This window comes from Lynx canadensis, chromosome B3, assembly GCF_007474595.2.
Source record: "Lynx canadensis isolate LIC74 chromosome B3, mLynCan4.pri.v2, whole genome shotgun sequence".
Taxonomy (NCBI): Eukaryota; Metazoa; Chordata; class Mammalia; order Carnivora; family Felidae; genus Lynx; species Lynx canadensis.
The window spans coordinates 24,649,132-24,721,220 of record NC_044308.2 but is presented as its reverse complement, the minus strand read 5'-3'; the positions used below and the strand labels follow the sequence as shown (position 1 = coordinate 24,721,220).

General features: G+C 38.9%; 2 pseudogenes; both read left to right on the top strand.

Annotated features, from left to right (window-relative positions):
* The first annotated feature begins 4,554 nt into the window (after positions 1-4,554).
* Positions 4,555-4,800, top strand: LOC115517133 (annotated as a pseudogene).
* A 13,343-nt stretch (positions 4,801-18,143) lies between these two features.
* On the top strand, positions 18,144-66,332 carry LOC115516976 (annotated as a pseudogene).
* Positions 66,333-72,089: the final 5,757 nt, after the last annotated feature.

The following is a 72,089-nucleotide window of genomic DNA, read 5'->3' as shown; positions in this document are numbered from 1 at the left end:
TGTTAATAATTGCATAAAAGGCAAATTCTGCTGCTAGCTCTACAGTCTGCAAACCACCCCATAAATAATAGCTGTGCAGCATGATCAAGTCTGCTGGTAATGGGTCACTGAGCATTTGTTATCAGGTCACACTCAAACAGCAAAGGATATAACTGTACTGCTTCTTTATCTCCCAGTGATAAACCCACCTTGGACATTTTACAAAAATGGGTCATTGAAAGAGGGAATTGGCCAACAAAAATTAATGTGCAAAGATGAAAGTTCAAAATAAATGAAAAGTGGTAAAGTGGAAGGGGAATTAGAATTGAAAGTGAATACAGTTATAGAGGAAATAGCTGACCAGGGGAATGTTGGGGATGACTGTTATTTGTGAAACTCTAGATGTGCAGCCAGATAATCCTAGTGAAGGAGAACTTATTGGCATATATTAGGAAAGTATCTGTGACAAAGAGGAGGAAAAGTATCTCAGAAAAAGTAAGGTGTGCAAAAAAATTTCTATGACAGGAGATATTGCACAGCATTGAAAATACAAAGAATGAAATGTAGAAGTTATCCAAACAGAAAGGACTGTGACAGTTTGCCAAGGCATAGAAAAAGATGCTCATTCTGTATTATAAACTATAACATGAGGAGAAGGCAGGTGCTGTTCAAACTGATCCTTGGAAAGCTTTCTACAGTGAAACAAACACTTTAGTTCTTAATATTTCTAGTATTTTAAATTACAATGTACACCTTAAACTTACACAATGTTATATGTCAGTATACCCCCAATAAAGTTGGAAAAATTAAATTGAAGGAAGAAAAAAAAACAAGGAAAAGACTACAGAACTGTTCCAGATTAAAAAAAATAAAAACTAAAGGGATGTGACCCTTGAAAACAATGCATGATCTTGGACTGGATCCTGCATTGGGGTAAATATCTATAGAGAATATTATTGGGACAGGTGAGGAAATTTGAATATAGTCTGTAGATTAGATAACAGAATCAATGTTACATTTCCGGTTTTTTTTTTTTAGATTTTTATTACTCATCTTTTTATGGCATTACATTCTTTTATTGTGATTAAATTTGTGTCGTCTTTCTGTTATTTGGCATACAACTGGAAGCAATTTTTAAAGGATTTCTGACCAGTGTGATTTCTGAACCTCTCAAAGTCTAAAATTGGCTTTCTGTTGCTTTCCCACATGAATGACAACTTCTCTGAACATAAAATGTGGCATTTACAAACTTTAACCCTTGTTGATAATATGACTTTGGTTTGTTTTTTTTTTAATTTTTTTTTTTCAACGTTTATTTATTTTTGGGACAGAGAGAGACAGAGCATGAACGGGGGAGGGGCAGAGAGAGAGGGAGACACAGAATCGGAAACAGGCTCCAGGCTCTGAGCCATCAGCCCAGAGCCCGATGCGGGGCTCGAACTCACGGACCGTGAGATCGTGACCTGGCTGAAGTCGGACGCTTAACCAACTGCGCCACCCAGGCGCCCCTGACTTTGTTTTTTATTGTGAGGTTTAAAGGAGCTTTGCTTCATTATAGTTCAAATGTTTGCCAGTTTTTGTCCAGGAACAGGTCTTTCCCCATTGATTTCACCTGTTACAGTTCTATATTTATTTGTTTATACCTTTTAAGAGACCAGCTCTGTGCCAATGATACAACACAGAAAGATAACATGATTGCTTTCAAGGAGTGTAAAGGAGTATCCTTGGGAATAGATAAATAAAATATCCTTTACAATTTAAAGGATTAAGAACAATGATATGGCAAATATAAGACAGTGTGGGACCCAAGAAGAAAAGCACAAAGCCTAGATAGGGCTTTACTTGAAGTAAATGTTTCCTGGAGGAAATGTGTGATCTTTGTTGGAAACACAATTATCTCTGGATAATTGTTATTGTTACTAGTATTATTACTTATAAATCTAGCCTCCACCTCTCTGACAGAAAACATGATTGTCATTGTAACAAACACAACTTTACGCTCATGGCGGGGACCCGTGACAGGTTGCCCCCAGGGAACCTGTCTTCTCAACCAGTTAGCCCAAGTGGTGGATCTCCAAGTTATACCTGCAGGAGGAGTTGGAATTTAATATTATTTGTGGCAATTAGTGACTGGAAGATCATTCATTGGTCTCAGTACATCCAGTTGACTATAGAGTCAGGGCTTTTGAACTGTGCAGTATCCCCTCCATGCTCCACAGATTTGCTGAAACACATTTCTATGGCCTGAACAAGCAGAATGTGATAAATTACTTATATGACATCTTCAAATACTGATGGAACCATCCAAATATGACTTTTCAGCTTGTACATCCCTCACCTTCTTCCCCCAGCAATGCTTGTTTACAAAGACTGATGAGGCTAAACGAATCATAAAAATTACCATTTGTCTTAATTTGGGTATTCCCAGAAGGCAAGTTTTCAAGTGCAAGGAGTGAACTTGGAAACGTGTGACTGGTGAACACCAGCAGGGGAGTGGGGCAGTGAGACAGGGAAGGGAGGGCAGCCGATAAAGAATATAGGAGCCCCAGGGGACCTGGAGAAAGCCCTCGCCCAGAAGGCTGCAAACACTGGCAGCTGAAAGTGGCTGGGGCTCTCTGAGGTGAGGAGCCAGAGGGACAGGGAGCCAGGCAGTGTTGCTCCCGGTTCTTCATGCTCTTTGCCCAATATACACCAGTCTTCACAGAATAATTTCTTAAAAATGAAAACCCATTCCACCTTTTAGATCCTTAAGGAATAAAAAACATGTTTGAAGAGCTCAGGTTACATCATCTCTCCCTGGACGATACAGCAGCTCACCAGGAGTTCAAGATGGTCCCTCAGACCATCCTTACTTATCCAGTCTGCCTCCCCGCCTAACTTTACTGCCTTCCACATGGCCCATTTTCAACCTAATCATCTGGGGGGAAAACCCATTCTTTCATAGAGGAAACATATTTGAGCAGTTCCTCCGTGCCAGTCACTGAATACATCTCCTACTGGGGCAGTCAAATCCAGTATAGTTGCATTGCTTTGTGTTCCTTCACGATTCACAAGCGGCTTCCTCCCTCCTGAAGATTCCTACTGCAACAAATCCACGGTCACGGGCACTCAGCCCGCTACTGCTACTCCTAACTGTGGATCCTTCCCCTAGAATCTCCCAACAGCAATTCTTCAAACTGTCATGTATACATCATAAAATATAGCATTATGGCATAAATGATTGGAACAATATAATTAGCAAAGTAAAATTCATGACCATTTCAAACTTATTATTTCTTTTATAAAATATATTGTATTGGCGTCTTCCTAAATACCCACAGGTTTTTTTTTTTTTTTAATTTAAAAATCTAAAGTCATCAGTCCCAGGCAAATAATAAAGTTAGAAAGATGAATGTATGCAAACCATGTTCTCTACATTTCTTGTTTTGATCATTCTACAAGGGTAGCCTAAGAGGATTCTTTGTCCTTAGGAAATACACTCTGGAGACAGTTAGTGGCCCCAAACGTCCTCTCAGGTGATTTTAAAAAGGTGTGGAAGGGAGGAGAAAGAGAACAAGCAATAATAATAAAGCAAATGGGACAAAATGGAAATAATGGAATAAAGTACCTTATACCATTCTTGCATTTTTTTCTGTAAATTTGAAATTATAATAAAATTAATTTACAAAAAACTATTACAGTATACTTTTTATTTATTGTACAGTACAGTTTATTATTTATTGCATATCTCTATCCATTTAATGTTTCAACAAAATTGAATGTTTCAATGAATGTTAATTTTTAATTAAAAATTTAATGTCAATATTTAATTTATATTACAATTTTTAATTAAGAAATTAAAAATGCAATGTCTAATTACATTAAATTAAATGTTTACATTTGGATTACACTTAAAATCATAATGCTTAAATGTGTAATATTTTAATGTTTCAACAAATTTTGATGTTTAAGAAGAATTTTTAAAAAAATTTTTAATGTTTATTTTTGAGAGAGAGTGCTAGCAGGGGAGGGTCGGGGGGGGGGGACACATAATCTGAAGCAGGCTCCAGGCTCTGAGCTGTCAACACAGCCCCACGTGGGGCTCAAACTCACAAACCATGAGATCATGACCTGTGCTGAAATTGGACACTTAACTGACTGAACCATCCAGGCACCCCTAAGAATTTTTTTTGTTTGTTTTAGAGAGAGAGAGAGTAGGGGAGAAAGGCAGAGGGAGCAAGAGAGTATCTTCAGCTGGCTCTATGCTCAGCGTGGCGCTTGACACAGGGTTCCATCCCACAACCCTGAGATCATGACCTGAGCCAAAATCATAAGTTAGATGCTCAACCGACTGAGCCACCCAAGCACCCTTCAAAAAGATTTTATAAGGTTTCAGAAAAGTCCCTTTGAGTGTTCCACTTTGCATAGTTTCAGCTTGCATGGCCATTTTTACAGTCCTGTACTATCATGCAGAGCAAGGACTGCCTATGTTGTGTCCACTGTAAAACAGTTTTTATACCTACACTACTTCCTGCCCATGAAAGGAAGGCTATGAAGATGAGTCTCTGGCTCTTTAATTTCCGCCATGGAAACAAGATGACGAAAGGAATGACATCATTTGGAAAGCATTGCAATAAGACACACATGTTGGGCCACTGCTGTGGCTCTAGACCTACCACCTTCAGAAGTTGACCTGTGGCAAATGTGGTTATCCTGTCAAGCAGGAGAGAAAGTGCATGGATTCTGTGAAGGAACAGCACCTAAACCCAAGAGGGTAGCTGTTGCAGCATCCAGTTCATCTTAAAGATTTCAATGATTAGTCACACAATAAATGTTCTGGTTAAAAAAAAAAAAAAAAAAAAAAAGAGTCTGTGTGAAAATTTGCAATTTTAGGCTTAGGCGAATGTGTAATTTCTTCCCAGAAAAGCTTCAGGAGCCAAAACCAGCAGGTTCCCCCCAGGGAACCAGATTGAACTCAACCCAAAACACAACATGAAAGAACATTCTAGTATCCAATGAAGCCATTTGAGCTACACTGGAGTGTGTGTGGGGGTCTTCTCTTTGACAATTCTGACTCTTGTATGGAAGTATGGCTGTTATATTATTTAGGCCATTTGGGTAACAGAGAAGGAAATTGTTTTCAGTCTATTTCCAATGATGGGGCCTTGATGATCAGGATGTGTGGAAAGAAGGAAGGCAGAATCTCATAGGAACTCAGGAACAGTGTGTAGATGGGTCTTGCACAAAGCTAAAAGCCACAATTGTGCCAGAAATCTCGGCTGTAGGTCACTAAGGACTCAAGGCAGCAGTAGGATGTGGCCATCTTTAGTCTCTATGATCACTCAGTTTCCCCATCTCTATAACACTCTTATTTCTCCCAACTGCACACCTCACCTGTTCCCTAAACAGCGTTCGTTTTCATGCAATTTCTGCTGACTCAAATTCCCAGATCCCTCATGGTCTCCCATGGCTACTCTTGCTCCTTCATTTCAGCACCTTCTCCTGAAACTGACTGAACCCTCCCTCCATATTTTTCTGTCCAATTCAAAGAGGGAAAATCTGATTGGCATTTGCTAGTTCCACCTGTCATTGTTTATAAAGAGCTTTCCATCCTGGGATACTCTGTGACATTGGTCAGGGAAGGATACAGGTAGGGATCTGGGACAGAGCAGGAACATGTGAATAGTGACCTTGAAGAGCCTATGGCCTGTGACTAGGTAAATCCATGCCTTGGAGGTGCACGCAGTTGGGCCAAATGTGCATCAACAGGACCCAAACATCTTCCAGAAAGAAAAGCTGTTCTTTACATTAGATAGATGAATTCTTGTGTTGCACATACTAAATGATGAGGAATTAAAACATGTTTTGACACATCTTTGAAAATTAATGACTGCTATTATACTCATTAATAATTATCTTATTAATAAAAGAATATCTCTCTGTCCCTTCTAGTATTTCTTTGGTTTATTATGCTATCTAAATGGGGAAGGAGGAACACTCAAGTATCTTTTCTTGCCCACACCTGATAGTACCCACAATTATACTTGAATTGTTTACTTGAACTTTTAGTTGAACTAAGAACATAATGCACAGCAGAGACAAATCTTATTTGCCCATAGTAGCATAGATTAGCACTAAGAAATAAAATCATAAATACTTTGAAAATATTTTATCCACTATCTTTTTTTTAAATAAAATTATAGGACTCTTTTGATGCTGAATAAATGATCTCTGAGTTTGGCTTCCTTGCCCATTCCCTGCTAAATTCTGGAAAATGGAATATAATCTGAAAACAGCTTATGTAAAGAATTAGTACAGAAGTTTAAGGGATTCTAACAATAAAAAAAATCATAGTTGTACCAGAAAGTCAACTTTTAGAGTCTACAGAGAATTTCTCACACACTTTCCCCAAAATATAATAATTTATAGGGGGGAAAACAAGAGAAGAATCCTGGTTCTCCATAACAATGTTCTAAGAGGAAAGTATGTGATGAAGAAGAAGAAGAAGAAGAAGAAGAAGAAGAAGAAGAAGAAGAGAAAGAAAGAAAGAAAGAAAGAAAGAAAGAAGAAAATTATTTTTGTCCAGGTATTATATTAAACATATTACTTGCATTCTGTATTCCAATCTTTACAATAACCCTGTGTAATAGCTGTTATTTTTACCCTTATTTTATAGATGAACAAACCAAAGATTATACATGTATGCAACTTACCCAAGGCTACACAGAAAATAAATATCTGAGGATGAGATTGACTCTGAACCTGTGCTGTTGGCCGTATTCTGTCTAGGAAAAGGGCCAGGCAGCACTCTATCCACTAAATGTCAGTCCTAGCCTGGTAAATAGCTTGCAGGAAGCAGAGGTGGGTTCCAAGCCCAGGTCTTTTGATACCTGAACCGGTCCCTTTACTGCAAAATGCAGCTAGTTACATTAACTGTGAAATAGAATGAAAAATTCTACTTCTCCTCAACCTAGTCATTTCATAATATAAAGTGTTATTAATGCCAGGGTATCATTTCCTGCCTTCTGTAGTTTTAATTGATTTGCTTAGCAAGACTTTAATGTATATCTAAGAGTTTAAATTCATTATAGTAGAAAAGTCCATTGTAACTTAATTAAAAGTGTTATTATGTCTTAAAATACTCAGTGGATTTTAATGGGCTGCTGATGATACAGAATGTATTTCTTTAAACTGATGCTTTTGCTTTGTTCTTTAATTATAGAGCATTTGTATAATCAGCTACCATTATTGCCAACTTAATGATAAAATAAAATAGAGTAATATTCCAAATACTAAAATTACAATTCACAGATAAAAGCAAAAAGAAAATGACAGCTTGGATTTTTAGATTAATTATGAAAAATAATCGAACCTATGACGTTTCTGTGGACTAAAGAAAAAACCTACTTCTCTGATAGGTAAACAGTAACTGAAAGAAGGATTGAAATTATTTCTTCCAAGGAAGCCAAGGAGATGACTTTGAAGAAGGAGGGTCAGGCTTTTGGCTCCAGGAATAATGGTATGTGAGTTTATTTCTGTCCTTTTCCTTTATGAAACAGCAACAAAAATTAAAATAAAAGTTACAAACTTCAAGAGATTAAAGTTTATCTCAATCTTTTCTGAGGAGAATGAGAGACCTAAATATATGGAGAGATGTGTCTTACTTATGGGTTAGAAGATTCAGTACTGTTAATATCCCTACTGTCCCTAAATTGATCTACAGATCCAATGCACTTCCATTCAGAATTTCAACAGATTTTTTTCATAGACACTGGCAAACTGATTCTAATATGCACATGGAAATGCAGAGGACCTGGGACTGCCTAAACTACAGTTGACCCTTGAACAACAAGGGGATTAGGGATGCCAACACTCTTATCCTCTCTACGCAGTCAAAAAAATCCATGTATAACTTTTGATAAATGCAACAGTACTTTGAAAGAGAAACAAGGTGGGGGACTAAACTTGATTTCAAGACTTATTACCAAACCACAGTAATCAAGATAGTATGATATTATCATAAAGAGAGAAAATTGAATCAAAAGAACAGAATAAAGAATCCAATTATATACCCACACATAACTGACAGATTTTTGACAGGTACAAAGGCAATCAGCACAGAAAGGACAGCATTTTTACAAAGATATATCTTCTATATAAAAAATCGGTCATAATGTAAAACCTACTATTATAAACTTCTAGAAGGATATATACAAGAAAAATCTTTGTAGTCACATATGTATGCTACCAAAAGGACAATCCATTTTTTTAAATGAATAAATTGGACTCTATCAAAATTAGCAATTGTACCCATCAAAAGACAAGTCACAGACTGAGAAAAAATATCTGCAGAGATCATATATCTGATAAAGGACTTGTATCTAGAATATATAAAGAATTATCAAAACTAAATAAGAAAAAAACAACCCAATTTTCTTAAATGTGCCAAATATTTGAACATGCACTGTACAAAGGAACACAAATGCCTGGTAAATTAAGACATGAAAACTAATGCAAATTTAATTTTAAAAGCCACCATGAAACACCATCTCACACACTTACTAGAAAGAGGAAACTTAAAAACAGTGACCATAACAAATGCTAGTAAGGATTAAGAGGAACTAAAACTCTCATACAGTGCTGATAGATACGAAATTATTTTTGGAAAACTGTTCAGTAGTTCATTAAAAAGTTAAAAACTCATCTACCATACAATTCCTTTCTACTCCTAGGTGGTATTTACCTAAGAGGACTGAGAGTGTACATCCACATAAATGTGTACATGAAGTTTCGAAGTGGTTTTAACCAAATGCTGCAAACAACCCAAATGTCCATCAGCAGAAAAGATGAATGAACTATTTATTCATGCCATGACATAAATGAATGTCAAAATAATTATACTCAATGAAAGAGGTGAAACCAAAAGAAAAAAAAGAGGATATAATCTGATTCCATTTATATAAAATTCTAGAAATTAAAAAAGGAATTATAGTGACAGGGCAGATGATGACTGCCAGGGCAGATTGGAGACAAATGGGAAGGAGTGCAATGGAGTATAAAGAAATTTGGAGATAATGTTGCTATCTTAATTGTGGAGATGGTTTCACAGGTATACACAGATGTCAAAATTTATGAAATTGTATTCCTTGAATATGTGGTTTGTTGCATGTCAATTATAACTCAATAAAGCTCTTTTTAAAATTAAAAATACAGGGCCACCTGGGTGGCTCAGTTGGTTAAGCATCAAACTCTTGATTTTCACTCAGGTCATGATCTCAAGGTCATGAGATAGGCCTGGAATCAGGCTCCACACTGGCTGTGGAGCTTGCTTAACATTCTCTCTCCTTCTCCCTCTCCCTCTCCTTTTCTTTATGCCCCTCCCCCCAACTCATGCTCTCCCTCTGTCAAAATAAATAAATAATTACAGGGCACCTGGGTGGCTCAGTCAGTTATGCATCTGACTCTTGATTTCAGCTCAGGTCATGATCTCAAGGTTCATGAGATCAAGCCCATGTCAGGCTCTGGGCTGACAGCACTGAGCCTGCTTGAGATTCTCTCTCCTCACTCTCTGCCTCTCTCACTGCTCATGTGTGATATCTCTCTGTCTCTCTCTCTTTCTTTCAAAATAAATAAATAAACATTTAAAAAATAATAATTAAGTAAATTAAAAATACAAATCTTGAGTATTAAAGGTAAAGATTCTCTAGCCCTCACTATTAAATTGCAGTCCATGTACTGACAGCATCAGCATCACCTGGAAGCCTGTAATAAATTCAGATTCTCAAGCACCATCCAGAACTACTGAAACAGAATTTGCATGTTCACCAGGTCCCCATCCTTTCAAGCACATATCAAAACTGTAGAAATGCTGCTCCAGATAAAGTGTGTCTCAGGGAAGTCCTATCCATGAGGGTGTGGGATATGCTGCTGTGCTTCTTTCTTTCCCTGTTGGAGAAACAGGGGTTAATGTATGCCCTTCCACCCCACAATGCAGGAAGCTGTCTCATTAGCTTCATGCTCCTCTTTCCAAAAGCTCTGGAAGCCAGCAGAGCTTGGAGGAGTGGGGAGGTGAGGAGCTGGGATTGAAGGAAGCTGTACACATTAAAATAGCTCCAACCTGGGGCCTACTGTGTTGCATATGAGCTGAACCACAGAAACGGGTCAATACCCTCTCAGAAAATTGGTTAGACCTAAGCACCATCTACACAGTGCTGGCCTTCCTATGTCCTTTCTCCTATCTGCTTGCTTTCCTCCTCCCCACACATGTTGCAGCTCTGTGGCAGTGACACAACTATCAAAGGTACCTCTAAAATGATAGTCACCACCAAAATGTTGACTCAGTTGTGCTAGTCACAAACTACTGCCTATCTGTTTAGTCTTTCCTCTTTTACTGAATAACAAAGGCACCTTCACTGGGGCAGGCCTCTTTCTGATGTAGGTCTAAATCTCAAGCCAGCAATACTGATTCTATATTCTTCGGTTTCCAAGGAGGTTTATAATTTGAACACATAGTTGAAAAGATGTTAAGAACAAGACATCAGGGCAAAAGCAAATCTAGTGACTACAAACAAGAAGTTCTGAATAAAAATTATCATTTGTTGGCCTTCCCAAATTATTTTAACATTAAAGATGGGACATGCCATGGTCCAGAAGCTGTACCAAGAATCTGTGTGTGAATCTAATGACTAGAAGACCCTAGAAAGCAGGCACTGTTTTGTTATCACCTACTGTGGTGCCTGTCAAGGGATAAGAAGGAAAGAGAGAAGAAAAGAGGGAGAGGAAAGGAGGGGAAGAGAGGTAGGAAGGGAAGGGAAAAATAAAGAGGGTAGAGAAAGTGTGGTACAATAAATAGATAGATGATAGATAGATAGATAGATAGATGATAGAAAAATGTCTACGTAGGTAGAAAACCATAGGATAAGCCCATCCCTATGCTATGATAAATGACAATGGGAGGAAGACAGCATTAATGATGACAGAATAATGTGTAGACACATTAAAAAAATTGCTTTAAGTCTGCTCCTAAATATGATTTACTAAGCCTGTGATTATGCAGTGTGGTTGATTAGATAAAGGCTTCCTGTATATAAGCTTTATAGCAGTTAAAGTCATACCACAATAGGCTCTTTTATAGTATTTCAGAAGCATTCTTTAATAGATTTAGAGATAGGTTTCTAATATAACAACACTCACCTGGATTCCCTTTCCATCAAGATTCCTGATTCCAGGGGAACAGATGCCATGAGAACTAAATCTTGTTAATGATTCTGCATGTTGAAAAAAATGTTCCCTGGAAAGTGCTAAGTTGTCACAAAAATGGCTGTAAAAGGGAAACAATTAATTCATATGTACTTTTTGGTTATTCTCTGTCCTGGTAAGATTAGTGGTATTGATTTTTATTTGTAAGTATAAATCTAGTTCCATTTTTTTTTTTCCTTAGCTGAATAAATGTGTTAGCTACAATTTCCCTACTAGAAAGTCTCAACCCCTGGATGTGAAATCTGGCTATACTGAAGTAGCTATGACTTCCAACAAGTTACTTAGTCTCTCTGAGTGTCTTCTTCACTACAAAAAAAAAAAAAAAAAAAAAAAAGCTATCAGGTTTTAAGAATTAAAGTAAATAATGAATGTGAAACGCATTAATAACTGTAAAGTACTAAAAATAGAATCATATTATCTATTATTAATATTTTAATTTCTATTATTTTAAGTAACTAATCTCATGATTAAGCTGACAAAGGAATCTGAACAGGTTTTGACCCACCCACTACCTTTCTGTAAAAACAAATTCTAACAGATCTGTATTGTAGAATGTGCAAGATGGAAATTACAACCTTCAAATATACGCATTGCTTACCTCCAAAGTTTCCTTAAGACTCAAAATAGGTCTTGGGCGCTTGGGTGGCTCAGTCCGTTAAGCGGCCGACTTTGGCTCAGGTCATGATCTCGCGGTCCGTGAGTTCGAGTCCCGCGTCGGGCTCTGTGCTGACAGCTCAGAGCCTGGAGCCTGTTTCAGATTCGGTGTCTCCCTCACTCTGACCCTCTCCTGTTCATGCTCTGTCTGTCTCTGTCTCAAAAAAAAAATAAATAAATAAACGTTAATTTTTTTTTAAAAAAGACTCAAAATAGGTCTGATTTAAGTCCTATTAACTAATTTTCTATTTGTTTACTATAAACCTTAGCATATCTGAGCTTCTCTGTAAGCAAGGATATTGAAAGAGATACTAGATGAACAGGGGACTTTCAAGACAGTACCTATTGGGGGAGAATTCTTAATGGTTTTTCTGCACCTCTTAAGTTAGTTTTTGTTCCATACTCTCATGTCAAGGGTATTTTTATAGCGAACAACTTCAGAAGATAGAGATATTGTCTCTCTTTGAGGCAGAGGGTAGATTTATTTTCTGACCAGGATAAAGATGATGTCTCCTTTGTAAGCTCAGGTTTCCTCAACTATGATACAAACTCACTGTCCACACTGTCCACAGGGGCAAGTGGAACACACATGCACCAGAAGCTCAGGCTGCCTACTGTACTTGTTTCTGACCCAGGAATCATCTTTTGCCAGGAAATAGGACATGGTGGAAGGCTAATTTATTAACCTAAAACTAATATAAAATCTCTTATCCTTTGCAATTCTTGATAGTAACTTTCTCAGTGTATCTAATGATAATTTCTAAAGCATTTTGGCATCTTTGAAACATCCTGTTATGCAATGATTTGAACAATCCCACCATCACTAAAGTAGATCATCAGACCACATGGATATGTCTGCTAAAGCAGAGCTTCTTAAACTTGAATGAAAATTCAGGTTCTCATTCAGTCACTCTAGGGTGGGGCTAAGATTCTGAGTTTCTCACAGCTTCCAGATTATGCTGCACTTGCTTGTCCATGGACCACACTCTGAACAGTGAGGGTCTAAATCATTGTTCTTTCAGGTGTGACCACAGGATAATCTAATTCAGATTCAACCCTGGGTGCTTGTTAGAGTTAGTCCTAAACCATAACCCAGAATGCATCAGAAGTTCTTGAACAGGACTGCATTTTTAAAAAGCCTTGCAGCAATCCTTTTGCATTTTAGTGCTAGGGAGCTACCATCCCAATTTCCGGTGACTTAGTGAGTGCAGGCTTTTGCAGCTGGTTCCATACTGGAAGAAGTTCTGGTTCTCTCCTTTATCATCTCTTTTATCAAAGCCCTTAGAGGGTGAGCTGAGGCAAGGAGGCCCCAGGAATGACCTTTACCAGATCACAGGCAGCAGGATTTGGGGGATGATGTTCCAAAGTTGATCTGAAGAATCACATCCTGTGCATCCTGTGTAGGCCATTGATCCACATAGAATCATGCCTCCTATCCTTGTTCTGAGAGGTCTACATGATCACTCACTCACAAAAGCATTTATTTGCCAAGTAGTCACATGTAGCCTGTGTCAGAGGCAGAAAAATATTGTCTTGCACTGATGTAAGCATGTTCTTCTAGAGAGTTCCATGTAATCTAAAACATCATATAACAGAGCTGAGAGATGGGGTCTGCAGAGCTCTCACTCACCCCTCCCCGTTGGGTGGGCTACACTGAGTCACTTGTCCTGGGCTTCAATGATCTGTCTGTAAAATCAAGCTTTGAGGCCATATTTCTAAGAAAGATTTCCTGCAGCTCTCACTACTAGATTCTAAATCATGTTCTCAAAATGAAATCTATCTGTTATGGATTGAATTATGTCCCCTAAAAATTCAAATATTGAAGCCCTAACTCTCAGTGCCTCGGTATGTGACTGTGTTTGGAGGTTGGGCCTTTTAAGAGAGGATTAAGCTAAAATGAGGGTGGCTAGGCCTTAATCCAAACTGACAGGTGTCCTTTTTGTTTGTTTGTTTGTTTGTTTGTTTTATTTTGAGAGATGGAGTGTGTGTGTGAGAGGGGGGAGGGGCAGAGAGAGGAGAGAGAGAATTCCAAACAGGTTCTGCACTGTCAGCATGGAGCCCAATGTGGGTCTTGAGCACACAAACCCAAACCATGACCTCGCTGAAATCAAGAGTCAGGTACTCAACCAAATGAGCCACCTAAGTCCCCCAAAACTGACAGGTGTCCTTATAAGAAGAGGAAATTTGTATGCACACAACACAGACCAAGGGATGGCCATGGAGACTTTAACATAAGATGTACATGCACAAAGACCACATGTGAGGACACAGGGAGAAAATAGGTGTCTGCAAGCCAAGTAGAGACACCTCAGAAGAAACTAACCTGTCAACACCTTGATCTCACAAATCCAGCCTCCAGGATTGTGAATACCTAAATTTCTGTTGTTTAAGTCTCTCAGTCTGTATAGTACTTTGTTACATAGCCCTAACAGACTAGCACACTATCTTACAATTAAAGGAGTTCCCAGAAACAACATTCTCAGTCCTTTCTACAATCCCTATCTAGTATTTTATACTCCTACCAATTGGAAAGTTCTCCTTTAAAGCTTCTCTATATCTCTTCTACTGGGTTGAAGGTTACTTTTCTTGCTTTTCTTTAATAATAATGAGAAAATGGCCATTCTCCATATAATAGCTTTTCACAAAGATAAGTTCTTTAAATAAATCATCCTTTTCTAGACTGAATAAAGTGAACTCTAGAGCCCCACCAGGAAAAAAGAAAAAAAAAAAAAAGAGAAATCATTCTGGTCTAAAAGTTCACACATTAAAAGAAATGGGGCAGGGGTGATAATGAGAAACAGTGATGCTGATGAAAACGAAGCTGCAGGTCTAATTTCCCCTTTCTTTCCTTCCTATTGCATTTTGCGTTTGGTTTCCATGGAAATCCACATTTGTGGGTGATTTCTCCTCACGGAGCCACAGGCAGATTTTTCAATTTGCATAACGCAGTGACTTATGGAGCAGACACGAAGCTAGCAACAGCTTCCCAACAAGGATAGAGGGAGGAAGGTGCAGTGATAATTGGGAGTGGTAGGACTGGCTGACCTGTCACCTTAGAGCCCAAGAGTGCCCTAAAGGAGGGGGTTTAAGTCATGAACCAATGAGGTGTTTGTGGTGTAAAAAGACACACATTGCCATTTTCTCAGGGAAATTCTCTTTGCAAAATCCAGGGCACCATCAAATCTAGGGAACATCCAGTGATTGCATTTCCATTTGTAATAGCATATAGATGGTATACCAAAGTGCATTCAGGAACACAGCTCATCATCTCCCTGCCTGTTCCAGGTCTCCTGCTCTGAACTGGCTTGGGCATTGGGCTCCAGAAACACTGAGGACCTGATTTCTCATTCAATCCTGGCTTCCCCTTAGAATTACCTGGGGAGCTTTTAAAACTCTCTGCCCCTCCCTCTTCAGATCGAAGACATCAGCCTCCATGGGGACACCTGGAATCTCCCAAGCATTTGGTCTCCAGTTTGGGGGTGTGAAGGACCCAGCCACAGAGGGCATGGTGGGAGAGAGGGCAGGGCTGGGGCATCATGAGTGCTCATTTCCACTGTCCCCCTTCCCCTCCACATTCTCCAATAACTCTGATACTACCACCAGCTCGCCAAGCTGCCTGTGAGACTCCTTTCCTCCTTTGGGGTGTTACTGCAAGCTGTCCTGCATCAGTGCCACCCCAAAGTCTTAGTTTCTAATCCAGAAATCACAGGTTGTAATCCAGTTTTACCACTTTAATCTCCCTGCACCATGGCTTTCCTTTGAGAGGAAGGAACCATACTATTCCTATCTGAAGGATTCTTTCAAGGATGCCAAGGTGCCACGTGAAGCGCTTAGAATTCCATACAGAGATTTGTGTTAAACTCAGCTGATTGGTCAGATGACCCACAGGAATCCAAGCTCAGCAAGTCCAAGCAGAAGTCCCCCAACTGACTTCTACAGTCCAGCTCTATAATCAGAGATGCCCCCTGCTCTCCATATTCCACTGCATCAAGCCCTGTCCCTCTTAATGCCCTAACTCCTCTCAAATCCTACCTCCTTCCTCTCCACTGGTCCTGCCCTTGTTCCTGTACTCTCTCCTGCTGAATCAAGGGCAGCCCCAGACCAGGGGCTCCTCATAAGATTGCACCTTCCCCCACAAAGTCACAATTTGCAAGAGCTGCTCTCTCCCTTGCAATGACGTTGAGATCAGTGAGACCCATCTTTTCATCTATACATAGTGGTCCCCATGAGGCCAGGACTCTCAAGTCACCTCCAATGAGTGTAATGGCTATTAGGGCAACTGTTCTTGGCCTGCCCCCACTACCCCTCCATTCTTCTCCATAGATGTTAGGGCCACCCAAAGATACTATGTCAGGACTGCATTGTTTTACCAGCCCTGCTATCTAGCATATCTGTCTAGCATATAAGCTCCTTAAAGCCAGTGCATTCTGGCTATTTTGTTGCTGAATCCCCAAAGCCTGTAACTTTACTAACACCCTTAAAAAATATGCATTAGTTGAATGAACAAATGACTGAAGAGCAAAGAAATGAACTATAAACTAATGAATAAACGTCCTCCTAATTTAGGCTGTCTTCCTTTTTACTCCTTTCTATTTACAATCCCTTTTCCAACCAGCAATCACAAGGACCTGTTTGGAATTCAAAACAGATTGCTTCATCTACAGAAGAAAATTGTTTAAGTAATAACTCCTGTGTTTCCTGTGTAACAGTCTGAGGTTGGAATTCAACACAAGGCTTTTCCTGACTTTCTCATGGCTTCCAGACCAGCCTCATTTCTTAGGGCTCTGCATACCTGGACACTTCACTAGCATTTCAGGCTTGTGCTAGGAATATTCTCTCCCACCTTGAGTGTACCTATGTTTTTCAAGACTCAAATCAGGAGCAATTTTCTCCCAGATTTACGCCTTACTTTGCCCTGACCCATAATTGGCTTTCTCTTATGCTAACATTTGTCACAGTGCCCAGCATATGTTTCCCCAAAGACAGTGTAAACTCCTTTAGAACATTGTGTACTGGGTCTCTATTCCCTCTATACCAACAAAGCACTGGGCACAAACTAAACACCCAATTTATTTTAGAATATATTGTTAATTAATTTTAATTGATTAACATATGCCAGTTCTACTTCACTAATTAACAGGTCAATCAAGAGGGTGTTTTTATTATTTCAAAATTTTATTAAATAAGAAGTCCTACCGTACCAATAAATATTATGCCTATACAGTCAATCTTCATTATTCATAGATTCCGTATTTGCAAATTCACTTACCAAAGTATATTTGTCAACCAAAAATCAATTCCCAGTCATTTTCAGACATGTGCAGAGCAGCAGAAAGTTTGTGTCACCCAATGCACACCTTCGAAGCTGACATAGGACAAGGCAATGTTCTGCCTTCTTATTTCAGTTCTCATAAAAAACAAGTGTCCTTTTTGTGGACAGCTTAGTGCCATGTTTTCCACATTTTTGTGCTTTTTGTTGGTGAGTTCACTGTTTAGAACACATAGTTCTGTCTGCACACTACTGTCTAGTGTTCCTAAGTGCAAGAAGGCTGTGAGGTGCCTTACAAAGAAAGGTACAAGCTTCATTCAGCTTGTCAGCTAAGCTTCATTCAGTCATGAGTTACGGTGCTGTTGGCTGTGAGTTCAATGTTAATGAATCAACAACATAGGTTAAATAAGGTGTCTTTAAATAGAAACGCACAAAGAACAAGGTTATGTAATGATCAGTTGATAAAAATTGTTACCAGAGGTTTGTAGGAACCTAGCCCTGTATTTCCACCTGGGAGCAATAATGTTTAGTAGTTACTAATTCCATGTTAATGGTGATTTTATAGAACTTAAAAATGCCTCAAACAATGAGAATTAACTGTATATTCTTTAAACTACTCACACGTACAGATCTTATAAAGGACAGAACTGAAACACACTTGAAAACCCAAGGAAGTTTATGCAACTTAGGGGTCATTGGACATGGGTGCAGGAGAGCCAGCAAACTGGTTGATGTTGCCACTGCAGAAGGGTATCAGCAGAAGTAGTCACATAGCCCATTTGTTGTGTCCATTACTATTAGACCAACACACTGTTTTTAATATACCCATATACCATGAACTAACTGTGCAACTATGTACAAGTACACTAAGCTTTCTGGTTTTGTGAATTTATCTGAAAATTACAAAGTTTGACCAAATGATTTCAAAAGACACTTCTAGCTTCCAAATGTTATGTTTCTATAGTTATAACACAAAATGTCTCTTTCTTTTTACAAATGGGCCATGTCTAAGGCAGGCCTTCAAGCATTGCACTTCACTGAGTGGAAGGAGTGCATTTCTTACTGGGATGTTTCAAGGATGTTCAAAACGTCCATTGTGAAAATTTTCACTCTCAAGCAACCAAAACAGGTATAGAGCCAAAGCATGCTCATCCTGGGTCAGGCCTTGGCAGCAGGGGGGTGAGAGGAGGGGTTCTGTGTGGCTGACCTTCCAGTATGGTTGGGAAGACAAAATATATGCAAATGAAACAAATGGTGAGTGTTCAGGGGCTAAGTGGGTGAAGCTCACTGTGCTTCAGTGATAGAGATTCTGGAAGCAGAGTTTTCCAAGGGGCTGCCCACTATTGGATTCTCTCTGCATTAAGTGGCTCCACAGTCTGTATATCCTTGCCCAGTGACCCAGCTGTCCCCAGGCCATGGGATTCTAAGGTCTAATATGAAAGGAGAGCTGAAATGATTGATGGCTTCCTGAGTCCATGCTTCCAAACTTACCCTGTGCCTTTGACTTTCCATCAGTCTCTAAGAGTCTCAGAAGCTGGAAGAAGACACTTGGGCCTTGGGACCAACAATATCTACTTTGGCAGCTTTGCCCTGTGACTGTGAAACTGTTTTATCACCACAGGTGATCCTTACAATCTTTATAACCCAGGCATCAAGGTCCAAGACAGACTTTGATAATGCCATTTCCTTATGTGGCATGCTAACAAAGAAGCATCCATTCTACCTGGGGATTACAAAAGCCACTTTTTGGTTGGTTAAAGAGGTTTCCTTGGGACTTAGGGCCCTTAAACACATTTTATTCATCTATTCATCTATTCATCAGGGATAAACTTACATTTATCATAGGGCTTTCTCAAGGTTTTTGTAAGGATTAAGTGAGGCATAACGTAAGTAAACGTCTAAGACACTGCCTCCCAGCCAATATCCTTGATAGTCATCATTATTTATTAAGCAGAAAACATTTCTTGTTGATCACACAAGTATATGGTTTAAAAATTCAGTTCCAGGGTGCCTGAGTGGCTTAGTCGGTCAAGCGTCTGACTTCAGCTCAGGTAATGATCTCGCGGACCATGAGTTTGAGCCTGCGTCAGGCTCTGTGCTGACAGCTCAGAGCCTGGAGCCTGCTTCGGATTCTGTGTCTCCCTCTCTTTCTGCCCCTCCCCTCCTCATGCTCTGTCTCTCAAAAATAAATAAACATTAAACTTTTTTTTTTAAATTCAGTTCCAATTTAAGCACATCCATGTAATATTAAAACAGGGATTTATTTCCCTCAGGATGCAAAAGCAGAATGCAGTCTCCTGAATGGCAGGTTTCAGCAACAATGTGGCATGCCTGCCCTAGGTTGAACAGAAAGAATGAACCAGCACAGTCACCCTTGCTCAGAACCTCCTCCTATAGCCACAAGCAAAACCCAAATTTGTTTTCCTAAGCAGCCATTGTTTCCCTTAGAAACCTGTCATGAAATTGTGATGACTGACATTATAAAGACAGAATTTCAAATTAAAAGATTAACAAAAATCATAGTAAACTATGATTTGCAATTCAAGGGATGTTTCCATTTCAACTTATTCCCATCTCCACTCTGAGTAAATTGAGGTTTGAGAGAAAAGAAGGAAAGAGGAGGAAGGAACTTTTGTTTTCCTCCAATAATCTCCTTGCAGCTTTTGTTCATCAGCTCCTCCTGGGAACAACGGTGTGTTTAGATGGGAGAGCTTCTGTCGCCATAGAAACACATGATAAAAGGTCCAGTTATTAAGGAGTAGGGTCTTCTGGTTGCCATAGGCAATGTCTCCCTAATGGATTTTCAAGGCTAGGGATGTGTTTATGGTCTGTGTTACTATTTATTTGTATCAAAGATTACAGCATGCTTTGTGTGATCTTTAGCATTTGCTTGCAGTTAGATTTTCCTTTCTTTTGTCTGACTTCCACTTTGTAAAAACAAATTAATCTCCTAGAACATTATAAACACTGCACACCATCTTCAGTAAGGAATGTTGTCTGTTTTATAAAACCAAATTGTAGAAAAATAAAGCATCATTTCTTCATGTTCAATAGGTATAGGAAGAATGTCCTTTTAGCCCTTGCCCCTCCCCCTGGGATATTTAAGTCTAAGCTGGGTCCCTGAGAAGTAGAATCCCTGGATGCAGTAAATGGGAGGAAATCTTGGGAGACTGCCCAAATCAGACAGGGACTGCCCTCACTTTCTCTAGAAAGTTCTGCTTCCATGGTGACTGGCAGGGTGGACAGGGTACAGGTACTTATTTGTTCATTTATTCATTCACTCATTAATTCATTCAAAAAGCAATTATTGAGCATCCAGCATGTGTAAAGCCCCTGATAGACCATGAAGTGGACACAAGATTAACTCAACATTGTGTTGTTTCACATATGTTCTTGCAGAAAGAGTAATCCAAATCTGGGGATAGGTTTGGATACATAATGTAGTCTTAAATGGCTTATACTACAGTAGTTTTCCTACAGATGACTAAGAAGTATATTCAGTAACTCAGAAATATGAAAACTAAGGCCTATCTCTGGCCATATTGAAGATCTCCCTAACTTAGTGGTTACAGAAGAGTGGAAGATTCTTTCACATGACCAGGCAGTATTCAGGGCAGGCTAAACATTACTACATCTCTTTAGTCACATTTCAATAAGATATTGTATTTGTTGTTAGAAGATGTTGACTGATTTTTGTGTTGTTTTGCCATCATCACACACCTTATGTTGTGTGAGTCTTCTGAGGGTCCTGAATGAGACCTCCAAGGAGCCAAAAGTACTTTGAGGTCTGTCTCTGCAGAGCATCCCTCAGAGGAGTTTGGGAGCTTGTTTCTGGCAGCATGTCACCTGATCCCAATAAGACCTTTGGAAGATGGGTTTGCTTCCCACTGTCATCACCTTCCCAGAGCCAAGATAGGGAAGAACCACCTACATGAACTTTACAAAAGTAGTCATGACAAGTCACAATGACTACCTCTGGCCATGCTGCCTTAAAGATCAATACAGAGTACTATGGGGAATTCTGTTTGGGGAGACCTGAGAGAACATCAACACACTGTTGTGGTGATCTGTTTTAGGTCACTCTGGGAGGTAGTTGTTCTCAAATAGTCTGACTAGAAGCCCCCAGCATGGTACATGCCATGCACATGTGACTGTGTTCTTCAAAGTGTGGGGTTGCATGGGGAACCACCAGGCATGACACACCCAAGCCACAATGAAGCAGTGAAAGTTCCCTGGGCTGGAGCACAAGAGATGGATGAGGGACAGACAGTGGGCATTAGAGAACCATCTATGGCATATGAATGATAACCGACAGCAAACAGGTGGTGACTGCCAGTGTGCACGGTGAAGAGTGCCACAATGGGATTCATCCTGGGTTTTGTGACATGAAACCAGCTTATGATCAGAACTTTTAGAAAACTTCATAATTCAGTCTCTAAAGAGGGAGATCTGAGACCAGCTTTCAACAATTTAAAATATTCTCACAAAGCATATTAAGTGAAGAAAGCAAGTTGTAAAACAGCATAAGTTCTATGCAACCATTTTGTTTAAATTAGAAAGAGGAATAAAAAAGAGTACATGGCTTATAAATACAAAAACAAGCACAAACAAGGAAAACAAAATAAAACAAGCATCTCTGAAAGGACCAACTAGTGGAGTGAGGAAATGGGAACAGCCAAGGGGAGACTCTCAGACCCCCTTTCCATATTTTTGACACATGAATCATGTTAATGAACTACTATTAAATCTTAAGTAAAGCACTTTTAAAGTCTAAATTCATATTGTATGAGTAGGTACAGATGAGGAAGCTACAGATCCAAGAAGTGAAGTCACTCTCTGAGGCCACACTGCTCATTGACAGGCATGATGAGATATGCAGCTTCAGCTGGCTTCCCCAGATGAACTCCTACAGAGCTGCTGCACACTGCCTCACTCTACCCATGCCTTGGTCCCCATTGGAGCAGAAAATTGCTGCTACCCTCCTTCTCATTGTACCATATTTAAGTTGCTACTATGTAGTACATGGTATTGTGGTTTCCTGATGGTATAATATCTGTCTTCGCATTAAGTATTCCCTTAGAAAGAGCCTAGTATTTATTATTGAATTTAATTTTCATCAAATGTAATAAAGTAGTTCTTAATTCTCCCATTAAAAACTTGAAGTTAAGAGTGACTGAAATGGACTGAAAGTTTGTGTCCACCCAAAATTCATATGTAGAAACCCTACCTCTCAATATGATAAGATTTGGAGGTGGAAACTTTAGGAGGTAGTGAGGTCATGGGAGTGGAGTCCCCATGATGGATTAGAGTCCTTATAAGCAGAGGAAGAGACCAGAGCCCTTTATCGTTCCACCAAATGAGGATACATACAACAATATAATCTTCACCAGGAACCTAATCAGCTAGCACCTTGATCTCGGACTTCCCAACCTCCAGAATTGTGGAAAATAAATATCTGTTGTTTAAACCACCTAATCTGTGGCATTTTAATATAGCAGCCTAAGCTACTCTGGCACATTTAAGTCAGCATAAGGTCACACAGCTCTTGAGCCTCAGAATTGGATCTGAGTTTAAATAACAGATTCCAGTGTTGGTAGCAGCGCTCTCAACAATAGCCAAATTATGGAAAGAGCCTAAATGTCCATCAACTGATGAATGGATAAAGAAATTGTGGTTTATATACACAATGGAGTACTATGTGGTAATGGGAAAGAATGAAATATGGCCCTTTGTAACAACGTGGACAGAACTGGAGAATATTATGCTAACTGAAATAAGCCATACAGAGAAAGACAGATACCATATGTTTTCACTCTTATGTGGATCCTGAGAAACTTAACAGGAACCCATGGGGGAGGGGAAGGAAAAAAAATAAAGAGAGGTTACAGTGGAAGAGAGCCAAAGCATAAGAGACTCTTAAAAACTGAGAACAAACTGAGGGCTGATGGAGGGTGGGAGGGAGGGGAGGGTGGGTGATGGGTATTGAAGAAGGCATCTTTTGGGATGAGCACTGGGTGTTGTATGGAAACCAATTTGACAATAAATTTCATATATTTTTTAAAAAGCTGTATCACTCTCTGGGCAAGTGTATAAATCATCATTAAATAAATAAATAAATAAATAAATAAATAAATAAATAAATAACAGATTCCAAATCCCACATTTCCCTCTACATGGTGTTCTTTCCTTACAAGACTGCAAATATGTTAATCTTTGTTTTACCAACACTCTCTAATGCCTGGCAAAAGATACTGGCTGCTATTGTTGTCTGCATGGAACCTGAGGGCAAATTTATGCTCAAGCATATCGATGGAAAATTGTCTTGGAGGTATTTGACAACCCTTTCATGATTTTTCTAGCAAGATGACTGTGATGGTCTTAACATTATCTGGCAAAGTTAGATCCTTTCCTGAAATCAGATCTGGGATCCCAAAATAGAGAGATGGATCCATAATCTTAACTAAATTCACCAACTCTAAGAACATTTTTGAAACCAAACCACTTTCCCCTCTAGCACTCCAGGAGATAGAGCCAAAGACACATTTAATGGTGTTATATCTAAAATCATAATCAGTTCTGGAATGGCTGCCCTTAGGACTGCTGCTGTCTACAGTAAAACAGTGTGCTTTACCCACATGCCTTAGCTGTGCACTTCCAGTGTTTGTGTTTCAAATGATAAACCTGCCTGAAGGGACCATAATGAAGTCTTTTTTTCTTTTCTTTCATTAAAGGAACTCAAGTGCACCCAGTCTCTGGGAGCTTTCCTACTTTTTGTTTTACTCCCAGACCAACACTTTACAAAGCATCTAGTGCATTGCATATAGCACATTTATAAATAGGTGCACCGATCCCATCCCCCATGATGGAAAACACAGACCTTCAAGAGACATCAAAATGCTAGACTCCAGACAAAATACCAATTTTCACCCTGATTTCTGTCTGTCTATATCATACTTTGAAAAGTGTAGTTTAGTGCACACCTAATGGCTGGCCAAAGTCCTTGAGCACAGCCCATTTCACAGCACTTAGCTCCTAATTGAAATTTCACAGTACAATACTTAAGACATAACTCCAAATTGCATTGCCATTTAAGCAAATGTGTTTTCCTACCCATTTAACTGTTTGTGACTTCCTTTCAGCCATATGCTTCTTATGATTTGCTGTTGGTCACTGTTGCAATTAAGACCTTCAGTATTTATTTGAGGATATTCTAGAATGTCCTATTTCTCTGTGAAGTAAATTTAACCCAGTAGTGTATTAATAGCCTCACCCAATTGTGTGCCTTTGGAAAGAAAGAGAACATTCCCATCCTCAGAGGAGATACTAGTTCTTGGCTCTCCCTATCACAGACTTTTCCAAACTATCAGTCCTTATTGGTTTCCTTACTTGTTCTCTCAAGCCTGATTCTAATATGAAATCATGTAGGAATTCAATTCCACAGATAAGAAATACAAGCAGCATTTATATAATAATTGAAAACATAGAAGTCTGTTAATAGAATACAGTAGCAATCCTTTTCTTTCTAGACAGATTTTAAAATTTTATTCTTTCAAATAAGCAAAAGCATAGAATTGTATAATGAATTTCCCATAAACCCATGTTCCAGCTTCAACAATTATCAGTATTTTGTTAATCTCAGTTCATCAACAACACCCACCCTCATTTTTATTTGTTTAATTTTGTGCTAGATTGCTTGCTAGAGAATTTTAGGGATATGCCATATCATGCCATAACTTCACTGAACTCAATATGTCTCTGATAATGACTTCTTTTTAATATTACCACCATGACATAATTACATTTAACAGAATTAACAGTATGTCCTTAACCTCATCTAACACCTAGTCCATATTTAAATTTTCCCAATTGTCTCAAAGATGTCCCTTTATCTTTGCATGAAGTTTGGATGTTTTGAATCAGGACGTAAATAGATCTACTTATTGCTTTTTTTAATATAACTATTCTTTTATCACATGAGTCCTCCATCCCTTTTCCTCCAGACCTTCCTTGGATCTGTGGGTGAACCTGGTCTCTGAAATACCCACCCCTTCCCCCAATCCATTGGAGAAGTGGTTTCTCTGTAAGGTCATGCAATTATCCATCTATGTCTATCCTCTATATTCCCTGATAATTGGTGGTAGGTTTGATGGCCTTCTCCTTTCAGGTAGCTTGTTAACAGAAATAGAGATCCTGACTCATTGAACTGCATGACTTACAGGCCTCTCACTTTATCTTCCATCTGATACCTGAGTCTTCTCTACAGTGTGGCTTCCTGGGTGCTTGTTTGGAATCAGACATTGTTTAACCACTTCTTGAATGAATAGGGAGACTTACTCTTCTGAAACATAGATAAGAAAGAGAATTGGGAAAGAAAGAGAGACTTAAAAAGGGCCCTGTCCAAATCCCAAGGCCCATACAACTCAACTCCTAAAACATCACATTGAAGATTCTTAGTCATGAGGTAGAGCCAGAGACTGACAAAATGGATTGTCAATGAGGCCCTCAGACAAATGAAATTTGCTTAATGTGGAAGTCAAGAACCTGGACAGAACCCCTCAAGGGTTTAGGTGGGACCATCAGCAGCTTTTTCAGTTTGCCCATTGAGGTACTGAAGTAGTTTTGAAGCACTGGCAAGAAGAAACAAAGCATCCACTCCCCTTGCAACTAAATTTCTCTTCTAAAATAAGGAAATTGAGGGGCACCTAGGTGGCTCAGTCAGTTAAGCATTAGACTCTTGGTTTTGGCTCAGGTCATGATCTCATAGTTCATTAGATGGAGCCCTGAACTGGGGTCCACACTGACAGAACAGAGCTTGCATCAGATTTCTCTCTCCCTCTTTCTCTGCCTCCCTGGCTTTAAATAAATAAATAAATAAATAAATGGAAATTGATCTTGAACATTTTGTATTCATTTCTGGAGAGCTTTGTGAGTATGACTGAATGACTCTAATTCCTGATAGCAGATTTCTCCACACAGTTGGCTCTGACAAGGTTGAGGCCAAGCCCTGCATGTGGGGGACTCATTGATAAAGCAGCTTTTGGGGATCTTTTATCCACTAGCAGCTGACCTGTTTTTGAAAAAACATATCCTTAAACATCCATACTTTTTGTTTTAAAATTCTACTGTCATTTATTTTTTAAATCTCTGCTAACACAGAGTCATTTCTCCCTCCGTTGTTTCCTTTGGTTCACTTACGCTCATCTCTGTCCCAGACTAGTCAGTCCATAATTTGATCTGCTGAAGCAGAACCTTTTTTCCATCATATCATTCACAAATTTGAGGCATTTAAAGTGAGTGTTTCTAAATTATTCATGAAAATGTAGAACAGGACAAGGCCAACAACTGAGCTCTGAAGCCCTCCAGTGGGACCTCCCAAAACAGATCCTGATCCAGTAACCAGCAGCCTGAGGAATCATCATTTTCTAGTGGTCAATACATGTCATTTAGCCCAGCTTCCAATTGCCCTTTATCTCAACTTCGTCAACAGAATACTTGGAAATACTTTACAAAAAGCTCAGTTGTATATTTCATACACTCTGGTAGTTACTAGTCCAAGAAACTAATCTTTTTTTATTAAAAAAAAAAGTAAAAATAAACTCTTTTCACTGTGGAGCTCAGTGTCATATACTTGTTTCCTTAGGTGTCCTTCTAGTTTTTCCTTGTTGTTGAATGAAAATTCAAATGTGGATTGTTCTCCTCTTCCTGGGCAATTCCTGCCATGAGATTTTTGTCTCTTTTGTCTCTGAATCTTTTAAAATATGTCCTCCTAGGATCTCATGCACATGAATGACTCTCACACACCTGTCCTTGCTGGTACACTGACAATACACACTTCACAAAATTAATTTCAAAATGGATTGTATATCTAAATGTAATGCAAAACTATACAGCTCCTAAAAGATAATATTGGAGAATATTTAGATGACCTTGGCTGATAACATTTTAAGTACGACACCAAAGGTACAATCCATGAAAACAAAAAGAATTCAAAAGTTGTACTTAAATAAAATTTAAAACTTCTGCTCTATGGAAGATACTGACAAGAGAATGGGAAGGCTAGCCATAGACTGTGAGAAAATAATTGGAAAACACAAATCTGATAAAGAATTGTTATTTCAAATGTACTAAGAAAATTTAAAACTCAATAATAAGAAAATGAACAACCTGATTTAAAAATGGGCAAAAAATCTGACCAGACACCAAGGAAGATATACATATGGCAAATAAGCATATAAAAAGATGCTCAACATCATATGTCAGTATGGAATTTCAAATTAAAACAAGATACCACCACACCCCCCATTAAAATGGATAAAATCCAAAACACTGACAACACCAAATGCTGGCAAAGATGTGGAGCACAGGAACTCTCATTCTTCACTGGTGAGAATGCAGAATGGCATAACTACTTTAGAAGACAGTTTGGCAGCTTCTTACAAAACCAAACATACTCTTCCCATGTGTTCCAACAACCACACTCCTTGGTTTTCACCCAAATGAGTTGGAACCTTATGTTCACACAAAAACCAGCACATGGATGTTTAGAACAACTTTATTCATAATTGCAGAAACTTTAAAGCAACATGTTCTTTAGTAGGTGAAGAGGTAAATAAGCTATAGTATATCTAAGCAGTAAAATATTATTCAAGACTAAAAAGAAATTAGTTATGAAGTCACAAAAAGACATTGAGGAAGCTTAAAGGCATATTACTAAGTGAAATAGGCCAATCTGAAAAAGCCACATAGCATATGATTTCAACCTTAGTCAGTCAGAGAAAGACAAATATCATATGACTTCATTCATATGTGGAATTTAAGATACAAAACATAAAAACATAGGGGAAGGGAAGCAAAAATAATGTAAAAACAGGGAGGGAGAAAAAACACAAGAGACTCTTAAATATAGAGAACAAACTGAGAGTTGCTGGAGGGGTTTGAGGAAGGGGGGTGAGCTAAATGGGCAAGGGGCATTACGGAGGACACTTGTTTGAATAAACACTGGGTGTTTATGTAGGGGATGAATCACTGGATTCTATTCCTGAAATTGTTATTACATTATATGGTAACTAACTTGGACATAAATTTTTAAATAAATAAATAAATACATAAATAAATAAATAAATAAATAACTTATGTACACACACACACACACACACACACACACACACAATCATCTCTAATTCACCTGTTCTTCCCCACCCTTCCTGCAACCTGGCAATCACTGATCTTTAGTCCTGCCTATTTCTTGAATGTCATGTATCTGGAATCATCTAGTTGGCTTCTATCTAGATTGGCCTGTTTCATTTAGCAATATGCATTTAATGTTGCCCCATGTCTTTTTGTGACTTGATAGCTTGTTTCTTCTTAGAGCTGAATAATATTTCATTGTATGGATATACTACAGTCTTTTTTAATCCATTCATCTATTTAAAGACGTTTCTATACAGTGGCACATTATTCAGCCAAGAGAAATAAAGAAATCCTGCCCTTTGCGGCAACATGGATGAAGCTTAAAGGCATTATGCTAAGTGAAATAAGTCATACAAAGAAAGACAAATGCTGCATAATGTCACTTATATGTGGAATCTAAAAAAGCCAAACTCATAAAAACAGAGGGTATAGAGTCATGGTTACCAGGAACTGTGTGGGTGTGTAGAGGAAAAGGAGCGTGTGGTGGGGAAGAGGGTGGGGAGTTGTTAGTCAAAAAGCACAGACTTCCAGTTATAAGATGAATTAGTTCTGAAGATGTAATGCAAAGTTACTATAGTTAATGATACTGTATTATATGCTTGAAATTTGAAAGTAAATCTTAACTGTTCTCACCACAAAAAGAAATGGTAACTACGTGACATGGTGAAGGTGTTAGCTAATTCTATGGTGGCAATCATTTTGAAATATATAAATGTATCAAATCACATTGTATGCCCTAAACTTACAAAATGTCGTATGTCAGTTATATCTCAAAAAAGCTGGAAAAATAAACAAAACAAAAATTAATTTAAAAAAGAAAGATTTCAGTTTCTTCCAGTTTCGGGCAATTATGAGTAAAGCTGCTAGAGACGTTTTTGTACACGTTTTTATGTGGACATACGTTTTCAACTCAGCTGAGTAGATACTTAGGATCATGATTGCTATATCATATAAGATTGTTTTGATTGGTGACAAACTATCCAACTGTCTTCCCGAATTGTTGTACTTTATATTCCCACTAGCAATGACAGTTCCTGCTTCTCTGCATCCTTGCCAACATTAGATTCTATCAGTGTTTTGGATTTTACCATTCTAATGGTTTTGTAGTGGTATCTCTTAATTTTAACTTATCTTTTAATGTTTTAATTGGCAATTCCCTAATGACATACAATGTTGAGCACTTTTCCCCCTAATGACATACAATGTTGAGCACTTTTTCATATGCTTATTTACCATCTGTATATTGTATTACTTTGCCAGGGCTGCCGTAACAAAATATCACAGACGGGTTGGCTTTGACAACAGAAATTATTTTCCACAGTTCTAGAGGCTTACAAGTCTGAAATCAAGGTATTGGCAGGTTTAATTTCTTCTGAGGCCTCTTTCCTTGGCTTGCAGGCCACCTTCTCACTGTGTCCCCATGGTCTTTTCTCTGTGCACGTACACATTACATCCAAATCTCCTTTTCTTATAAGGACACCAGTCACCTTGGTTAGGGGTCACCCTAAAAACTTTAACTTAACCTTATTACCTCTTAAAGACCTTGTCTCCAGGGGTGCCTGGGTGGCTCAGTCATTAAGCCTCCAACTTCAGCACAGGTCAGGATCTCAGTTTGTGAGTTCAAGCCCTGAATCAGGCTCTGGGCTGACAGTTCAGATTGTGGAACCTGCTTTGGATTCTGTGTCTCCCTCTCTCTCTGCCCCTCCCCCACTCGTGCTCTGTCCCTCTCTCTCTCTCTCTCTCAAAAGTAAATAGACATAAACAAATTTTTAAGAACTTATCTCCAAATCAGGTTATATTCTGAGGTACTGATAGGGCTTAAATACACACATTTTAAGGAACATAATTCAGCTCATTCATAATTCACCTGCTTTGGTGAGGTATCCATTCAGATCTTTTGCCTATTTTTAATATGATTTTGTGTATTTTTGATATAAGATCTTTATCTGATATGTATTTTGTAAATATTTTCTCCAAGTCTGTGCCTTGCCTTATTATTCTCTTAACAGAGCCTTTTACAGACCAGAAGATTTTAATTTTAATATACTTGTACTTTTATATTTTTTTCACTCACAGATTGTGCTTTTTGTGTTGTATCTAAAAATCCATCACCAAAGCCAAGGTCATCTACATTTTCTGTTATTTTCAAGAACTTTTCTAGTTTTGCATTTTTATAGTTAGGCCTATGATCCATTTAAATTACTTTTTGCAGAAGATATAAGGTCTTTGTCTTCATTATTATTATTATTATTTTTTTGCATATGGATGTCCAATTGTTCCAGCAGCATTTTTTTTTTTTTTAAGTAGGCTCCATGCCCAGCGCAGAGCCCAATGCAGGGCTTGAACTCATGACCCTGAGATCAAGACCTGAGCTGAGATCAAGAGTCAGACACTTAAACAACTGAGCCACGCAGGTGCCCCCCAGCAGAGTTTTTTGAAAAGACTATTCTCCATTTATTATCTCTTCTCCTTTGTCAAAGATTAATTGACTAAATTCACTTGGGTCGATGTCCATAGAATCAGTATTGATCATCTCTCCTTTTCTGATATGAGCAATTTGTGTCTTCTCTACTTTTTTCTTAGTTATTGTGTTAGAGATTTAGAAATGTTATTGATCTTTTTAAAGAATCAGCATTTACTTTTGTTCACTTTTGTTGACTTTTCCTTACTCTTTGTTTTCCTGTTTTTATGATTTCTATTCTTCTACTTGATTGAGGTTTATATTGCTCAGCTTTCTTACTTTTTTAAGGTAAAAATTCTTTCCAGGCTTCTTCTTTGACCCATGTCACATATAGGTATGTGCTGTTTAATCTCCAGATTAGAATTTTAGAATTTTCCAGCTATCCTTTTGTTATTGATTTTAGTTTAATTTTATTGTGGGTTGGAAGCATACTTTGTATGATTTTTTTTCTTTGAAATTTGATAAGGTGTGTTTTACAAGCCGGAATGTGGTCTATGTTAGTGAAAATTTTTTGTGAATTTAAAGACAATATGTAATTTTCTGAGGAACCTCCACACTGCTTTCCAGAGCGGCTGCACCAACACCAATTTGTCAATAAATTTCATATATATAAAAAAAATAAATAAAATAAAGTTAAATAAATTATCAAGTTTTCAAATAAAAAAAATAAAGACAATATGTATTCTATTTTTTTGATAAAATATTATATAAGTATCAATTAAATCCAGTTAAATTATGATGCTGTTCATTTATTTCAACTTTATGCTTGCTGATTTTCTATCCACCAGTTCTGTCAATTGCTAATAGAAGGGAGTTGGTGTCTCCAACTATAAAAAGGGATTTGTCTATTTTCCCTTGCAGTTCTATTAGTTTTTGTTTCAAGTACTTTGGCGCTCTGTCTTTATGTGGATATATGTTAAAAATTGTTATGTCTTCTTGGAGAGTTGATTTTTTTACCATTATACAATGCCCCTCTTTATCTTTGCTATTTTGTCTCGTTCTAAAGTCTGCTTTGTCTGAAATTAATAAAGATACTCCAGCTTTCTTTTGATTGATTTTACCAGTATGTCTTTCTCCATCTACTTTTCCAGTTTACACCCTTAATATGTTAATCATATTTATTTAAAATTCCCTATCTGGGGCGCCTGGGTGGCTCAGTCGGTTGGGCGTCCGACTACAGCTCAGGTCACAATCTGGCGGTCCGTGAGTTCGAGCCCCACGTGGGGCTCTGGGCTGATGGCTCGGAGCCTGGAGCCTGCTTCCAATTCTTTGTCTCCCTCTCTCTCTGCCCCCATTCATGCTCTGTCTCTCTCTGTCTCAAAAATAAATAAACTTAAAAAAAAATTTAAAAAAAATTCCCTATCTGATAATCCCCAAATTGCTGTCATACATGGTATATGCTCTGGTTTTCATGAATGCTTTGTGTCTTCAGCACTAGTGGGGGAGGGGCAGAAATAGAAAGAAAGAGAGAGTCCCAAGCTGAGAGTGGAGCGCAATGCAGGGCTCAATCTCTTAATCATGAGATCACCACCTAAGCCAAAGTCAAGAGTCAGATGCTTAACGGACTGAGTCATCCAGACACCCCAGACTGTGTTTACTTTTGCCTGTTAGCATACCTTGTAGTTTTTCTTTTGCTGTTGTTGAAAGCTGACATGATGTAACTGGTAATAGGATCTGAAGTAATCAGGTTTCATTGTGAAGTTTCATGGTAATTTAGTTAGGAATTGGGTTGTTTAAGGTTTGTTGTAGCTGGTGATACCAGAGATTTTAGTTTCCCCTGGTTTCCTTGGTGCTTTTTTTTCTTTTTCTTCCCATCTTGTTCTTGCTTTTCCCAAGAATTCTTTCTTAGTTTTATCTTGCACTCTCTTAGTTGTGATTTGCTGTTATCCTGGAGCCCTGTTGATGTGATGGTAAGGTGTTGGTTAGGGGAGGCATTTTTCAATACATGATTGAATTTCGTGTTTTTAGTGGTCCTGGTCCCTGGGCTCTGACCTCCAGAAACATTTCTTAATCTCACCCCCCACCCCCCTCCTGCCCCATTCCTTTAGATGAGACAGGACCACAGACAGATGCTTCTTACCTAATTCTCCTTCCCTCAGATAAGATAAGGCTCTGGCAAAGTAGTTTCCCTTGAGAGCATTCCTTCGTTATGGAAAATGCTCAGTGTTTCTTTCAAATGGCTACTTTTTCCCTGCCCTTACCTGAAGCATGAGGGCATTTTTCTCTGGTTTTCTCTGTGAAAATCTGCTGAAGCTCCTGTGGGTAAAACTGATGAAACTGTGGGGGTCCCCAAGAAGTTTTTAACTTTCAACCTGGTCTACATTCATCCTTCAGCAATTTGTCAATTTCTACCAGTTATTTGCTCCAGTGACTTCTGCTCCAGGTTAGATGAACACAGTTGCAAGGCTCTATATCTGTCCATCTTTCCACCTTGGGGGATGGCAGTTTGCCCTATGCTCTTGATGAGGTTTTAGGGGAGTTCAGACCTGATGGCCAAAAAGAATTCTTAAAGATGTCTTTGGGACAATAAGATGATTTTATTAAAGCATGGGGACAGAACCTGTGGGCAGAAGGAGCTATATTGGGGTTGTGAAAATTGACTGTTTATATACCACAGGACTGGGGGAGGTAAAGTCAAAAGGAAGTTTCTTAAAAGGATTTTCCATATGCTAGCGACTAACAGATTACTGGAGCCTAGCTATTGTCAAGCTAAGATTGTTTTTCCCTCTAGCAAAGCACTAACATTAAACAGTGGAGAGTTTCTGGACATTAGGCTTTTAATAAGATTGTCCTTTTCTTATAATTGTACCAATATATTTGTAAACTGATGGAGATTCTATCAGTTTAACCATTTGTTTTCTGTCCTTTCCTTTGTTCCTGGGTAGCCAGGAGTGCCTGAGGAATGTCACACATATCCCACCTGGGGTGAGAGAGGTGGTAATGCTAGCTTGTGCTTTTCCCCTCAACATGACTTATGCTACCTCATCAGTCTCAATCCTCTGATGGGTCTAAGAAAAGTCTTTGATTTCAGTTTCTTCAGCTTTTTTCTTTTTGTGAGAATGAGAGTGATGACTTCCAAGCTCTTTACATGTTAGAAGTGACACCAAATGTCCATAAATAATTTTAAACATATCTACAAAATATAAACCTAGATGACAGGAAAACATATAATCAAATAAGTGTCTTGGTATATATGGAGTCTTAGGCCCTACTATCACTTTCCCAGGACACACAGAGATTTTGTCACTTGCTCCTTCTTCTGATGTTTTAGGACAATTTCTAGAATTTACAATGTGGCCTGTGGGTAATCTACAAAGCAGGTCATTCTTGCCAACCCATTCTCCCCGAGGCTCCAGGGCACTCACAAAATTTACTCTTTTTTTTTTTTAACTTAGTTGTCTTATTATTTAAGTATGGCAAGTCCAGCAGATCAGGGTACGACTGACATTAAAAAGATAGTTGTTGGGGCACCTGAGTGTCTCAGGGTTAAGTATCCAGCTCCTGATTTCCAATCAGGTCTTGATCTCATGGTTCATGAGCTCAAGCCCCACATTGAGCTCTGCACTGACAGCATTGAGCCTGCTTAGGATTCTCTCTCTCTCTGTCTCAAAATTAATAAGTAAACATTTAAAAATTAAAACAAAAAGATAGTTATTAAGCTCGAGATCCCAAGAAATACACCTCACCATGGAGAGTTACAAAAAGAAATACTGGGTTTGGTCAGGAGGCAGAGAGAGCAAGGGGGACAAATAATAATAAGCAAGAGATTTTATTGTGATTCCCATGTGAAGAAACAGGCAAGGCAGAATTGGCTAGTTTGAATAATTTCAGTGAGCTGTGGGGCATAGGGCTTGTTCCTAGTCCTGGGGAAGTTAAGGCAGAGGATAGTGGCCTGGAGTGTGAAAGCCCAAGGAGGAGGTGGTGGGGGTGTAGAATTCCAATCAGTTGGTATGTTTTTGAAAAGTGAACTCTTAGGAGGAAGAATCTTCCCAAATATAAGAGTGAGGGGTGATGAGGGAGGCAGGAGGCCAAGATCAGGAGATTCAGGCATGTCATCATGTGTCCAGAACAAACAAGGCAAGTTCAGCATCTCCAGGTAGAGCAAATGTTAAAGCATAAAGTTTACAGAAGCTACAAACATGGTTAATACAGTTAATGCATTTCTCCACATACCCAAATGTACCTGATGGTGGCAAAGTGAGAAGGAATCATTTCCCACTTGCTTTACCTAGCATTATCAAATTTGAAAAACAAAAATCCATCCCATCGTGCTTAGCCTTTAAACCCACTTTTCTAAAAATTATTTGGTTCTCATCACAGTTCATCTCTGCTATTGCCCTTGGGATAAATTTGTATTCAAGAATTGAGTGGAAAATGCTTCTCTGTAACAGACTTGTGCATGGGGGAAATTATTATTGTAGGCATTCATAATTTGAGAACAATCAGTCTCTTCCTTAGGGAGAGAATCTAAGTAATTAAAAATTATGATTATTAATGTAAGAATAATGGAATGGTGCTCCTGCTATTTCCTAACAGCATTAAGACGTCTTTAGCCACAAAAGATTTGTAGGAAGAAAAGTGAATTGACAACCTAAGATAGAAACTAATTTGGAATACAATTAATTTTGGTTCTCTTGAAAAGTAATACATTTTACATTATGGCAAATGGTTGCAACTAATTACTGTCTGAGGAATACTTGTAAATTGGTTATTTGTTCTTTATTTAATATAGTTTCTATGATTGCTCGAACTCTTATTTATGGGAAGGTCTGGTTTTCAATTTAAAATAATTACTAGAAAAAGAAGAGGACACAATTTTGCTATGAAGCAGTGGTCATGTACAAACAGGGACAACCCTGGGAGGTGCTAATGGTTGGCAGAGTTTATCTTCCCTGCCTTCTGCTTCTCATCAGGACATGCCTTCCACCCACCTATACTGTGTACAGTGCTTCTGCATTTATACCCACTGCTTAGACAGCCCACAAGCTCCTCCCTAAAGAACAACCAATAAATAATGAAAGCCTTGCTTGTTATGCACCAAGCTTAAGTTGAGTGATTTACTATTATTACTGCATTAATTTCCAACCAATCTTATAAGGTAAAAGCTGTTTTTATTTGAAAGATGAGGAAAGTGAGGCAAAGAGATTCAGTAACTTAGCCAAGATCACCCCAGCTAGTTAAGTATTAGAGCCTTTCAAAGAAGGCATTCTGACTCCAGAAGAGGCTTTAATAGTCAAGTTATCCTGGCTCCCAATATGCCTGTCCCCCATGGTTCATTTTTGCTAATGCAGAAATCTGTGCTAAGCAATGATCATGCTTGTCATTGTACATGCTTCCCCTTTAGCACAGGCTGTATCAGTAGGATCCATTGGTTCTCTACAGGTCTGCCTAGTCAGGCACATTTAGAGGGCCTGAAGGGCCCAGATCACTGTCAGGTATTAAAACCACTAACCATGATACCAAAATTAAAATGTGTGGAAACAAAATAAAGCAGCAAACAACTGCCATTGTGGACTTTTTTCCCTCTAGAAACGCAAAAGCTATTGAGGAAAAGTTTATCCCTGAGTAATCTATTTTTTACCCAACATCAAAATTGATATGAATCAATGAGGAAACTGTTCTAATACCAAATAAATACCATGTCATTTTTTAAGCCCACCATGAGCTTGGGGCCCTGACAAAAGATGTCCCTTTTCTCCACTGCCATCTTGCTCCCTCCAGTGCCTCACAATGGAGGGAGTCCACCCTCAGATCACAGAGCTGACCCTAACTCTTTAATAACAGGCTGTGTCAATCAATTGCATTAATGGAAATTATTCACTTCTCTTTTCATTCACATTCTGTCATGTGACTTTGCAGCTCCTCTTACTAAGGAAGCAAGGGCTGTTCCTTGAATCTGTGCTAGCTTTGAGAAGTGTTTAGTCTATAGAAAGAAAGTGGTGATATCTCAGTTTTGATCTTAGTACTCAAGAATCTTTGCATGTTTCCACTTACTCTCTTTTGCCAATAGCATTTCCATAAAAACACACCCAACCTAGTCTGATGAAGTGTCAGAGTCATGAGGAGTGAGCTTAGTTACTTCAGTTGACCAGCCAAGGCAAGCCTAGATTTACCAATCATCGGCTGACTCCTCAATTGTTAATAAATCCAACCAAGACAGTGAAACCACCTTGCCAACATGAAAAGTTAATCTCAGGCACAGCAGGTACAGATAGATATTATTATGCACTACTAAGATTTTTGTAGTAATTTGTTATACAGCATTATTGTGGCAATACATTTTGATGCAGAATTTTTGGTTTTGGTATGAAGTAATAGAATCTTTATGCTTTTCATAGGAGCTATGGGCCATTTGAAATTAAATAAATTTCAACTTGATCGATCCTAAATAAGGAACTATTTTTCCCCTCACACCCATCCATACTTTTGCATTTTATTTTAATTTTCAGTTAAAAAAAAATCTCAAATCTGTACATTAATGAAATCACAGACAAATCTAACTTTGTATCAAAGATATAAGTAACTCCCCAATATAAACTGAAATTAAGTTTGGAAACTTAAATAGATTAAATTATATGTTGGAACTGGCATCCAATATTTCCCCAAAGTTCTCAAATCTTGACAAAGCAGATTTATCACAATTGTAATTAAAACCTGAAGCTAAGATTTTGTTTTGTTTTATTTTGTTTTTCTCAGAACACTTATCTTTACTTTCTCTTCTTTTGAGCTTGAATAAGTTAGCCCATCAGTTACTGCTTTGGAGGTTAAAAAATAATGGGACAGATTTCTAGTTTCTATGTTGTATTTATCAAGTATTTCCTTATTTCTTCAAAACATGGGCTCATATTTTTGCATGTCACAAACTAACACTTTCAGTGATAAGCTTAATTACTTTGGATCTTTCTGTCAGAGCTATTTAAAAACCAAAACAGGACTGAGACTCCTCACAGTATACTCTTATACAGGGAAAGTATTCAACTGACTTATCTTTGTGCGTTGAAAGCAGAAAAATCTGGGTAAATGGTATCAAATGTTCAGTCACTAATTGGGACAGATATCTTTACCTTTAAGACTATTCCCGTTAAGAGACTTTCCCAAGATGACCAAATCTGCTGAGCACAACCACCAGCACCACCCTGAGATGCCACAGCTGTCATTTCTGTTGATACAGCATATACCAAGAAGATTTTTCTAGAAGACAATAACTTTGAATTCTTCATCTCATTCATGAAAAGAAATCAGGCTAGATATGTCCTAAAAGAATATTTTTATGTGGCTTCAAATGGGTTGTTTAGAAGAAGGTCTTATTTGCACTTCAGTGCTTCTATTTTTAGGGTCCAACAGGACTTCGGGGATGCAGGACAGTGAAAGGCAATTAAAAGTAAATACATTGCTCAGCGTATTTGCAAATCACTGGGAAAGATGTGTTTTAGATTAACTCAATTTTTAGTTTACTTCCCCTGGTAGTATTCTTGTGAAACTACCTTAACCCATACTGTCTTCAGTCTCAGACTTTGCCATGACCTCTTGACATCTGCATGCTCTTCTCCTAGAGCTAAAAAGGAACATGAGAGCTTGATGTCACTGTAGGAATCTTTATCACCTGCATTTTCTTCTTTTTTTTTTTTAATCTCCACATGGCACTTTCGCATAGCAGATAGTCAGAAAATACTGACTGACTAAACTCATAGATGCTTTGGTTTCCCTTGTGGTGAAATGGGTTTGTAAACCCTCTCTTGTATTCCAGCACATTGTGTTTACCTATGACAGATAACAGATGCTCCAGAACTGATTGTTGAGTAAATAAACAAAAGGTGCAAAGGGAGTAATAGAGGGAGAGGAGGAGGGGAAGAGAGAAAGAAGGAGGAAGAGAAAGCTGTTCCTCATCAAGCAGGCTGGGTCCTCAAACTCACCACACCTCCAAGAAAATGACATTTTATTTCAATATTTGGACGTTTACAAACTTTCAATCTTGGTCCATGTGCTTAGCCTCTCTAAATTTTCCTAGTTAATTACCTGTGACTCTAATCTCCAGGAGATGGGGGAATTATGGAAGGAAAGAGTAGAGAGAGTGCAGGAGGAAAAGGATGAAGAGGAAAAGGAAATAAGAAAAAAAATTTAATGAAAATGTTACAAAAGAAAACGAAATGTCTTTTTTCTTTTTTTAATATGAAATTTATTGTCATTTTTTTATATGAAATTTATTGTCAAATTGGTTTCCATGCAACACCCAGTGCTCATCCCAACAGGTGCCCTCCTCAATGCCCATCACCCACCATCCCCTCCCTCCCATCCCCATCAAACCCTCAGTTTATTCTGTTTTTAAGAGTCTCTATGGTTTGGCTCCCTCCTTCTAGAACTTTTTTTTTCCTTCCCCTCCCCCATGGTCTTCTGTTAAGTTTCTCAGGATCCACATGAGAGTGAAAACATATGGTATCTGTCTTTCTCTGTATGATTTATTTCACTTAGCATAATACTCTCCAGTTCCATCCACGTTGCTACAAAAGGCCAGATTTCATTCTTTCTGAGTGCCAAATAGTATTCTATTGTGCATATAAACCACAATTTCTTTATCCATTCATCAGTTGATGGACATTTAGGCTCTTTCCATACTTTGGCTATTGTTGAAAGTGCTGCTATAAACATTGGGGTACAAGTGCCCCTATGCCTCAGCACTCCTGTATCCCTTGGGTAAATTCCTAGCAGTGTATTGCTGGGTCATAGGGTAGTTCTATTTTTAATTTTTTGAGGAACCTCCACACTGTTTTCCAGAGTGGCTGCACCAGTTTGCATTCCCACCAACAGTGCAAGAGGGGTCCTGTTTCTCCACATCCTCTCCAGCCTCTATAGTCTCCTGATTTGTTCATTTTAGCCACTCTGACTGGTGTGAGGTGATATCTGAGTGTGGTTTTGATTTGTATTTCCCTGATGAGGAGTGATGTTGAGCATCTTTTCATGTGCCTGTTGGCCATCTGGATGTCTTCTTTAGAGAAGAGTCTATTCATGTTTTCTGCCCATTTCTTCACTGGATTGTTTTTCAGGTCTGGAGTTTGGTGAGTTCTTTATAGATTTTGGATACTAGCCGTTTGTCTGATATGTCATTTGCAAATATCTTTTCTCATTGCATCAGTTGCCTTTTAGTTTTTTTTTGATTGTTTCCTTTGCAGTGCAGAAGCTTTTTATCTTCATGAGGTCCCAATAGTTCATTTTTGCTCTTAATTTCCTTGCCTTTGGAGATGCGTCATGTAAGAAATTGCTGCAGCTGAGGTCACAGAGGTTTTTTCCTCTAGGGTTTTGATGGTTTCCTGTCTCACATTCAGATCCTTCATCCATTTTGAGTTTGTTTTTGTGAATGATGTGAGAAAGTAGTCTAGTTTCATCCTTCTGCATGTTGCTGTCCAGTTCTCCCAGCACCATTTGTTTAAAAGACTGCCTTTTTTCCATTGGATATTCTTTCCTGCTTTGTCATAGATTAGTTGGCCATACTTTTGTGGGTCCAATTCTGGAGTCTCTATTCTATTCCATTGGTCTATGTGTCTGTTTTTGTGCCATGCCATGCTGTCTTGGTAATCACAGCTTTGTAGTAGAGGCTAAAGTCTGAGATTGTGGTGCCTCCTGCTTTGGTCTTCTTCTCCAATGTTATTTTGACTATTCAGGTTCTTTTGTGGTTCCATACAAATTTTAGGATCACTTGTTCTAGCTTCTAGAAGAATGCTGGTGCAATTTTGATTGGGATTGCATTGAATGTGTAGATTACTTTGGGTAGTATTGCCATTTTAACAATATTTATTCTTCCAATCCATGAGCACGGAATGTTTTTCCATTTCTTTGTATCTTCTTCAATTTCCTTCATAAGCTTTCTGTGGTTTTCAGCATACAGATCTTTTGCGTCTTTGGTTAGGTTTATTCCTAGGTACTTCATGATTCTTGGTGCAGTTTTGAATGGGGTCAGTTTCTTTGTTTGTCTTTTTGTTACTTCATTATTAGTGTACAAGAATGCAACTGATTTCTGTACATTGATTTTGTATCCTGCGACTTTGCTGAATTCATGTATCAGTTCTAGCAGACTTTTGGTGGAGTCTGTCAGGTTTTCCATGTATAATATCATGTCATCTGCAAAATGTCTTTTAAAATAGCATCCATTCAATCCTGGTCCTTGATAGATTTTCTGTCTTTTCACTTTTTTCACATATATTTGAGTCTATTTGTTCTTAAGATGCTCTGTGGCATCTGTGTCTATATTGCCACAATCACTGTGGGAAGTCATGAGCTCCCAGTTACGGGTCTGTTGAACTGGAGCAGTTGCCAAGGGCACCGCTTGGCACAGTGCTGAGAGGCAGGCATATGAGGTGGAGGGTGAGACCCCCACTCCACTACACAAACACACTGAATTTTTACTACCTTTGGTATTTTGAGGTGACCTTTTTGACCTCTACGGACTTTTCTCATACCCACATGCCAGCTGCCCATCTCACCCATTGAATGAAATGTGTGAAATGCCTTCTGTCCAAGATGGGCAAACCCTCCCTGAATTTTGGAAAAGAGGAAAAAGTAGGGGACCAAGCAGAGAAGCCTATTATCTAAGCACCTTAGCTTTTACACATGAAGGATTCTGATGAGTGTCAATAAGCCTAACAACCTCTCAGAGCCTGAAAGACCCACAGTGAAAGCAAACAGGGGCTCCTCCAGCCCAGAGCCTCTCCTGCCCTTACCCAGGCCCAGGAGCTTTGTGCTTGCCTCTGCTCTTCCACTCACAGCCACTTTACATGCAGCTCTCCAGACTGCCAGCTTTCACAGATTAAAAAGAAACAATTCCTTCTGAGGCAGATGGAGATGAGCAAAACTCGGCTTACTGTCCAAGGCCCATCCTTCACAATGAAGGCAATTTTTCTGATGCCCTGTATTTCTTTCATTCTAGTGTTATCAAGAGTTCATATTCATGTTCCATACTCTTTGGCCTTTCCAAACATTGAATATGTGATGTTCTACTCTTGTAATATCACATTTAGCAAAAGGTATAAACAAAATTACAGACCATGAGTTACAAAAGATAATAAAACATACTGGTTTTGAGCAATATGAGATGCTGAATGCAGTCTGCACATTTAGAAACCTGTGAATCTCAAATGCTGCCCTCTGAATCCCCATCATAAATTTTAGTCTTGCTCAGGAAATCTGCTGTAATTCCCTTTCTCTAATTATACAGCCTGAGCAAAAAGAGAACTGTGCTTTTCTTATAAACTCTTACCATTAACAAAAAGCTTCCTGCAAAAGCCAAGCCCCCATTTTTCTTTCAGATTAACACTGATATTTGTGTCCTAATATTAAGTGGCCTATTGTCACCCTCATAGAGCAAATAGGTAGGCCAGCAAAAATCATACATTTCAGTCATTAGCTTTTATAGGTAAGTGATGCTCACTCACAAAAGATATATATCTTTGTATAAAGAAAAACAAACACTTGAGGTACAAACACCTCCAGTTTATGTCTTAGAAAGAAATTTCGATTTTGAAATCAGCTTTGATCTGGGAGGAGACACACACTCTCTGGCTCATGAGAAACTGATTTCTGTTCCTCCTACTCTCCTACCATATCTCTAATTGAAGGAAAATGCCTGCAGTATCTTAAAGACATGGCACCATTGATTCTACAATTATATATCAGTCTAAAAGTGAATATCCAAAAAAATAAAAATAAAAATAAAGTGAATATCCCTAAGAGAGGTTACAAGACAATGGATGCAAAAACATTAATAAATAAGCTTTTGTCAAAAATATGGAAATAAGAGGTGTGCCTGGGTGGCTCAGTTGGTTGAGTACTTCACTCCTGATTTCAGCTCAGGTCATGATCTTAGGTTTGTAAGATGCAGCCCCGCATCAGGCTTCACACTGACAGTGTGGCGTCAGCTTGGGATTCTCTCTCTCCCTCTCTCTCCCTCTCCCTCTCTCTATTTCTCTCTTAAAATAAATAAGGAAACATTAAAAAAGAGATGGGGTTGCCTGGGTGGCTCAGCTGGTTAAGCGTCTGACTCTTGGTTTTGGTTCAGGTCATGATCTCATGGTTTCATGAGTTCAAGCCCCACATCAGGCTCCACACTGTCAGTGCTTGGATTCTCTGTCTCCCTCTCTTTCTACCCCTTCCCCACTTGTTTCTCTGTATCTCTCAAAATAAATAAACTTTAAAAAAATAAATAAAAATAAAAAATAAAAGATGGAAACAGGAAAAAACAGACTGTCACAGGACATTTGAAGGTAAGGAGGTCACATGAAAGATGGCATCAACAAAGGGTGTCTGGGATATTAGAGACAAGTATCGCCTATGTTCCTCTAAACCAGCTCTTCTAAGACATCTTGTCAGAAGTACCTACCCTAGATTTACCTTGCCAAAGGTTGCTGCAAAGAATGATCTTATCCATGTGCATTGGCTGGTTTGTCTGAGCTTCATTACCAAAACATCTCTGTAAGATCCAATTTAAGTAAAATAATCAGTTTACCTTCATGTCTAATATATAGAGATAGATAATGCACATATTTCTAAGACATTTCTGTGGATGTTATATAATTTTTTCTTGCAGATTTATAGAAACACCTATTAATTCAAATAGTCTAAAGATCTCATTTGTTTATTTCAAAGAAAATGTGCCCTTTATGGCCTTTTTGTGTGGATGAGCAAGCACCCTCATTCACCATGCCCTTCTCCTGCTAATTCTTGAGATAATCAGGTCATAAACTGCTCCTAAGCCAACTGGGAGGAGAGAGAAAAGGGAAAGAGAAGAATGCCTTCTGAAAATTCCAAGCAAGAGATGAATGATGACCATGCTATGAATAGCTACACATAAATCTCAACACTTTTTAGTCCATTGCTTGCCCTGAATGAAAGAGCTGAGTAAAAACCTCATAGCACCACAGAGAGCTTTAGGCACATTCTATAATTAGCAGTAAATGGCTTCCCCAGAAAATCCCCTCTATGTTATTGACCTTCATCCAGAAAATGTATCCTGGCTTTATTTTTTTTTTTTTTCTCTAACACTGCAAATTAAAGGGCAACATAAAACAACTGGAACTTTCCCTTGGCCAGTCAGCCCTTATGGTCTCCACATCAAAGGAAAGCCATTGTTTTATAAAATATCCATCAGCTCAATGATCTTGTCTAATCAAATGTTTTAAGATTAAAATATTGGCTCCTTAAACAGCCATGTATCCAATTGGTTGTGTGGAGCATCCATTACCACTGACCAAATGATTTGTTGTTTTTAATTAAATCCAGTAACAGTCATTGCCACTTTTGCACTAATCTTGAATACTGCAGTGTTTTTAGAGATGATGAATCTAGTTTCAATAAAGCAATGTGCAAAGTCCCTTTCTTATTAAATTTAAATTAGTTGCAGAATTTAAATAAATCATCACTGAAAAAAAGAGTGAGCAAATATTATCAGCTCAATAAATCTATCCCTATACACTGAAGAAGATAAGCTTATATTAACTGCTAGGCTGCATATGAAAGTTACAGAGAGATGCATCTAGTGAAGTACTTGGGGAAATAACTCATAAATGAAATACTAAGATACCAAGGGAACATTTCTTTTATATTTATCTTCCAGTGTTCTATTCCAGTTGCACTGCTTCTGCTTTTCCCTCCGACCTCACTCATAGCACTTACAAATTATTGTCAACATGATCTACCATTTTTATGGCAAAAGTAACCCATAAAGCAAAAAGAAAAAAAGAAAAAGAAGATGATGACTAAAAGGGCTTTAAGTGTATTTTTAAACCCTATATACCACTACACAGTTCACTTCCATAAGAACTTAAGATTTTAAAATGTGTTTCCTTCCTGAAAAGAAGGAAAATACAGAAGGCCATAGTTTTAACACAAAAACACTTTAGTAAATTGTAAAGATTTGAAATTGGAAAATAGCACAGTGGTCATGTTGATTTACTATCCTAATAATCTCATTAAACATTATATATTGTCATCTTTCTTACACACATCTCTACTCTTTAAAATTCCACAATGCTGCTTATTCTCCCCAAATACACATAGATGCACACACAAACACCAGTAACAGACAATTCTCCCATAATCACATACTCACAGGGATAAAACACTGTGATATTGTGATTTATAAGAAATATGTATTTGCTTATTCAGATAACTAAAATATATATCTCAAATATATGTGCTCTTCATCTATGGTTCCTGGCTCACAGCTCTCATAACCCTAGGAACTTCCTAAGTGTTCAGAGTGGTAACATGTCTTTTGTTATGTTAATGAGATGATTTTTAGACCCCACCTAAGACTGAGGCCAATTGCCAGGGGGATCAACCAGGTGATTAGAGAGTTGGAATTTTCATTCCCAACAACCCCCATTACCTCCACTTGTAGGGAGAAGAAAGAAAGGGGATCTGGAATTTTAATCACAATGGCCAATGACTTAGTTAATCATAACTACATAAAACCATAAAAACCCAAGAGGACAGGTTTTTGGTCCTTTTTTTGAAGAACTTCCACATTTGAAGAACCAGAATGCTTCTGTGTGCCCCAAAGCTGGACCCAACCTCCACAAGGACAGAAGCTCCTTTGTTCAGGACTTCATCTTCTATCACTTCATCTAGCTGTTAATTGGTATCCTTTACCATATCAACTAATGAATTAATAACGGTGTTTCCCTGAGTTCTGTGAGTCATTCTAGCAAATTAATGGAACCAAAGGAAGATGTTATTGGAACCTGGGACTTTTGACTGGTATCTGAAGTGGGAGGTAAGGGTCAGATAGATAAGTAGATATTGTCAGATATCTAGGTAGATATTGTCAGAATTGAGTTGAATTCTCAATCACCCTGCTGGTGTCTAGGAATTGTTTGGTTCCCCATCCCTCAACATTGAAATTGGGTCCCAAACCCTATAAGAAACACAATGCTGATTCCTTTCCATTGTTACTACTTTCTTCAGAGAGGTAAGCATATGCCATGTTCCAATATTCTGTTGAATGTTATAACTGGTAGGAACATTAGAAATGATATAATTTAGGCATGCTTGCATGGCTCAGTTGGTTAAGTCTCCAACTTTCACTCAGGTCATAATCTCGTGGTTTGTGAGTTCAAGCCCTATGTCAGGCTCTGTGCTGTCAGCTCAGAGCCTGGAACCTGCTTTGGATTCTGTGTCTCCCTCAATCTCTGTTCCTCTCCCGCTCGCACTCTGTCTCTGTCTCTTTCAAAAATAAACATTAAAAAAAAAGAAATGATATAATTTAAATGTGAGGAAACAGGGGCGCCTGGGTGGCGCAGTCGGTTAAGCGTCCGACTTCAGCCAGGTCACGATCTTGCGGTCCGTGAGTTCGAGCCCCGCGTCGGGCTCTGGGCTGATGGCTCAGAGCCTGGAGCCTGTTTCCGATTCTGTGTCTCCCTCTCTCTCTGCCCCTCCCCCGTTCATGCTCTGTCTCTCTCTGTCCCAAAAATAAATAAACGTTGAAAAAAAAAAAAAGGGGCGCCTGGGTGGCGCAGTCGGCTAAGCGTCCGACTTCAGCCAGGTCACGATCTCACGGTCCGTGAGTTCGAGCCCCGCGTCAGGCTCTGGGCTGATGGCTCAGAGCCTGGAGCCTGTTTCCGATTCTGTGTCTCCCTCTCTCTCTGCCCCTCCCCCGTTCATGCTCTGTCTCTCTCTGTCCCAAAAATAAATAAAAAACGTTGAAGAAAAAAAAAAAATTAAAAAAAAAAAAAAAGAAACAAAAAAACTTTAAAAAAAAAATGTGAGGAAACAAATTCAGAACAGTGAATCAATCACTTGTTAGATCATGGAACCATCAATGATTTCACTAAGAGTAGAATCCATATCATTATCTTCCAAGCCAAAATTCTTTCCATTATAGCAAATTATCTGTTTAATACAGGAAGTTTATTGAAAGAAACTAAAAATGAACAGAGAGTGTTAACAAGCCCTTTTGTTCAACTATATATCCCAATAGTTAAAACCAGAAGTAGATAAGACCACTTAATTCATGCTCTAACTCATGCTCTAACTCAAACCCATTGTTCTTATTTGTTATTGCACTTTGTTGAGGCATTGATGAAGATGTTTTACAATGACTGGAACATTCCAATGACCAGACCAGAAAGCCCTAGTAGTGAAGGAATGCCTAAAAGACCACATCCTACACATCATATCCCTTGCGTATGATCACGTGCTAAACACTACAGACCCCGACTGGTGATCACGTGCTCTCTGCCTACTGTCTTACAGATACCCCCTGGACTTCTCCATATAATACTCTAGGTGTTCATCTTGTAGGCAGAGAGGTTGGTTGTTAAGGCTTGAGCCTGCCACCTCCCCTGCCTGCCTGGCACCCAATATAAATTTCTCCCTTTCTCTTTCAAACCCTTGTCTCTTCATTTATTGGCTTCTCTAGCAATTAGTTTATTCAAGTTTGTTTGGCAACTGTGTTGGCAAACCCAGACAGGAGCTACACTTTCTTTTTTTTTTTTTTTAACATTTATTTATTTTTGAGACAGAGAGAGACAGAGCATGAACAGGGGAGGGGCAGAGAGAGAGGGAGACACAGAATCGGAAGCAGGCTCCAGGCTCTGAGCCATCAGCCCAGAGCCCGACGCGGGGCTCGAACTCACTGACCATGAGATCGTGACCTGAGCTGAAGTCGGACGCTCAACCGACTGAGCCACCCAGGTGCCCCAAAATAATTAATAATCAGGGTCACCTGGGTGGCTCAGTAGGTTAAGTGTCTGACTCTTGATCTCAGCTCAGGTCTTGATCTCTGGGTCATGAGTTCAAGCCCCACCCATGTTGGGCTCCATGATGGGTGTGAAGACTAATTAAAAATATAATAATAATTATAATTATATATATATATAATAAATTGAAAAATATGGCATTAGAGTGAAAATATGGCCAAGTTACTGCCATGACAGAATAGCTCTCAATGTTTTGGGGCACTGAAAAGCAGACAACATAGAGCTGTAATCTTTAAGAAATCCACATGGTGAACTCTATATTTATCTCAAATTTCTGCTTGGAAATACTTTTCAAATTTCAAAAACAAGAATAAGTGATGAACCACAGGAATCTACACCCAAAACCAAGAGCACCCTGTACACACTGTATGTTAGCCAATTTGACAATAGATTATATTATTTTTTTTTTCTAAAAACAAGAAGAGAACTCAAAAGGAAAACTGAGTTCTAAGCCACTAAGAAGGATGGAATTTGCAAAGCAGGATACAGAGGACAAGGGAGCATCACAGAAAGAAAGCTCTGTGTATCTACATAGAGTCCCTTGACTTTTTGGCCAATGTTTAAGCTACTCATGCATATAATGAGGTTCCATAAGTCCTCTCAGAGAACAACTGCTGGGGGTTGTAAGCTGAATGGAGATTTCAAAGTTCCAAACATCCAGAGTAGTGAGACCCTGCTACATATCCCAAGCATTCCACTGAGATTCCAAAAAACCTACCAAGAAGTAATGGCTAGAATGGTGTAGTGTTATTCTAGCCTAATGGTTCTAAATTTGGAGTAATTTTATTTCCCAGGGGACATTTAGCAATGTTGAGAGCTATTTTGGTTGTCACACCTGTAAGGATGCTATTTATATCTACTACATAAAGGCTAGGGATGTTGTTAAACATCCTATAATACACAAGATATCCCTCACCCTTCCTCAGCAAAGAATCATCTAGTCTACAATTCAATGGTGCTGCTGTTGAGAAACACTGATCTAGTCCTGCTATTCCAGGCCTGCTGGTAAGTGATACTCTTGACCTACCCCAAAAAAGCTCAAAAACAAACCTCAATGGCTGCTGCCTAACTACTACTAAATTAACTGCCTATCAGAACAAAACTCAATATTTTTTGAAGTAAATCAGGATTATTCAGACTCACAAGAGAGGGTACACAAATCCAGCATATAATAAAAAATGATTAGACATACAAAGAAACAATAAAATATCATCCAAAACCAGAAATGTGGGGAAGTAGTCAATATAAATAGACCCAAAGATGATGGATATTGAGTTTTGCAAATAAAGATCTTCAGACACATGTTAAAAATATGCTCAAGAATGTAGAGGAAAAGGTGGACAGAATAAGTAAACAGATGGGCTATCTCAGCAAAGAAATAGAAAGTATAAATTGGAAATTTATAAAACTAAAGTTGGAAATTCTAGAATGGAAAAATTCAATGTCTGAAATAAAAATTAACCATCTGGGCTTAAAAGAAGATTGAACACTGCATAAGAAAATTTTAGTGAACTTGGGAGCCTGGGTGGCTCACTCAGTTAAGCATCTGACCCTTGATTTCAGCTCAGGTCATGTATGATCTCACAGTTCCTGAGTTTGAGCCCTGCATCAGCTGTAAGTACAGAGCCTGATTGGGATTCTCTGTCTCCCTCTCTCTCTCTCTCTCTGCACCCCCCTCAAAAATAAACATTTTTTAAAAAAAAATTTAAAAAGAAAATTTTAGTGAACTTGAAGACAAGTCAATAAAAGTTATCCTAATTAAAGCATGCAGAAAAAAAAAGCACTGAATCAAAACAGTACAGTACTGGTCCAAACATAGACACATAGATCAGTGAAACAGAACAGAATCCAGAAATAAACCCATGCTTTTATGGTCAATTAATCTATGACAAAGATGCAAGACTATACAATGAGAAAAAGACAGTCTCTTCAACAAATGGTGTTGGTAAAATTGGACAGCTACATTCAAAATAATGAAACGGGACCACTTTCTTACACCATACACAAAAATAGACTCAAAGTGGATTAAAGTCATAAATGTGAGACCTGAAACCATAAAAATTCTAGAAAATAACACAGGTAGTAATTTCTCTGACATTGGTTACATTTTTCTAGATATGTCTTCTGAGGCAAGGGAAACAAAAGCAAAAGTTAACTATTGAGACTACATCAAAATAAAAAGGAAAGAAACCATCAACAATAACAAAAAAAAGACAACTTACTGAATGGGAGAAGATATTTACAAATGATGTGTCCAATAAGGGGTTAATATACAAAATATATAAAGAGCTTATACAACTCAACACACCCAAAACCACAAATAATTCAACTAAAAAATGGGTGGACATGAATAGACATTTTTCTAAGGAAGACATGCAGATGGTGCATGAAGAGATGCTCAATATCACTAATCATCAGGGAAAGGCAAATCAAAACCACAATGAGATATTACTTCATACCGTCGAACTGGCTAAAATTAAAAACACAAGAAATAACAAGTGTTAGCAAAAACGTAGAGAAAAAGGAACTTTGTACACTGTTGGGGGAAAAGTAAATTGGTGCAGCCACTCTGGAAAACAGTGTGGAAGTTTCTCAAAAAACTAAAAATAGAGTTACTGGGTCACCTGGTGCTCAGTCGGTTGAGCATCTGATTCTTGATTTCAGCTCAGGTCATGATCCGAGGGTTATGAGCTCAAGCCCCATGCCAGGCTCTGCACTGAGCATGAAGCCTGATTAGGATTCTCTCTCTCTCTCTTTCTGCCCCCTTTCCATGCTGACGCTCTTTTTCTCTCTCTCTAAAATAAAAAAGAATATAATTAAAAAAATAAAAATACAAATAGAATTACCATACAATTCCATTATTGGAATCAGTAATTTATGGAATTGGTAATATATAGAATTACCAATAATTCCACTACTTAGTGCTCACCCCCCAAAAAATAAAAACATGAATTTTAAAAAAATATATGTACTTATGATTATTGTGGCATTATTTATTTATTATTTTTTTAATGTTTATTTATTTTTGAGACAGAGAGAGACAGAGCATGAACGGGGGGAGGGTCAGAGAGAGAGGGAGACACAGAATCTGAAACAGGCTCCAGGCTCTGAGCCATCAGCACAGAGCCTGACACAGGGCTTGAACTCACGAACCATGAGATCATGACCTGAGCCGAAGTCGGACACTTAACTGACTGAGCCACCCAGGCGCCCCATATTGTGGCATTATTTATAACAGACAAGATATGAAAGCAATTTAAGGTCCATGCATAGATGAATAAAGAAGATGTGGTATATATGTACAATGGAATATTATTCAGCCATAAAAAAGAAAAAAACCTTGCCATTTGCAACAACATAGATGTATCTAGAGGGTACAATGTTTTGTTTTTATTTTTTTAATGTTTATTTATTTTTGAGAGAGAGAGAGAGAGAGAGAGAGAGAGAGTGAGAAGGGGTGGGGCAGAAAGAGAGGGAGCACAGAATCTGAAGCAGGCTCCAGGCTCTTGAGCTGTCAGCACAGAGACTGATATGGGGCTTGAACCCACGAATGTGAGATCATGACCTGAGCCAAAGTCAGATGCTTAACTGACTGAGCCACCCAGGTGCCCCTAGAGGGTACAATATTAAGTGAAATAAGTCATAAAAAGACAAATACCATATGATTCACTCATATGTAGAATATAAGAAACAGAACAAAGACACATTACCTACAAAGGATAAGCAGTAGCAATCACTAATGACATCTTATCAGACACAATATGGTCCAGAAGACGATGTAATGATATCTTTAAAGTGCTAAAAGAAAAAACTGTCAACCCAGAATTTTATGTCTAGAGAAAATACTCTTCAAAAATAAGTTTTTTTAAGGGATTCCTGGATGGCTCAGTCAGTTAAGCATCCAACTCTTGGTTTTGGTTCAGGTCATGATCTTGTGTTTTGTGAGTTTGAGCCCTGCATCAGGCTCTGTGCTGGCAGCATGAAGCCTGCTTGATATTCTCTCTCTTCTCTCCTCTCACTCTGCCCCTCCCTCACTTTCTCTGCCTCTGTTTCCCTCAAATTAAACAAATAAACTTCAAAAATAAGTTTTTAAAACAAAGGGAGACATTTTTAAACAAAAGTGCAGCAAAGTTGTCACTACTTCAAGAATTGTTAAAGAGGTTATTTGAGCTGAAGGGAAATGATACCAGAGAAGAATTCAATTACAGGAAAAATGGGAAGCTTGCTGGAAAAGTGAAGTCATTGTTATCTTTTATCTGAAAACATCTTTCTAACTGGTCTCCCTGTGCTTTCTCTTGACTCCACTCAGGAAATTATGAAGGTTGGATTATCACCACAGATAAAGACAAACCATATTAGGCCATCTATTCTGATGTCATAGGTGACCAAGATGTATAGGCAGCTAGAAGGCTACAGCAATCTACCTAATGTGGTTCTCAAAAACAAACTGAGCTTATAAACCAATCCTCACCCCAAATCAAAATCCTTTATGTGCCCCAGAATCCTGCATAACTTGGCCCCAACTAATGGCTCCAGCCTCACCTTGTCCCATGCTCCTTTCATTCTTTGCTCTGGTTATGCTATTTCTTCTGATTTCTTGAACAATGCACTGTTCTCTCCCACTAGATGGTCTTTGCATACACTTTGAAACTGTCTGTACTGTTCTCCCACCCCAACCTGCCTTTGCCAAACTAAATTGCCTCCCAGCTAATTATACTTTTCTCAGGGAAGCTGTCTCTGTGCTCCCTATTGTGTCTATTATGTACCTTTGAGGGAGGTTCACCTGCTAAAGAACAAAAAATGTTTGTGTGATTACTGGATTCATGTCTATTTCTGCATGACTGTAAGTTCTATGAGGGCAAAGTCAGGTCTTTGTTTTATCCTCTATTATATCTCAGAGCTTAGTGGGATGTCTGGTCTTGAACAAATATTTGTAGAATAAAAGATTATTAAATACTGAAATAAAGAGAATTAGGGGATCGCTGTTAAAAAATAGAAAACAGGATAAAAATGGTATCACTTGTGATAAGCCTCACATCAGCAAACCAAGACTTATACAGAACCTAACTACAGTTTCACCTTCCCAGAATATAACTTTTACCCAGTCAACATAGAATTACCTGGGTAGCACTAGTGAAATAATCTGCTCAGTGGACCCTTTCCACTTTCCTTAGGAGGGTGACCTTGCCTGAGACAATGTATTCTCTTCTAATAATTTATTTTTCCAGCCTCCTTTCTGCCTTTAGAAAAACTGCCATTGAGGCACTTGAGTGGCTCAGTTGGTTAAGTATCCAACTCTGGCTCTGGTCATGATCTCGAGTCCCACGTTGAGCTCTGTGCTGACAGCTCAGAGCCAGGAGCCTGTGCTTCAGATTCTGGGTCTCTCTCTCATTTTGCCCCTTCCCTGCTCACACTCTGTCTCTGTCTCTCTCAGAAATAAATAAACATTAAAAAAATTTTTAATAACCCCCCTACCATTTGTATAGCCTTTGAAAGCTCCCTTCTATTACTAGATGGGATGCTGCCTGATTCATAAAGTGTTGAATAAAACCAATTAGATCTTTAAATTTACTCAGTTGAATCTTTGTTATTTAACACAACCAAGTACCCTCTTCCTTTCTGCTGGCATTTGAAGCATGGTGTCCAGCTTAGGAAAGGGGTTCCAGAATGCCAGCCAGGGGCTACACTGGAGGAGATCAATCACTGAAGCTGGATTCTGTGCAGGGAGAATGGGGAATTGCTTTTACAGAAACATTATATTTGAATTGGAAGAAAGATCCTCACTTATTTTAAATACAACTTAACTAGAAGTGGTGGGGAAGGAGACACACACATCCATAAACATGCATAACTCATACTGCACTGAAAATTTTAGAAATAGCTGCAGAGTTGATGGCAACCCGCCAATGATTTATATCATTCTTTTCTATTCTTTGGGGAAAACAATTTACATGGATAAAAATTTGAAGAAGGTAATAACGAAAAATTTAATTCCATTCAGCTGCATCAACTTCTTAATCTTGAAACTAAACCAAGAAAAAGAAAATATTGAGAGACCACCTTGCTATTCTCAAGAGCAAGTTGCATAATTTACATAGATGTCTGCTGTGAAATTGGATAAGGCCACAAAGTGCCTTTTTCTCCTTTAAAGGTCAAAATATGCATTTCTTTCTCCATATGTAGGAATAACATCAAATTTGCTACTAGCCATACTTCCAACATGTAAAAAATTTCTTTATAAACAGACTCCTGACATGAGTTGTTGAGTGCTTCCTTCATTTCTCATTTTAGAAAGTTTATACACCTCAAAAAAAAGTGATCACATGCATTTATAATGACTGACATCTCAATTTTGTAAATTATATGCTAAGGTACAAGAAACACGATTCTCCTGCCTTTAAAAGTATCATTTGGCATATTTTATTCATCCTGCCTTTCATTTTTTTAAAGAGATCTTGCCTAGAGTGTGGAATAAATAGGTCTTTGTTAAGATCATCTTCTATTTTCTGAGACTGTTACAAAGTGTCCTATTCTGCCAGGCCCTATGACTCACCAAGAATTCCAGTGCTCACAAATGACAGAAGACAAGTCTGACACAGGACCTAATCCAGGTCTTCAAGCACACACTTCTTTGTTCTACAGAAGGATGGAGCTCAGACACTCTTTCTTTCTACCTGCTGCATGGATGTGAACACACATATTAATATTCATGCCCTCAGATGCATATGCACACAGGTGCATGAGCACACACATACACACACATATACTTGCACACACACACACAAACACACACACACACATTCACCACACATACACGTGGGTTAAAGATGCCTTAAAAATAGATTTAGAATAGATTCTAGAATTTCCTTGAAGTAAAGGAGTTCTTTAAGAGAGGTAGGATCTAGGGGTGTCTGGGTGGCTCAGTCAGTTAAGTGTCTGACTTCAGCTCAGGTCATGATCTTATGGTTCATGGGTTCAAGTCCTGTGTCAGCCTCTGTGCTAATAGCTCAGAGCCTGGAGCCTGCTTCAGATTCCGTGTCTCCCTCTCTCTCTCTGTCCCTCCCCTGCTCATGTTCTGTCTCTCTCTGTTTCTCAAAAATAAATAAACGTTAAAAAATAATAAAAAAAAATAAAGGTAGGATCTAATCTTGATTAGGGCAGTTCAGATATGTTTTAACTAATGCAGTGCAGTGAATAAGTAAACCCTAAAGGTTCTACTTAAATCTATGATTCTGTGCTATATGTGAGATTGAAATATCTCACATATCTCACAACTAGCGTTGCCAGATAAAATACAGGACTCCAAGCTAAATGTGAAATATTTGGGATATACTTATACTAAAACACTACTTGTCATCTATCTGAAATTCATAAGTAACAGGTGTGCTATATTTTAATTGACAAATCTGTCAGGCAGTCCTATAGTCAATGAACTAAACAGCAAGAAAGCTCTTAACATGAGCCCAAATTCAGCTTTATCCTCATAATCCTGAGCTTTTACCTGAATTGGCTACAGTGGGCCCAGCCACAGCTTCCCTCAAGATGGGACAGTGCTGGGGCGCCTGGGTGGCGCAGTCGGTTAAGCGTCCGACTTCAGCCAGGTCACGATCTCGTAGTCTGTGAGTTCGAGCCCCGCGTCGGGCTCTGGGCTGATGGCTCAGAGCCTGGAGCCTGTTTCCGATTCTGTGTCTCCTTCTCTCTCTGCCCCTCCCCCGTTCATGCTCTGTCTCTCTCTGTCCCAAAAATAAATAAACGTTGAAAAAAAAAATTTAAAAAAAAAAAAAAAAAAAAAAGATGGGACAGTGCAGAGGTGCCTGAGTGGTTCAGTCGGTTAAGCGTCTGACTTTGGCTTAGGTCATGATTTCAGGTTTGTGAGTTCGAGCCCCATGCTTCTGATTCTGTGTCTCATTATCTTTCTGCCCCTCCCCTGCTAGCACTCTATCTCTGTCTCTCAAAAATAAATAAATGTAAATTTAAAAAAATTAAAGATGCGGAAGTGCAGAGAATCCCAGGATAAGGAGTAAGACCCACAGCACTCAGGGACCACATGGCCATAATATATGTGACTGTCACCACAGCAGAGGGCTGAGCTCATGTTACTCAGCCAGCCAACCTGTGAGGGATATGGAGATGTTACCGCTCATCATGGACCTGGTTACTCACTTGCTCAGTGACCTCTGTTCCTCCATAAGCCTGTAGGCCTTGTCACACCTCCAGGAGCTCCATGCAGTGAATGGCTCACAGCAGGAGCCCCCACATCCAAATCCCCAATCTCTCCTCCTCACTTGTTTTCTTCTCAGTGAAGATTCACCACTGAAAATATCAGGGCTAAACTCAGTTTTTGTATACATCCTCTTGAATATTATTACTTAAATTTACCCACATTGACAGTCATTGGGAGAGAAATAGCCATTATCTAGCATTTACAATTGAAGAAACCAAGGTTGTGTCATAAATATATACTATGCTTTCCTGGACTCCATGTGGAAGACACAGAAGACATGACCCCTTGTTCATGGGAGCTGTGATCTAACATGAGTGCAGAACATTTACATGTTATATGCACTTGTAGGTACACACACAATAGATCAAATGCAATTGTTAAATTCAGTTTGACCCATGAGCTCTTTGGACAAACAGAAATAACCCATACCCTCCTTTAATTTATCTGGGACATCTAAATGAATACTATGACTGGAAACAAATGAAAGCAATAGTAAGTAGAAATATGATTTTTCAAAAAACAAAATCTTCTATCCATATTTCCCCTCGACTCTGTTGAAAATCACAGAGGATGATGTTTTTCCTCTTTTGTAATATGTGTACACAACTACAAGGTTAAAGTTTGGCATTTGCCCAAGTGAATCCTGGCTTTAGGGAATATAGTCACAGAAATTATTCTACAATTATCATTTTTGCTTTGGTTTCTTGATATGTTCTCATGAACAATATCTTGAAACTTGTGGGTATCATTGGCTATGGAGAAGACTTCAAATCCTACAGATAGAGAAGGAGGGAGAGAGAGAATCCCAAGCAGGCTCCACACCATCTGTGAAGAGTGAGACATGGGTCTTGATCCCACAAACTGTTAGATCACCACCTGAGCCAAAATCCAGAGTTGGACACTTAACCCACTGAGCCACCCAGGCAGCCTGCCTACTCTAGACATTTATTATAAATGGAATCATATAAAAATGTGGTCCCCTCATGACTGGTTATTTCATTATGTTCAATATATTTCAATATGTTCATTATTTGTGGTTAATGCTTTGAAGTTCAGCATATTGAAGCACATATCAGTATTTCATTCCTTTCTTTCTAAAGCTGAGTAATATTCCATTGTATAGATACACCACATTTTGTTTATTCTTCCATCATTTCATGGACATTCATACTGTTTCCACTTTTTGGGCATTATTAATAATGCTGCTGTAAATATTGGTATGCACATTTTTTATGGACATATGTATTCAAATCTTAGTCAAATACCTAGGAGTGGAATTGCTGGGTCATGTGGTAACTCTGTTTATCATTTTGAGAAATTGCCAAAATGTTTTCTAAAGCGGCTAAACATTCCCTCTGGCAATGTATGAGAGTTCTCAATACTTCTTAACGTTGATAGAAAAATATGTGTAAACATGTTTGCTAAAAGATTAATGACAAAGCTAGACAAACTAGACACAGGATAAATGAGTTCCAAATCATAATTTAAAGTGAACAAAGAAAAATCTAACAATTAAAGATCTTTAGAAAGAAAATAGGGGCATCTGGGTGGCTCAGTTGGTTGAGTGACCAACTTCGGCTCAGGTCATGATTTCACAGTTCGTGGGTTCAGGCTCCACATCAGGCTCTGTGCTGACAGGTCAGAGCCTGGAGCCTGCTTCAGATTCTGTGTCTCCCTCTCTCTCTCTCCCCTCCCCTACTTGCTCTCTTTCTCTCTTTCCCTCAAAAATAAACATTTAGAAAATAATAATAGTAAATTAAAAAAAGGAAAAGAAAATATACAAGAGGTGCCCAGCTGGCTCAGTGAGTACAGCACTCAACTCTTGACCTTGGGATATGAGTTCGAGTCCCATGTTGGGCATAGAGATTACTTAAAAATAAAATATTTTTTAAAAAGAAAGAAAAGTATAAAATTACTAAATTCCTGCATATTTCCAAGTATCAATGAACTGAAACATGGTGGCCATGAGTTCAGTGCATCAAATATTCCCCATTCCAGAGATAGGAATTTATTCCCACCTTCTTGCAGTGAGATGTGGCCACACAGAATTCTTTGACCACCAAAGTGTGAGCAGAAGTGATGTGTATCATTGCTGGGCAGAAGCTTTAAGGATTGAGGTGGGATTACAATGGGCTCTTGCTCCCTGCCACAGAAACCATCCACACTCCAGATGGCACATTCCTGACAGTCTGGGGACCAAAATGACCACAATGTAGAAACCCAACCAATTGTAGACATGTACCATGAAGAAGAAAAAAATCTCTACTTCTTTAAACCAAGACATTTTGGAGTTATTACCACAGCAAAACCTAATCTATCACACACACAAAAAAAATAGTATCAGGATTGGGGGCATCATGAAAAATTTAGAATATGTGACATTAACTTAGGTACCAGGCAGCATACTTGTGAGAAAATTGTTATTGAAGGCCAAAAGGATCACAATCTATGTAATACAGTAGCAAAATATCTAGTAAAGCCATTATTTGTAATGACTCAGGAGTCAGATCATAAGCCTAATGAACTTATAGCTCAAGGGGAAAGGTTGGAAAATGGAACTAGTCTACACTAGTTGTGACAGGTTGCAGTTAGTACATTTTTATGAAAAAATAAAATGAGTGCAGAAATGAAATGGCAGTAGGAATAAAAGAAAATAGAGTCTAAAAAGTCATGAATTTGCAGAGTTGCAAGTGGGAATTTTTTCTCCATTCCAAATGGTAAAAGATAAAACTGAATGACCTCTTAAGAGTTCTGCCCCTCAGTTTAGGGAGGCTTCAAAGATGAGGCGACCTTCAAGCTTCATTTTGAAATATAATCAGTGATCTACCAAGTTGTAAAAACAATGAAGACTGTTCCAAACAGAGAAGATCCATGGACAAGAGAAAATACTTGTGAAGCAACTTGGAGGAAATACAAATAGTCAGTACTGCATCACAATAGTTTCCAAATCCTCCCAAGCTGAGAATACCTTTATTCAATGTCAGGATCTAAAACTGATGAAAGTAGACTTATTCCAGACTCCATAGATCACATTTTAAAATCACCTGAATAAGTAGCCAGTCTTGAGAGGCTATGTCACCTCTCAAGAGAAAACAGGATCAGATCTAGTGGAGGAGTAACAGAAGAGTGAGAAGGGGGTCACTATAGGTAAATTGACCTAATAAGAGATTCTTTCAATAGTCAGAGCATGAGAGAATGGGGTCCTGAAATTCACAATGGCTCTGAGGATAACTTAGAGGGTATGTATTTCAGAGATATTTAGGAGAGAGACTCAACAGAACTGGACCACTGATTACATGGAGGTAGGCAGAAGGATAGGAAGAGGATAGGGTCAATAATAATTTCCAGATTTCCAATTTGGGGGACAGGATGAGTACAGTTACTAACAACCAATACAGGGAATACAAGGTGAGCAAGGATGGCAATAAGGAGCAAAGGGATTGAGTTTATTTACGAATATGTTGAGTTTGGAAAATCTGCATTATAGCCAGTTTTAAGTGTCCCATTGAAATTTAACACACAAAGAAATTGGGAACTCTAGGCAGTACTAAATGTTGGACATTGCTTAAATATCAGAAGAAGATATTTAGCACCACAATCTCACCCCCAACATGTCCCCACCACCAAGAGCCAGCCCCACTCCATTCTTTCTGCCCACAGAAGGGAATCCAGTGTGTTAGTATCCAGAGTCAGCCAATGTTAAATTTGAGCAGCAGAGAACTGTCTGTCACCATCTGGGAAGGAGACAGGGGGGAGAATTTTTCACTATTTCTCCTTTTATTCCTGCCCCAGAAATCCCTTTATAGATTAAGTAAACCAGTGTTTACAGATGTGTTTGCAGCTCCTATTAGCCAGGGCTCTATCTCAAGGATGGTTAGACACTGATTGTGAAGAAATCAGCAGGCAAGGCAGGATGTTTGATGATTTCAGCTTATCATGGAGATAGACCCCACAAGGACTCCTCTGAGTCAACAGCATGACAAAAAAAAAAAAATCCTTAAACAATTCCATTCCAATTACCAGTTGCTGAGAAAATAAAACTAAACCTCCTATTTTTGATTGGTCCAAGTGAGAATCATTTAATGATTATAGAATTACGTGCTCCTAAGGGTTAGGTTTCCTGGGAAACAGACTCTGAGAACTGTGTGAAGGAGGTTCATTGGTAGTGCTCTCAGGAACCACACTGTGAGAGGGAGGAAAGCAAGAAAGGGCAGAGGGAGTGAGTGCACCATGATACCTCAGTCCAGCTCATCTTTGAGGCAAGAGAGCTGGGGCTTTGTATTCACCTATGGACGAGTCACTGGGTGCAAGTGGCTTCCAGGGAGCAGGTATGATCTAGACATGTCAATTTCCCAGTGGTTTTTTTTTTTTTTTTAATCTGAGTAAATGGTGATGGGTCTCTTTGGGGAAGGACCAGGCATGTCATTATCACACATCCTTCCCATGGTGACATAGGGTCATTTTTCGTGGGTACCCGGCCTCTCTTTTAGTCAAGGGGGTTCAGATTCAAGTTTCTAGAATCATTAACTGAAATATAAGCTGAAGATAAGATATTTTTATGGAGTACTTTGCCTCAGAAATGTATATATTATTTTTAAGAACTCAGATTTTTTTTCAGAGCAATCTCAACATAGAGAATGAAAACTGATGATCTTACATTCAGCACAAGAATTTTTTTATATGTTTAAGCCCAGAAAAAGAAGTCTATGCATTACATGTACATGCCTATTAAAGTCTGTGTGTCTGTATATGTGTCTGTGTGTGTGTGTTTCAATTTTTCCCTGATGAAAAATAGTGTTTCTTTATGGAACCCCTGTTAAATTCCAGCTTTTGTTACATAAAACAAATTTCATTTGTTTCTTGCTCACTTCTTTTCCCCTATCATCATTCTAGACCCCAATTTCTATTTGAGTCAACAGTGAGCATGTGCACAATGTATCACTCAGCAGACATCACTTTCCTGAAATAGACACCCCTAGCTTTTGCCAGTACTGTCCATGGAAGTTATGACAATAATGCAAGGACAACCAGAATCATAGATGATGAATGATGAATTACAAATGTAATTTAAATTATGTAATAAGATTACTACATTAAACACAACAGGCCCAGTTAAATTTAACTTTCAGATCAACTACACACACACACACACACACACACACACACACATATATATACACTTGTATATCAACTATATATATCTATATTATATATATAACTATACATTATATATATATGATATATATATTATATATATATATATTAGTGTAAGTATGCCCTATGCAATATTTGAGACATACACTAAAAATCACTTGTTTTTTATTAATATTAATTCAAATTTACTGGACATCTTGTATTTGTTTGTTTGGCAAACTCTGATATGCCTACTATATATAATCAGTAGACATAATTCTTCCACATTTCTTACTCTTACTTCTGCCCTTCAATTTTATCTGTCATTGAAATCCATGTTGCCTTTCCTGCTTGAAGAGAAGTATTAGGATCACAGAAAATACTGAAGATAACAGACAAGGGGGCACATCTGGTTTTACCATTTATATCATAGAAAAGTTGGAACCAAACTGTCTTCTCATCTTAACACTCAAGTTTGTTCAGAAGTTTAAACATTCTTGGCAGAACTTTTCTTTTGAATAACCATCACACACACAGATATACAATACCAGGTTTTTTCTGATCTGCTCTCATGGTATATCATAAAATGAATCATCTCAAATGCTAACATCTCAACCTTTACATAATGCACAATTTTTACTACATTATCCCAAAGTGCTAAGACTTAGAATAATTGTTGATGACTGCTCTTATGTCTTTGTGTCATCTGGTCAGTTCTGGTACCCAGGCCAGACTCAGTCAAGCTTGGCTGCACTTCTCTGGGCAGCTGCTATCAGCAGGCTGTTCAGTGAGGGAGTGGTTGTGCTAGGAAGTGTCACTTGTCTGGGAGCAGGTAGGCTGTTGGCAGAGTGGAAGTAATGGAGACTTCTGTCTCCTGTCACCCATTAGACTAGCTCAGAATTGGCAGGGGTCCAAGAGAGACTCAGGCAAGGCTCTGTGAGGCATAGAGTCAAAACTACCTTTTCTTCTGCATTCTATTAGCCAACACATGTAACCAGACAGAGGGGAAAATGGATTTAATTTTCTGCTGGGAAGAGCTGCAAAAGACATGGATAATGGAAGGTCTAGAGAACTGGATTTATATTTCTAATCAAGCTCCCCATCTTTAAATACAATGATGAACATGCAGACATTTTATGGGGGAGAAAAGAGCTTTCTCAGTGAAAAAAACCATGGATTGACTTATATCCTGCCACAAGTTTCTTATTCTGGTACCTGGTCCAGAATAGTTACCTGTCACTGTCACAGCAACATCTGAACAACCTCTTATGCAAAACTAAAAAGTTCTAAACCGCCTTTGTTAAGTAGGTTATCCTTCATGGCTGCATGCAATTCAGAGCTTGTTGTGTTTATTGATAATATAGCTGAAAGATAAACTTCTTCCTTCACACCACCACCATATTCAGTTGAACATTTACCAAAAGGGCTACTATTATGTTTACATTATCTGTGCTTTCATCAGGAAAAATTGAGAACTATGTCACTAGCTGTACTTGTCATATTGGTGGTACTTCAGTATACTTCTTGCTTCATATTCACCCAGCATTTCCAAGGACTATATCAATACTATTTTTCACAAGTATCACCTTGTAGTCTAACCTCCTAAAGTTCAGCTTTATTAGAAGACAGCAAAGTACTAATGTTTAGATGTGTAATATTAAACATCTGATACTATTGTCTTTAAATTCCATATTTTCTCTAATTTTTTTGTTGTTTGACAAATTCTTCATTTCCTGTGTGAAACCACCTAAATGTGTTTTTTTCATATTTACACATTTTCTTTCTTTTTGTTTATTTTTTTGCTTATTTTTTCCCCTCAAAATTTCAATGTAATTTATTGTCAAGTTAGCCAACATACAGTGTATACAGTGTGCTCTTGGCTTCAGTAGATTTCCATGATTCATTACTTACATACAACACCCAGTGCTCATCCCAACAAGTGCCCTACTCAATGCCCATCACCCATTTCCCTTCTCCCCCGCCCTCCCGCGCATCAACCCTCAGTTTGTTCTTTGTATTTAAGAACATCTTATGGTTTCTCTCCCTCTATGTTTGAAACTATTTTTCCCCTTCCATTCCCCCATGGTCTGCTGTTAAGTTTCTCAAATTACACATATGAGTGAAACATATGATATCTATCTTTCTCTGACTGGCTTATTTCACTTAGCATAATACCCTCCAGTTTCATCCATGTTGCTGCAAATGGCAAGATTTCATTCTTTCTCATTGCCAAGTAGTATTCCATTGTTTATATAAACCACATCTTCTTTATTCATTCATCTGTTGATGGACATTGGGCTCTTTCCATAATTTGGCTCTTGTTGAAAGTGCTGCTATGAACATTGGGGTACATGTGCACCTATGAATCAGCACTCCTGTATCCTTTGGATAAATCCCTAGTAATGCTATTGCTGAGTTGTCGGGTAATTCTATTTTTAGTTTTTTTGAGGAACCTCCGCACTGGTTTACAGAGTGGCTGCACAAGTTTGCATTCCTACCAACACTGAAAGAGGGTCCCTGTTTCTCCACATGCTAGTCAACATCTGATGTTTCCTAAGTTGTTAATTTTAGCCATTCTCACTGGTGTGAGGTGGTATCACAATGTGGTTTTGATTTGTATTTCCCTGATGATGAGTGATGTTGAGCATCATTTCATGTGCCTGTTGGCCATCTAGATATCTTCTTTGGAAAAATGTCTATTCATGTCTTCTGCCCATTTCCTCACTGGATTATTTGTTTTTTGGGTGTGGAGTTTGGTGAGTTCTTTATAGATTTTGGATACTAACCCTTTATCCAATATGTAATTTGCAAATATCTTCTCCCATTCTGTACATTACCTTTTGGTTTTCTTGATTGTTTCTTTTTCAGTTCAGAAGCTTTTTATCTTGATGATGTCCCAATAGTTCATTTTTACTTTTATTTCCCTTGCCTTCAGAGATGTGTCGAGCAAGAAATTGTTGCTGCTGTGGTCAAAGAGGTTGTTGCCTGTTTTTTCCTCTAGGCTTTTGATGGTTTCCTGTCTCACATTTAGGTTTTTCATCATTTTGAGTTTATTTTTGTGTATGGTGTAATAAAGTGGTCTAGTTTCATTCTTCTGCATGCTGCTGTCCAATTCTCCCAGCACCATTTGCTAAAGAGAGTGAATTTTTTCCATTGGATACTCTCTCCTGCTTTGTCAAAGATTAGTTGGCCATACATTTGTGGGTCCAATTCTGGGTTCTCTATTCTATTCCACTGGTCTATGTGTCTGTCCTTGTGCCAAAACCATACTTTCTTGGTGATTACAGCTTTTTAGTAAAGGCTAAATTCCTCTACTTTAGGACTGTGATGCCTCCTGTTTTGGTTTTCTTTTTCAACATTACTTTGGCTATTTGGGATCTTTTGTGTTTCCATACAAATTTCAGGGTTGTTTGTTCTATCTCTGAGAAGAATATCAGTGCAGTTTTTATTAGGATTGCATGTAGATTGCTTTGGGTAGTATTGGCATTTTTACAATATTTATTCTTCTAATCCATGAACAGGGAATGTTTTTCCATTTCTTTGTGTCTTCTTCAATTTCTTCCATAAGTTTCCTATAGTTTTCATAATACAGATCTTTTACATCTCTGGTTAGGTTTATTCTTAGGTATCTTATGGTTCTTGGTGCAATTATAAATGGGATAGAAACCACTTACATTTTGAATGTGTCTTAGCTTCACTAGTCAGTGTATCTCTACAAATAAGACACCAGGGGTTTCCTCTCTCACTTTCAACCACAGCCATAAAAGCAAATTCAGATTGCACAACATTATGAAGTGAATTGTACTCTGTAAAATGGTTACTTTTATGTTAGGTGAATTTCACCTCAATTTAAAAAAAAAAAACTTTTAAAAAATCACAAATTCAGTACAAGATAAATAGTACTTCTGAGTAATTTGAGGGCAAACCTATTTGGTCTTCATTTTCTCAGATCACTGCCATTGTCACCAGTTGGTTTACAATGTGTGTCTTTTCTTTTTTTTATTTAAAAAAAACTTTAATGTTTATTTTTGAGAGAGAGAGAAAGAGTGTGAGTGAGGGAGGGGCAGAGAGAGAGAGTGAGGGAGATGCAGAATCCGAAGCAGGCTCCAGACTCTTGAGCTGTCAGCATAGAGCCAGACATGGGGCTTGAAACCGTGAGATCATGACCTGAGCCAAAGTCGGACGCTTAACTGACTGAGCCACGCAGGCACCCACAATGTGTGTCTTTTCTTAAGAAATAATCCAATAAAATTTTTTCCACTTTCAGTAAATTAGGATTAAAAATAAGTAATATGGGGGCGCCTGGGTGGCGCAGTCCGTTAAGTGTCCGACTTCAGCCAGGTCACGATCTCACGGTCCGTGAGTTTGAGCCCCGCGTCGGGCTCTGGGCTGATGGCTCAGAGCCTGGAGCCTGTTTCCGATTCTGTGTCTCCCTCTCTCTCTGCCCCTCCCCCGTTCATGCTCTGTCTCTCTCTGTCCCAAAAATAAATAAACGTTGAAAAAAAAATTAAAAAAAAATAAGTAATATGAATTTCACTTAGTTATGTTAACACTAGCTTGATTTTAAATTACAATGATTGTGGTTAATGTTTTGGCAGATTCAAGAGGGAAGTATAGGTATCAGCTGCTCAAGTCTCCGTGACCCTGAAGATGCAGGAAGGAGTACCTGACCTTCAAGGTGTCCCATGCAACACTAAATGAATGCCTTCAGACTTCTCCAAAGAACACTGGGACACAAGCCATGTCACCATGGTTGTGGCTGAGCTGGAGAAGATCTTAAGCAGCTGCCCAGGTGAGGAATCTGTGGTCAGCCTTCTGGATGGCACAGTGGAAAAGCTGAGCATCCCCAAGGCAGGTGGTGGAGTCCATCCAAGTGAAGGAGGAGAGTACCAAGCTGTGCAAGCACAGAATCTAGCACCTTAAGGAGCATAGCAGCAACCAGCCCCTGGCAGCCAGCATGAGGAAGAGAAAGCACATGGACCATACAATGGCGGGGCACCTGTTTTGCTGTGGCTACATCTCAGTGAATTAGCACACCAGAGTGGCATAGAGAGCTGGTTGGACCCAGCCAAGGTGGCTGATGCTGAGCCAGAAGTTCCAATACAACTACCACCTGCACCAGATGGGGGATAATTCTGTGTTCACCATCACACCAACCTCTCAGCCATAAGGACACCACAATATTCCAAGGGGGATGGCAGCTTCAAGAGCCCCTCTGGCCCATGTGCAGCCACTCTCTGAACAAGCAGGCATGGCCCCTGCCCCTGGCCCACTGCGCCAACTCCCACCTGCTCTGCAGACCTCAGACATCTCAATGATGGAGAACAACCGGCCCCCGAGGCTGCCCAACAACTATAGCTACAACCCTTTGCTGTCTGTCCACCAAGAACCAAAGAAGTGTTGCACTTCTCACAATCCAAGAAAGTGTACATCATGTAGGCACCCCACACACACCTGTGTGCCCCATGCCCTCGCACTCCAGCCTGGTCTGCCTACCTGTGTTTCTGTTTCTTGTGACCCAAGATCAGTGAGCAATGGTAACTACTCCTAGAAAGAGAGGAGTCAGATCAAGAGCACATCTGTGCTTGGAGATATGTTTCCACTGGTAGAATTCTGAAGGACTCATGAGCTACTTGATGCCTTCCCTTTCAGAGAGAGACTTTCCTGCCCGGGAGCTTCCACCACTTCAGAAACAAAAGTCAGTTATTTCCTGCACCCCTGACCCTTGTGTCCTCCTTCTGTCGGCCCCTCCTTCCCATCACCAACCAACATGCCAGGAAGGGTGGCAGCCATGCCCAACGAACGTGCCCTGTAGAGGCGTCCAGCAGAGTTGCGTCCTTGGGACCTGGCTTTGGGTGTGCCAGGTTCAATGTCAGGTCATTCGTGCTGCCTTATCTCCTCCTTGAGAATGTGTTCACATGGAAATCCACTGGGCCGAGTTCTGCAGAGAACTTTCCTGCCTACGGTTCCCTAACTGTAGATCTAATGCTGATCCTTACAGTAACTTGTAGTTCAATTGAAGTAAACACCTGTGACTTTTCAAATCAAATGATCTACTGTAGTTTACAAAAAAACATACGGTAGAGGTTTGTATTTAGCACTTATTTTTGCATGTTGATGTTGATTAGTTAATAAACTGTAAATGTAAAGCATAATAAAAAGATTTTCTATTTCTTGAAAAAATAAATTACAATGACAGTAAAAAAAAAAAAACAAATGTTATGGACAAAATGTTTCCATTTTCTCAGATGCATGAGCATGCATTGTAGTTGACAAATCACCCTTAAAGTTCGCGCACTGTAATGTGATCCCTATGTACATGGCTAGTCTGAAGCTCACACTGTAAGCAACTTATCCCCAACTCCTGAACTGGTCAATACCTACTCACTGAGACAATCCCCTGAATACACATAGGGTTGTTGGGAAACATAGTGTCACATTTCCATAAAAATTTCTAAATATATATATATTCCATTTCTATGCTTATATCCTCACTTGGAAATAACAGTTACCAGACTTTGAGTAAAACTTGATAAATGGGTTTTTGAAACTGGTCTAAATAAACTGCTTTGGAGGAGGTGCCTGGGTGGCTTGGTCAATTGAACAACCGACTCTTTATTTCAGCTCAGGTCATGATTCAGGGTTGGTGGGTTTGTGCCGTGTATGGAGCCCCCCAGTTGGGCTCTGCACTAATAACACAGAGCCTGCTTGAGATTCTCTCTCCCTCTCTCTCTCTCTGCCTCTCCCCTGTTCACTCCCTCCCTCTCTCTCTCTTAAAATAAACAAATAAACTTTTATAAAAAACAAACTGCTTTGTGAATACCTTAGTAGGTCCCTTTGCTGAGGAATTCTCAGTCTTTAACATATTACCAAACATTGGAAATCTGAAAGAGAAAAATGGAACATGAAACATCTCTCACATTTATTCAACCCCAGGATTTTATTTTTCGCTGAGCATCTCACACTACTAAGTTTTCTATGCAACAGACATCGGGAGGTAACACATAGTCACGTTCAACACAGACATGGAGTCCAAAAACCCCTGAACCCCATTGCTCACTGCTGCTTGCTCTCTCTCCAGGCAAGCCAACTTTATTCCAGAAGATAAAATGGAAACAAGGTACTGCCACTGTCTCAAAACTGATTAGAAGTTTGTCTGGGGGCGCCTGGGTGGCGCAGTCGGTTAAGCGTCCGACTTCAGCCAGGTCACGATCTCGCGGTCCGTGAGTTCGAGCCCCGCGTCGGGCTCTGGGCTGATGGCTCAGAGCCTGGAGCCTGTTTCCGATTCTGTGTCTCCCTCTCTCTCTGCCCCTCCCCCGTTCATGCTCTGTCTCTCTCTGTCCCAAAAATAAATAAACGTTGGAAAAAAAAAATTTATAAAAAAAAAAAAAAAAGAAGTTTGTCTGACTTTCTTCATTTGTGTGTTCAATCCAGCCAGTCATGTATACGGACACCACTGGTTTTTCCATTTGTGAGTAGGATGGGTTTTTTTTTCTGGTTACTTGCATTATGTATCGCCTCCTTGGTGGCTCCAACAACGTAACACAACTTAATTTTCCTTGTCTATGGTATGCCACTTACACCCACTTAGTTATGCTTGTGTCATTTGATTAAATTGAACATCCTTGCTGTCTCTATACATAATAGTGATGGGTAATCACATAAAAGCCTCTTTCACAATCAGACTTAGATATAAAAAAGCAACATGTTTAATAAGATCCATTGGATTTAATAAAATAAAAAATAGTGGGAGCCTTCAATATTATAAAGGCCTTACTTTGCAAATGAGAACAATGAAGAGTAGAAGGATGAAGGGCTTTGTGCAGGATCACCAGCTGGCTGTCGGCAGAACGGAGCCTGTACCCTGCAAGTATCTTGACATTTTATAGTTTCTCAAAGAGCTATAATGATTTACAACAATATGTAATAATCATTTGACATTTCCAAGTTGGTCACATGTACTTTCTTCCTTCTGACAGTTTCCAGGTGCTTGGCAATTTAATAAAGTATGATAATATTTAGCAAAATGTCCTGCAGCTTGCCAAGCATCATATATTTTCATAATAAAGTACTTGTTTCCAAATTAAACTTCTATTGTTTACTTATTTAATGAAAGTTGTCCACTGTTGGGGCATCAGTCCCACAAAACAGAAAATCTTCTGGACATAGATGTTGCAATATGGGACTTCATTCACTTCATCTATTCATTCATTTATTCACTTGTTCATCATTGAACTGAAATCAATAAATCTAATCAACATTTTGAATGCCCATTGTATATTTGACAAAACCATATTTGTAAAAGGCATAATCCCATCACAAAGAATCTCACAGTTTAGTTGGAAGACAGGTACATAAATAGCACAGAGAGGGACCCTGAGCCTAACATGGGTACCAGGTGACCAGAATGCCAGAGCATGGCCTGAAATGAATTGCAAAGACTGTAGGAGGCATTTGTTCCTGCAAAACACAAAGGTAAGACATGAGAGAGGGAAAAGAAAGGAAAACACAAGCAGAAGAGCCTGCAGGGCACAGGCATGAGAGAAGACCCAGCAGGTACCCATTTGTGGAAACTACAAGCAAATCCATGTCACTGACATAAAAGGCAAAGGTGTGAACCAGTTCACAGAGAGCAATTATCTTGGGCACCATGTGGGCTTTATTCTAGATCTGAGATCTAGATCTAGATCAGGGCTGGATTGTTGTGGGGACCATCTTGTGCATTGTAGGATGTTTAGCAGCACCTCTGGGTTCTACCCGCAAGATGCTTACAGCAACTTAGCCCCCAAAAATGTCTCCAGACACTGCCAAGTGTCCTCTTGGGGAGGGGAGGGAGGGAATCATCCCTAGTTGAAGACTACTATTCTAGGTAAAAGAGAGCCATTCCAGTGTTTTCTGAAAGGAATGACAAGGTTGCATTTGCCTGAGACTGGGGCAGGGAGTCTTGGCAGAGGTCTGTGGTAGCATCCTGAGAGATCTGGGACAGGTTGGAGCATGGGTGGATAGCAGCATCACCCAGAGTAATGTTTGAGGCCAATTGAAAGTGAAAGTAGGAGACTGTCACACTGAGGGAAAGGTGAGTTTAGTGGAGAAAGATAACAAATACCTTTGGGAGCATGTCCCATTTGAGGTGAGAGTATGGCATTAAACTGATGATGGAAATTTTCAACACAAACCAGGAGAGAAGAGGATGATCTGGAGGTTTCTATTTGGGCACCACTGCCATGTCGACAGTCTCTCAAACCCTGAAAATGACTAGAACCTCTCCAGGAAAAAGCTTAGAATAAGCAGCAGGGTAGGGAGAGTTTGTTTTTAGAGAGAGTAAGAAAGGGCACAGTCAGAGAGAGTTGGGGAGCTCAAGAAGAGCTTGCTATCCTGGAGGCCACCAGCATGAAGAGTGTCTGGGAAGACTTGATCAGCAATCCAGGCAGGGAAGTAGGCATTCGGAAGACTGAGTTGATTAAAACAGCCTGAAGAGGAATACAGTGAGCATGGCTTTTTTTAAGAGCTCCACCCAAATCAAAAGGGCAGCTAGAGCCAGGACATTTAACCTCCCAGGACTTCTAGAACCCAAATGCCTAGGTATGTTAACTAGTGTTACCAATTCTATTGTTTTTATTTGTCTTATTACCTGGTCTCCAAATTTGTTTTTCTTCTTTCAACTTCCTTATTCATAGTTCTATCACTGTTCTTCTACTCATAAGCACCATGCCCCAGCATTCCTTTCAATCTCTCTCCTCCCACAGTGGGGAGACAGGAAAGCCTGGGGGGAAGACCGGCAGGGAGAGAGAGTGAGTTTTAAGTCCAGTAGATAATTTTTGTCCAATGTCTCAACTTGGCTCCTTCCTATGTATCACTAAGTCACTGCCCTTAAAAAGCCACCTGTGGATCCCCTATGGGCACAGAACAAAATCTAATCACTTTATCTTGACATCTAAGACCCTCCTCCATATTCCTTTTACCAGTCCTGTTTCCAACTAATTCCTGCACCTAACCTGTGTTCATGGGCTCCATGGTCCAAGGAAAGACACACACTGAGGATGAGAACACAAAAGGTAGGTTCTGTCAAATGAGAAATGAGTGAATTTCCTTCTCTCTGTATGTGGTCTATGCCTCAGAGTCTCGAGTGGTTTGGGGAAGTTGCCAGAAGGTAAGTGAGATGTTATGATTTATATTAACAAATACATGTATGGGGACGCCTGGGTGGTTCAGTTGCTTAAGCGTCTGAATCTTGATTTCAGCTAAGGTCATGATCTCACAGTTCATGAGTTCAAGCCCTGCATCAGGCTCTGCACTGACAGCATGAAGCCTCCTTGGGATTCTCTCGCTCCCTCTCTCTCTCTGACCCTCTGTGCTTGCTCTCTCTCTCCCAAAATAAATAAATAAAAGAAAAAAAGAAATATATGTACAGTTTTTGTTCTGTTCTTAGAACAAAGCTCCTAAAACACCTGGAATTTTCAAGAGTTAAGCACTATAAAGGTATATTTTGTTATGTTAATAAAATGACTTTTGAAGCATCCCTAAGTTCCCTAAGGATGGGGACTGGTCACCGGAGGAACCAACCAAGTGATTAGGGGGTTGGAACTTTTAGTACCACCTTTCCAACCTCAGGGTAGAGGAGAGTGATGAGATAAATTAATTAATTATTTAATTTAAATAGCCGGGGCACCTGGCTGGCTCAGTAGGTAGAGCATGTGACATTTGATCTTGGGGTTGTGAGTTCAAGCTTCATGTTGAATGTAGAGATTACTTAAAAAATAAAATCTTTACAAAATAGAAATAATAAATTAATAGCCAATTGAAAATAATTTAATCAGTTGTGCATATCTAATAAAGCCTCCATAAGAACCCAAAAGAATGGTGTTCAGGAGCTTCTGGGTTGGTGAACATATGGAGGTGCTGGTAGAGTGGCACTCCCAGAGAGAACATGTAAGCTCCGTGACCCTTCCCCATACATTGCCTTATGCATCTCTTCTGCCTGTCTATTCTTGAATTATATCCTTTTATAATAAACAGTAATCTAGTAAGTAAAATGTTTCTCAAAGTTCTGTGAGCCACTTTAGCAAATTAATCAAACCTAAGGAAGTGGCCATGGGAACCTCTGATTTTTAATGGATCAGTCAGAGGCACAGGTGATAATCTGGACTTGAAATTGACAAACTGACATCTGAGGTGGGGGCAGTCTTATGGCACTGA